Raw genomic sequence first — 72089 nt, forward strand, 5'->3', positions numbered from 1 at the left:
TTACAAGTGCTGTTGCACTATCTTCAGTGGCCGCCAGATGGCGCTGAGGGGCAGTTACATCAGCTGCCGCTAGGTTTAAGAGCGTTGCAGCCCCGGACTCACTGGTTTGAGCATCAGAGCTCTGTGTGCTGGGAGCCACGATCCGGGTCGGCTCCTCCGCCGACACTCGCCCTTCCAAGGCGATGGCCCGAGTGCCCGCATTGCCCGACCACTGCCCCCCCGTCCTCCAGCATGGGTGGCCTCCCCTCCTTTGAAGGACAGCTCCTCCATGCCTTCCGAGAGGAGGGGCAAGGGCGAAGGCGCCGCAGGTCCTCTTTCACCCCGATAACCTGGGTGCCGCGCACATTTCCGGCGTCTCGCTGGCGTCATCCCAGAGGCCCCCCGAGGCCCCTGCCACTAAGAACGCCGTCTGATTCAAAGAGGAGGCGACGTCAGCTGGTAAGGTGAGTCTTTGGGTGGGCTGAAACCAACCCGTTGGGAGTTGTTTTTGTTTTTGTTTTAGCGGCTGCAGTGTGTGTTTAGCGATCAGCACCCTTTCAGAGGGCAGGTTCTGTAAAGTGCCTCCCGGCCACTTTAGGGAGCCTACAGCTGATAAACTGCCGACTTGGGATACAGTAGGCTTATTTGTAGGAGGTGTCACTGTAGAGACAGTTAAGGGGGCATTGTCACGAGTGTGAACTTCTCAACCTGCGGGGCTCCTCATCAAGGCAACATGTGTTGAGTCGAGAGTCCAGGGGTTCGCCGCCAGCCGCCATTAGACTGCCACAGACTGCCCACTCTCACACCACTCCACTCCGCTTCGCTGCTCACAGTAGCCTTTGTAGGAAAAGGCACCAAAACAGTAGTAGTCACTGTAGAAAGACTGCAGGACTGTGAGGGACTGCCACAGACTTCCCACTCTCACACCACACGACTCCACAAAGCGCTTGGTTATGCATCTGTACTGTTCTATGCCCATAGCTCGCAACCTTTCATGGCCCTTCGGCGGGTGAAAACACCCGATTTTACATTTGGTGGGTGAAAGCCCATCGATTCCTATGGGCGTGTAGCGAGTTTGGCGGGTGAGAGAGCTGCCTAAGTGGCGGGTGACACCCGCCAAAAGCGTGTGAGTTGAGAGGAATGCTATACCTCTGTTAAGCGTTCTGTAATGCATATGTACTGTTGTATACCTCTTTAAAGCGCTTTGTTATGCATCTGTTCGGTTGTTACCTCTGAAAAGCACTCTGTTGTTTCTCGAAGCCAGGCCAGTGCTTAATAAATACCAGGACTCTCTTGGCATACATGCCAGCCCTTCCAAGGTGGGAGACTCCCAGTTTGTCTATTAAGAATGTTATATGTTACTTTCGGCCTCCTAAATTAATTCTAACCTCAGTGCAATTCAATGGCAAAGTTTTATTCTCCCGCTTTCGGAGACAAAATTGCCCTGTTTGGTGATCCATAATGTTGCCATGTGTGTCCTATAGAGATTTTGCAAAGAAGATCACACGCTACCCAAAGCTGATGCATGGACTGACCCTAGTCAAAAAGGAAGATCATCCTGGAATCATTCTGGAGTCATCCGATGACTCCATTTTAGAGTCATCCATGGATAGTTCAGGAAGATCATCCTGAAGTATGTGTGTGGGCTGAAATATTTAATGAGATGATGACATTGACCTATTAGCCATCACTGAAACATGGTTACATGAAGCATCAGGCCCCGCCGTTGCACTTGCACTACCACCTGGTTTCACCATACTCAGACAAGATAGGCCAGATCGAACAGGAGGCGGAGTAGGCCTCATCTACAAAGAGAACCTCCAGCTCTGACCTGTCAGTCACCCCTCAACCAACAACTCTGACCTCCTATCAGCCAAACTCACACTGTCACCCAACAGCACCATCAACATCCACCTACTATACCGCCCCCCAAGCAACACCCCAGACCCCCAGGACAACATTATCCATATCCTCAGCAATAATATCAAAAGCTCCACCAAAACCCTTCTACTAGGAGACCTCAATCTCGGATTCAACGATACTAAGGACAAATCTGCAGCCACTGTCACCAAAGAACTCAATGACCTGGGCTTCACCCAAAAAGTAGAAAGTCCAACGCACACCAAAGGCCGCATTCTTGACTGGATTGCAGACCATAACTGCCTCTCCACTATCACCTCTAACTCCTCACTGCCCTGGACTGACCACAACTGCATCGAGTTCTCTATTCCTGTCACCAAAAACCACAAAACCCTGACCCCTGCTAGCGCTGCACAAGTCAGAAGCTCTAAAAAACTCACAGAGGAGAACCTGCGCCCATACCTCAATACCCCCGAGCTAGCTCCCCCATTCGCTAATGACCCCAATATCATAGCAGACATCTACAAAGATGTCATCACCAAAGCTATCAATGAAATAGCACCACTCGAATGGAAAAAAGAGAAGAAATCCCTACACACCAACTCTTGGTTTACTGAAGAACTGCACTCAATGCGATCCCACAAAAGAGCAGCACTAAAAAACTGGCAATCCGACCCCTGTACCAGTACCAAAAATAAATTCAATTTAATCTCCCACCAATACAAGATAGCTATCACTGATGCCAAAGCCAACGCTTTCAACACACGTATCTCCAATGCCAAATCACACTCCAAAGAGATCTTTGCCATTTTTAATGAGCTCATCTCCCCCCCTAATACACCAGATGAAATAATCAAAGATGAAGCTTGGTGTACCAGCATCCAAGCTGCCATGCTACACAAAATTGACCTTCTCCAAAAGAAAATCAAAGACCATTGCAAAGCACTTCCTCTACAGACAGGAACTAAACCTACCAACACCCCACCCACCTCGTCTAAGCCCACCATACCTGACTTCTCCTTCAGAGACGTCACTGAACCAGAAGTTATTAACCTACTAAAAAAACTCAAACCCTCCCCCTGTAAAGGCGATATTTGCCCCCCTAAACTCATCAAAGACTGCGCAGACTGCTTTGCACCGCTCTTCACGGCATTCATCAACGCGTCCTTTAAAACAGGCATCATCCCAGCTAACCTCAAAGAGGCCTGGGTCCGGCCTCTCCTAAAAAAACCTACTCTCGACCCCTTACAACCAAACAACTACAGACCAATAACCACGGTGCCTTTCCTGCTAAAACTGCTGGACAAAGCCGCAGCAAATCCAACATTTTCTGGAAACCCACTCCATCCTCGGGACTAGGCAATCGGGCTTCCGGAAAGGACACGGCACAGAAACAGCCCTGGTAGATCTGAAGAGTCAGATCACCCAAATCATGGACAAAGGCAAGCCTGCTCTCCTGCTCCTTTTAGATCTCTCAGCCGCCTTCGATCTGGTTGATCACAGGACTCTCACTTCACACCTCACACACTCAGCCAACTTCTCCAAAGAAGCAGCCCTCTGGATCACTTCCTTCCTAGAGGGAAGAGCCATGAAAGTCTTCTCGGACATCGCCAATGCCACTCCCACGACAATCCACTGCGGGGTCCCTCAAGGATCTTGCACTGCACCCACACTCTATAACTTGTTCACCAAGCCCCTCTTTGACAAACTTGACTCATACGGCATCACATACACAAACTACGCGGACGACACACAAGTACTTTTACCACTTACTGGATCATACAACGAAGACGCTAAGGCACTCCGCACTATCTACTCCGTCATCAAGGCATGGATGGCAGTCAATGGCCTCTGCCTCAATGGTGATAAGACTGAAATCATGATATTAGGTCAACAGAACACCCTAGACAAACTTGACAAACTATACGCCAACTTCTCCATAGACAACTCCATCATCCCCGTATCCACAGCCGTAAAGACTCTGGGAGTATACCTTGATTCTTCACTATCTATGACTAGACAAGTCAGCGCAATCACTTCCGCATCCGCACACACCACCAAACTCATAAACGTCATCAAGCCTTACCTCTCTAAACCCAACTGCCTCTCTATAGCGAGAGCAACCATTGGAGCCAAACTGGACTACTGCAATGCACTCCTAGCACGCTCATCAGCCAAAAACCTAAAAAGACTACAAGTCACGCAGAACAATGCTCTCCGGGCCGCTCTTAGTATCCCAAGAAGAGAGCATATCACCCAGGCCAGGCTCTCAGCCCAATGGCTCCCAGTCAAAGAACGGATCACCCTCAAAATCCTCACCCTCACTCACAAATGCCTCTCTCTCTCCACCCCGTCCTATCTATCTGAAACCATCCTCAAACCCTCCTCCTCCCGTCCCACCAGGACGCAATACTCCAACTTAATCTGCATCCCATGCATCAAAAAAGCCAAAGCCGGTAGTCTTAGTTTCCCCTACATTGCAGCCAAGACCTGGAACGCTCTCCCTGCAGACATCAGAGCAGAATACTCACTCCCTATTTTCCGCAGGAAACTAAAAACCTCTGTCCTTGCAAAATAATCAGGAAATTCTCAGGAATCCATGTAAATATACTGCGTTGCCAATGTATATATATGTCTACTGTAAATTCATTATTGCATGTAATTACTGTATCCTATGTAACCAAGACATTGGGCCTCATTACGAGTCCGGCGTTAACCGAGGCGGTAAAACCGCCTGGTTAACGCCGGACTCGTATTACCATTCCGCCTCCGTGATTCCCGGAATTACCGGGGCATCACAACCCCGGTTTTCCGGGAATCACGGAGGCGGAATGGTGTAAATCCCCATTCCCATTGAGTCCTATGGGACTCAATGGGAATCGGGATCATGGAAACACCGGCAGCATCTTGTAATGCTGCCGGTGTTTCCTCGTCCGCCTGCAGGCGGGCGGTGTTAAACCCGCCAGGTCAGACCTGGCGGGAACATCACCTCTCGCCTGCAGGGGTCGGGATCAGGCGGTCCGGAAACAACGGTGGCGGCGGGTTTACCGCCACCGTTATTTCCGGACCGCCACGGTCGTAATGAGGCCCATTGTCTGTAACAAGCGCCACGATGCCCCCGGGCTGCCGTGCGCTCTACAAATCTGAATAAATAAATAAATAAATCGACTCTGGAGTCATTACAGAAACTACTCCAGGATGAGTTCGAATTACTTCCAGTGATGATGTTGGATTACTCTAGGATGACTCCATGACAACTTCAGGATGACTTCAGATTACTCTAGGATGACTTCAGATTACTCTAGGATGACTCGTGACAACTTCAGGATGGCTGAGGATTACTCTAGGATGACTTCAGATTACTCTAGGATGACTCATGACAACTTCAGGATGGCTGGGGATTACTCAAGGATGACTTTGGATTACTCTAGGATGACTCAATGACAACTTCAGGATGACTCCATGACAACTTCAGGATGACTCCATGACAACTTCAGGATGAGTTGGGATTACTCCCGGATGATTTTGGATTACTCTAGGATGACTCCATGACAACTCCAGGATGACTTCATGACAAATTCAGGATGACTTCATGACAACTTCAGGATGGGTGGGGATCACTCCAGGATGGTTCCATGATAACTTTAGGATGGGTTTTGAATTGTGAATGATTATTGCAGACCACTCCAGGATGAGTTTAAATGATTTCAAGATGCTTCCAAAAGATTTAGGAAAAGGGGTTTGATTACCCCAGGATGTATCCCTTTTGAGTAAGATTGGTGGCATCACTTTAGAAGGACACTACTTAGACTTACGTATAGTTAGCATATGCCACACTTAGATGGAATACCCAAGCGTAGCCCGCGTCGCATCTAGCTAGAAATGTGACTGTTAGCATGCACCACACTTAGATGGAATACCCAAGCTTAGCCCGCGTCGCATCTAGCTAGAAATGTGTCTGTTAGCATATGCCACACTTAGATGGAATACCCAAGCGTAGCCCGCGTCGCATCTAGCTAGAAATGTGACTGTTAGCATGCACCACACTTAGATGGAATACCCAAGCGTAGCCCGCGTCGCATCTAGCCAGAAATGTGTCTGTTAGCATGCACCACACTTAGATGGAATACCCAAGCTTAGCCCGCGTCGCATCTAGCTAGAACTGTGTCTGTTAGCATGCACCACACTTAGATGGAATACCCAAGCTTAACCCGCGTCGCATCTAGCTAGAAATGTGTCTGTTAGCATATGCCACACTTAGATGGAATACCCAAGCGTAGCCCGCGTCGCATCTAGCTAGAAATGTGTCTGTTAGCATGCACCACACTTAGATGGAATACCCAAGCGTAGCCCGCGTCGCATCTAGCTAGAAATGTGTCTGTTAGCATGCGCCACACTTAGATGGAATACCCAAGCGTAGCCCGCGTCGCATCTAGCTAGAAATGTGTCTGTTAGCATGCGCCACACTTAGATGGAATACCCAAGCGTAGCCCGCGTCGCATCTAGCTAGAAATGTGTCTGTTAGCATGCGCCGCACTTAGATGGAATACCCAAGCTTAGCCCGCGTCGCATCTAGCTAGAAATGTGTCTGTTAGCATGTGCCGCACTTAGATGGAATACCAAGCTTAGCCCGCGTCGCATCTAGCTAGAAATGTGTCTGTTAGCATGCACCGCACTTAGATGGAATACCCAAGCGTAGCCCGCGTCGCATCTAGCTAGAAATGTGTCTGTTAGCATGCGCCACACTTAGATGGAATACCCAAGCGTAGCCCGCGTCGCATCTAGCTAGAAATGTGTCTGTTAGCATGCGCCGCACTTAGATGGAATACCCAAGCTTAGCCCGCGTCGCATCTAGCTAGAAATGTGTCTGTTAGCATGCACCGCACTTAGATGGAATACCCAAGCGTAGCCCGCGTCGCATCTAGCTAGAAATGTGTCTGTTAGCATGCACCACACTTAGATGGAATACCCAAGCGTAGCCCGCGTCGCATCTAGCTAGAAATGTGTCTGTTAGCATGCACCACACTTAGATGGAATACCCAAGCGTAGCCCGCGTCCCATCTAGCTAGAAATGTGTCTGTTAGCATGCACCACACTCAGGATTCTGAACCCTAGCTTGCGTTGCATCTAGACAGAAATGTGACTGTTAGCATGTACCGCACCTAGATGGAATCTCACAATTGCAAGGACAGCAATGCCAACTAACCAACCAACTAACAATTCCATCCCTCTGCATACCCCTCTCAAACTATAACCAAACACAACCACAAGCCTAAAAAGCAGAAATCTGCACAAACTTCACAACAATTCAACAACAAAACAAACCACACATAGATTTGCACAACAGCACACGACGACTACAGACCATAAAACACCCCAAGCCCAGCCAACGGACCCACCGGGCTGAGGCTGCCAACAGCACATCACTACTCTCTTGCACTTTTCCAGCTTATTGCCATTAACCCACCCCTCTCCTCCCCTTCTTCAGAGCCGCCAGAGCGCCAGGGGACCACTTTGGTGGTGATAGTGCGCAGTACAAATGTCCTTTAACATTAACATAGTGTACTGGAAAAACTCCTAGGGAATTTTGCAGCCGTCACTTTCCCTCTTTGACTTCTATGATATAGCACCCAAATGTCGTTAACTAAGTTCGCTGATTTAGTGTAAAAATCTACAAATCCCCCCATGTCACGAACCAATCTGCAAACTCCCTCATTTCATTTCTCACCTCTAGCTAACATGTCCTCACACCCAGAAAACTCCCACAATTAAAAAAGCGCTGCACTAAAATACGCAATCTTCAAATAAACCCAAGCAATGGCTTCCTTTTGGTTTAATGCACCCGAAATATGTTAATTAGAAGTCCTTCCTGGTAGAAGCAATGCAATCCCACAAAAATCCTATAAAAATCCAAAAGCAATGCAAACTCAAGACAATCCTATAAAAATCCCAAAGCGATGTTAACTATAACCCTGAAAAGAAACCCTCCTGCAGGTATTACACTCACTGGGTCTTAGTCGTCATTTGGGTAAAATGATACGACAGTCCAACAAGGCGAATGGGATATTATCTATTTTTAAAACAATTACTAACGCCTGCTTTTTATTCCATTGCATTGATTAAAAGAGTCACAATGAGGTTCATCCTGAAAATGGGCACATATACAAAAGCATGACTGTAGCAATCCCAGAACTTGGTACTTTACAATTAGTGCAAAAAAAAAATACCTGCCAGGGAGTCAAACCCGTATAAACTCAGTAAGCAAGAAGTCAGGTACGGACCAAGCTCACAGAGCAATTGTGAAGCAGCTACCCAGACTCAGGACAGCTTTTAAGGAAGTTAGGTGGGGAGCCAGAACCAGGCAATAGCCCTCATTACAACCTTGGGGGAGGACCATGGTGCTATTAGCACCATGGTCCATGCCGCTAAGGTTACAATTCCGCCATGGTGGATGGCGGAATTACCGCCCCATTCCAAGGTGAGTGGGGCGGTAATTCCCCATTCACCATTTGCCCTTCCCCATTCCCATTTTTGCCCCCATAGGGCATAATGGCAATGGGAAAGGCGCTAATTACCGCACCGTAAATTACGGTGCCGTAATTAGCTCCAAAGTCCCTTTGCGGGTTGGATTTTTAACGCCTGCTAAAAGCAGGCATTAAACACCAACCCGCAAAGGGACACTTGTAATCAGGCGTTAAGGGTTAAAGGCGCCGTCCTTAACGCCTGAGTTGTAATGAGGGCCAATGAGTCAAATTGAGACCCAGGGCAAGCCCAGGGAGCAAGGGTGAAGGAGGGACCCGGAACCAGCACAGGGAGCCAGATGGGTACCCAGACACAGCCCAGCAAGTAAGGAAGTTCATTAGGGACCCAGAATAAACCAATGAGTCAAATGGGGAACCAGAGCAAGCTGGGGAGCAAGGGATTCTGATGTGGACCTAGGGTGAGTCCAGGGATCAGGGGAGTCAGATGGTGACCCAGAACCAGACCATGGAGCAAGGGAGGGGGGCACAGACCCAGACCAGGGAGCTGGGGGGCACGTCCCATCCCAGGGAGGAAAACAGAGGTGCGGACACAACCCAGAGATTAAAGGAGAGGGTGATGCAGACCCATTGCAGGGATCACGTAAGTGTTGGGACGGCCCTTGATTAGCCTAGGGAACAGAGGAGAGGGAAGACGCAGACCCAGCCCAGGACGCAAATGGAAGGGATACCGGCCCACGGAGCAAGAGAGTAAGAAAGGAGAGGGCACAAAACCATGCGAGGTAGCAAGGAGTGGTGCGGACCCAGCCACAACGCAGGGAGCAAGAGCGCCGGGGGGCCCCAGACAAGTACAGGCAGCAATGGAGTTCCTCTGAACCAGCCCTGGTAGCATTTTATAATACAATAACTAAATGTTTTGAAAAATAAGATGAATTTTGCATTCTGTAAAAAGTGACTAGGCAGGTGCCTTCTGCTTCAGTCGGTAGATACCAATCTTCTTTGACGGTGCTTTTCTGTACTCAACAGCGGAGAGTTCTGCAAAGTTCATTTCTGTTGCTATAACAGATACATTCTGAAATGCAAAAATTGAAGAATTCTGTAGAAATAGTTTTAAAAGAGCTAGCAAAACACTTCTAAGCAACAGGTAGATCTTGAAAGAAGGTGCTCAACAAGCATTATAACTTTGGTAAAAATGGGAATGGGGAAGGGCAGTGGGGGAAGGGGGAATTACCGCCCCACCAACCTTGGAATAGGGCGGTAGTTCCCCTTTCCACCAAGGCGGTGCCGGTATTTTACCGGCATGGACCAAGGTGCTAATAGCACCTTGGTCCACCGCTGTCCGTGTAATGAGGCCCAATATGTCAGAACTAGCCCTTGCTTGGGCCAGTTGCAGGCTTTTGTAACATTTCCAGCTAACCAGCCACTCATTCAACCAAACATTCACTCCCTCACTCAGCCAGTCACTCTCTTCTCACTCAGTCTGAGAGTTAATCAACCTGCCACTCATGCAGTCACACCATCACTTAGTCACATTCAGTCAGTCAGTCAGTCGCACACAATCCCAGTCATTCAGTTACAAGTGCTTGGCTTGACTCGATCATGCTTACACTGTAATCGTCACAATTAGTTACACTAAGGGCCTCATTACGACCCTGGCGGTAAGTTACCGCCAGGGCCGTGACTTTACCGCCATGGTGCTAACTACGTTAACGCCATGGCGGTAAGGGGATTTACCGCCCCATTCCGACCTTGGCGGGGCGGTAAATCCCCAATCCCCATTTACCCTTCCCCATTCCCATTTTTGCCCCATAGGGCATAATGGGAGTGGGGAAGGCGTTAATTACGCCACCGTAAATTACGGTGGCGTAATTAACACCAAGTTCCCTTACCGCCATGGTTTTTTACACCCGCTAAAAGCAGGTGTAAAAACCGCCATGGCGGAAAGGGAACTCGTAATTGGCGGTAAGGGGTCGGCGCAGCTAACGCTGGCGCTAACCCCTTACCGCCAGGGTCGTAATGAGGCCCTAAGTCACTGATTCAAAACACAGTCATGATCACTAAGGCACTCAGTCGGTCCGGTCATGTCTAGTCATTCAGTCATGCCCACTCAGCCCGACACGCTCAGAAAGCCCTCAAAAGTAGCATTCAGTTGACGCTGTGGTCGGACAGATGGCGGCGAGTATGGGTGTCTAGTGGGGGGTGACCATGCAGGATCACAAACCTTGGCTCAAATTGTTAGATTTCAAGGTCTATAGAAATAATACCTTACAGAGTATTTAGATTGTGTAGTAACGCCACATGACAACATGTACATCCTTAGAGACTATCATTGTGGCTTTCATTTTCAAATCCTGAATGGTAAACTACAAGTCCCAGAATGCAAGATAATGTCAACCTGAAGAATCTCTTGAACCCCACTGTATTTTCAGCGATTTAAGACATGCAAGAAGTTGTGTAATAAACAAAGGTAGACCTGCAGCTTCTTTGTCACAAACTTCCAGCTCGTTTCGTCATGTTGAAAACATGTGATTATTGACTTAAAGCAACTTTGCATGTCAAGACAGTAGACATCATGGATATAAACATATTTACATGGGCGCTTTGTGTTGCCCACTTTAATTAGCACAGATTTGCTAGGTAACTGGTGCTTTGTGAGCTATTTGAGTTGGAAATGTCTCATGCACATGAAAGGCACTGACACTGATAAAAGATATGTGTTTGCAACCTGAGCACCTTAATGACCTGCAGAGCTTGCGCGACTAGGGAAACGGGCAGTGGGCGCTATATAACCTGATGAAAAATAACCAACTAAAGGTGAAATGTCGCATTTCGGTACTGCAAGTCCCAAGGAAAATATTTGTATTGGTTCTTGGAGTTTAAAACATGCACACCTTTTAATGTTTTCAAAAACACTATTAGAGGAAAATATCCTCTCTTGGTTTTGTGTGTGTGATGATTTTATGAAAGTCAAATACCATTTGCCCTGTGCAATTTGGGTGGTTATGCAAAGCCAATTTAAAGAAATGTGTATGTTTTACCTTAATATGCTAATTTCTGGCGACGTCACACCTAATTGCGTTTGTTGAGGACTCCCCCCCACTTACGACTTGACCCCCCGTCTATCTCATAGATCTCAAAGCATAAACCCACAATAGGCATTTGTCGAAGGCGCAAAGCAAAGCAGGAATGTGTATCTCTTAATGACCTCCGACCCTGTACATGTTGGCAGCCATATGTCTGCTGTGCTGGGACCTTTGTGGCACTGCCCCCTGGACTCCTTCACCATGCTCCAGGCTCTCAGCTTCCCTCTATCTGTTTCTTTCCGCCCCCTTTCACAGCCTTTTTCTTCTTCAGGTTACACCAAACAGCTCTGGGTCTTCTGCTTTTGGGCAAAAAAAAAAAAATAGGGTGGGTCCATGTGAGGAGGAGAAATGCCTTTAAAGGGTGCAGAGCAAGATAATGCTCTGATTACTTACTGTAATCGTCATTACTCCTAGTCCTACACTAGGCACAGGCACAGGCAGGCGAGAAGCCACATAGGCCCTGGAGATCACAACCCAGAACCACTGGAAAATGGAAACCACAGATGCGTTATGCCCAGCCCCAGCCGGACCACAAGCAATCAGAAGACTATCAGATTGGTGAAAAAAAGCAAACCTAGCCAAATACTCCAACACGTCCCGCCGGACATAATGTTAAGCCAAGCCACCTCCTCATGCATTCTCGGATCATGAAAGAAGTCAGGGAGAACCAGATCCTGAGAGGTGTGAAAACCGAGATACAATTTAAGGGAGGAACTTCGGACCACACCTCAGCAGCACCGAGTCTGGTAGCACCCTCAGGAAAGGAGGGTGACATAAGAGAGCCCAAATCTCCCCAAGCCTACGGGCAGAAGTGAGGGCAATAAGAAAAGCAGATTCAGTGTAAGAGGTTTGATATCAATCTCGGAAAAGGGCTCATAAGGAGGCCCTTGAAGGAACCGTAATACAAGAGGGAGATCCCAAGGGGGAAGCCCTTTATCAGCACAAGGACGGGAAGAAGAAAAAGCCTGGAGCAAATTCCCCACCAACACCTCCCCATCCAAGTGACCATCAGAGTCCCCCAAAATCAATTTCATGGAGGCCCACTGAGAGTGAAGCCTGGGAAAAAAAACTGCCAGGCCCCTGTCAAAAGCCCTTCTGGAGGAATCGAAGGATAGCAGAGGCCACAACGCAGAGGAGAGATCTCAGACCGCCCATACCAGTCTCGGAAATGGCCCCAATGCCTGCCGAACACCTTCAGAGTGGAGGGTCTAAGAGCATCCATTATGTACTCAACTACAGGATCTGAGAACCCCTGAGATATCAACCTAGACCGAGCAATAGCCACACTGCCCATTGCATCCAGTGGAATTCCAACCGCAGATCCCCTTGAAGGGGACACGGCCACCTCGGAACCAGCCAAGGTTCCTAGGACCGAAGCTCCAACAGAGAGGGGAGCCAACTCCGGCGGGACCAGAACTGAGCTAACAACAACACAGTCACCCTGGACACTCTGATGCGCCAAACCACCCGGGGCAGAAGGGGAATAGGCAGAAAGGCATAAAGGAAAACCCCAAGGCCACTGTACAGAGAGGGCGTCCATCCCCCTATGCCCCCGGCCTGAAACCGAGAGCAGAAGAGGCGAACTTCTGCTGAGGCCGGGGATGCAAACAGGTATAGAACCGGGGACCCTAATCTGTCACAGGCCACCGCAAAGACCTGGGCCAACAGGACCAGTTCCGCCGAGGAGTGAAAACCGGCATCTGAGAAGATCCGCTTGAACATTGTCCACCCTTCTGATACGTGAGGCCACCAGAGACACCAGATGAGATTTCTCCCAGGTGCCTATCAGCGCTGCCAGAGCATTCAAGGAGCGGCCGGAACCCCTTTTGCAGTTGACATATGCCAAGGCCGTCGTATTGTCCGATCGGATCAAAACTGCCGACTGTCCAGCAACTCCTTGTAGTACACCAGAGCTTGGACAATGGCACAACTCTTGCCAATTGGATGATCGCCGGCTCTCCCCAGATCCCACAACCCTTGAGCTGAGAGGACATCCAATGTAGACCCTTTCTGCCGGCGTCGGTAGCAAGAGAGGCCACAGGAGGATGGACCATGCACACCTCAGCATGTAGACCTGATACCCCCGCCACCACAGCAGGGAGACTCGCAGCGCTGGGGACACTGAAAACACAACTACGAAAGCCAAGACATTGGAAGCCAGTGGAAGAGAGTATAAGACACCAGGGGACGTAACCGAAGACGGGCTCAAGGAACCGGAAAACACGCAAGACGCCACGTGCCCCGTAACTTCAGCAACAGGCGAGCCGAGACACACTGCCTTCTGAGAACCCCGCCCAAACCAGCCAGCAAGCGCCCCCCCCCTGCACAACATCCAGAGAACGCTCTCCCCAGACGTCCGGACAAGCAGTGCAGGGTCTTGAGACCCATAAGCAGTTGACACATCCTAGAAGGCAGAGGAACCAGGAACACCCGCAAGTAGAAAACTTGACCCTGAACAGGGAGAGGAATGGGCAAGACGGTAACCCATAACAATCGTTCGGATAGAACTGATCCCATGGCCAACTACTTGGACCGTGAGATGGGTACCAAAGTCCTAACCATGCAAACCTGGACAGGAGGAGACAGGAACTGCAACTGATACCCCCCTCTGGAAGGAGCCCATTACCCAGGAAGCCGAACCCCACCGGTCCCATACACCTCCGAGAAGATAGGGACGAGGAGCCAGGGAAAACCGCCAGTCACTGGACTTGCACCAGAGGGAAATCACAGGACGTTGACACAGGCCTGCGCCACAATATAACAGCATGCTTGCCAGACCACAAAAAGATCCTACTTATCAAAAGGAAGATACAGGACAGCCCAGAAGTCCAGCAGACCATGCCCCCCCCAGCCGACAGAGGTGCCACCAGGCTGGCGTCAAAAGGGCAGAGTACTGTCACAAAGCGGGGCAAAGCAATCCATCCCGGATAGCAGACATGAAAGGCAACCCCCCACCTGGGGTATTCCTACACTGGAAAAACCCACTGAAGTGACATCCCCCTCCACCGACACCAGGGGCTCTGAGAACCCCTCTAAGCACAGACATGTGCCACCATGTGCCGTATTTGTATTTGTATTTGTATTTGTTTATTTATAACGCGCAAACCCACAGGCCCAGGGGCATCAGGGCGCAATTTGTACAAGGTTGCAAGAAAGGAACATACAGGGATATAAATTACAATAAAAGTGTGTCAAAACAGCAAAAAACAAACTTAATAATTACAAATATTACACAGGGTACAGTATCCCTAGGCTCAGCAGAGGAAGTATCCCTGAGGTAGTTGGGAGGGAAGCAGCCCGGAAATCATGTAAGGGAACAGGCGGGCTGGGTAAGCAGGACAAATGTCTGACACAACTATTGCTGGTCAAAGAGCCAGGATTTGGTTTTATTCTTGAAGGTGTTGAAGGAGTCTTCAGCTCTGATGGCAGCGGGGAGGGTATTCCAAAGTTTGGAGGCTAGGACAGGGAAGCTGGTGCCTCCGGCTTTTTGGAGCTTAAACCTGGGGATAGTAAGGCAGTTAGTCTGGGCAGTTCTTAGTGGCCGGGCAGTGGAGTGGCGCGAAAGCCGACTGCAGAGATAGATCGGAGCCTTGTTGGCTAGGCATTTGTGCGTGAGGGCAAGCGTTTTTAGGGAAATTCTCTGCTTCACGGGTAACCACTTAAGGCTAGTTCTGGCTTCTGAGATGTGGTGGTTACGAGGGATGTTCAGGGCTGCTCGAATTGCATTGTTCTGGGTGGTTTGGAGTTTGGATAGGTTTTCTTGGCTAGTGCCTAAATATAGAGCACTGCAGTAATCTATTTTTGCCATGATAAGTGTTCTCGCTAGTGTGACGCTATTGTGGGTGGTGAGGAAAGGTCTACAGGCTGAAATGAGTTTGCACGTGTAGGCGGAGGTGGACCTGACTGCATTAGTTTGTCTTGACAAGGATAAGGTGGAATCTAGGTAAAAGCCTAGTGTTTTGGTGTCTTTCGAGACTTGTATGGAGTTGCCGTCTATGATGAATGACTGATAGGATGGCTCAAGTTTGCTAAGGCGTTGTGAAGTACCCAGGATAAGTAGCTCCGTCTTATCGTCATTCAGACATAGCTGGTGCTGGGCCATCCAGGCTTGGATGACCAAGTAGACGTCATTGAGGGCCTTGGTGTCAGCAAGATAATCACCAGAAATGGGAATGAGTATCTGGGTGTCGTCCGCATAGTTGGTGTAGGAGACACCCAAATAGTCAAGCACATCAAAGAGTGGTTTCGTGAAGATATTGTAAAGAGTAGGTGACACGCAAGAACCCTGAGGAACACCGCAATGAATAGGGGAGGGAGCTGCGGCAGCGGAGGGTGCAAAGACCCTCATAGATCTGTTGCTCAGGAAGGATTTGATCCAGGCCGCTGCGGATGGTGAGAAGTTGGCAGCAGAGTGGAGGTGCCTGCAAAGGATCTGGTGGTTAACCAAATCAAATGCGGCGGAGAGGTCGAGGAGTAATAGCATAGCTAATTTGCCCTTGTCCTTCAGGACTTCGATCTGGGTTTTTAGGTCTAGTAAAGCCGTTTCGGTCCCTTGTCTGGGCCGAAATCCGGATTGTCGTAGACCTAACAGATTGTTAGATTCAAGGTAGTTTTGGATCTGCAGATAGCGCACGTTAAAACCCACAAAAAATACATAAATAATTAAAAACCCCTAAAACACGCACTACACGTGCAGCAGGCACACCCTAACTGCAGGCTGCCAAACAACTGCACCCTCACTCCACACACAAATGAAGGCACCTCCAAGGCCCCGACCCAAATCACCCTCAGGTACCACCCCAATGCATGTGATACAATGCCATTCCAATTCCCACAGACCCATCAATAACCCTCGCCCTCCTTTACTCCACCACAGGGTCCGATCCAAACGACGAGCTTCAGGACACCCCTACCAGCACACCTGCAAAGAGGGCCAAGACCAACGGCCAAAGACCCTCCACCTCAGCTGCACGCATCAAGACACGGCAGCAGCACAAATCAAGTGGCAGCACACAGGAGGGAACTTCAACAGGCACCCCAGCAGCCAGCATGCCCACAACACCACCACCACAGGTCCCCCCAACGGATGCCACAGAAGGCACTGCCTCCGGTGGCAGCAGCACCATAGGTGACACCCCATTGATGGCAGCATGCTCCGACACAGAAGACGGGGATGTCGAAGTCAGATCCATCCATGACCTGTCCCAATCCCCCTGTCTGTCCCATCCCGTACAACATGAGGATACCACGCAGGGGCACCCACAAGACGACGACTGGCCATCCCCCACAAGCCCTGTGGCAAGGCAACATGAGGACAACAGCCCCTCTGTGACACCCCCGCAAATGGCCATGGCCCAGCAGAGGCAACAGTCCCTCGACCAGTTAATCGTGCAACAGCAGCAACTGGCCACGCTCCTCAAGGACCATGCCGATGAATGTGGGGGCACTAAGGCAGACATAGAAACATCAACTGAGACACTTAGGGCAGAAATGGAGAGAGGTACAGAGACACTAAGGGCACAAATGGAGAGAAGCACCGAGAGCCTGAGGGGGGAACTGCATGCGACGTCCAAGGACGTATGTGCCGAACTTGCCGCAGTGCGCCGTGTGCTCACTGAGCTCTCGCAAACCCTTAGGGACATGCATGGACGTGAGCAGGCAGAGACAACATCCGTTGCAAGTTCTGTCCAGGGCAGCCCCCAACGTAGATCTGGGAGGAACCTGCGCTCCACAGGCAGGGGTGCCCCTGATACCCGCAGAGGGGGCTTGCAATAGCGACTGCCCACTGACAATGAGCATCTTTGGACACTGGTGTTCGGGGGGGAGGTAGGAGGGTGGAGGGGGTGTGTTGGGCTCACTTGGGTGGCGGGTCGATAGGGTGTACAACATGATATCACATATGCCATAAAAAGTGCACGATCAACCAATGAGATGTGTGGACATTGATCTTTGTGTACTAGGCCATCATAGGCGTACAGTCCATATTGTGCATGTCCCAGACACACACAGTGCCACGAGTCCCGTGTCCATGTATCAGCCACCAGGCGTGAGTGCTAGAAGCATACATCAATGAGATGCTGACGAATGTCACGGCCCTCCGGTGCCTCGCAGACTCCTTGAGGTGCTGCCACATCCCCACCCTCATCATGACCATCATCAGGTGCTTGCAGTTCTGCGTCAGGGGGCATGGGCACATTTCTACGTACGCACATGTTGTGGAGCATGACACATGCCATCACCATCTTTGCAACCTTCTCATGGCGGTACAGGAGTGCCCCGCCAGACCTGCTGAGGCAGCGGAAACGACCCTTCAGTAGGCCGAATGCCTGTTCAATGACTACACGGGTACGTGAGTGGGCATGGTTGTAGTCCTCCTCATGCTGGTCCCGTGGGTTCCGGACTGGTGTGAGGAGCCATCTCTTCAGTGGATATCCAGCATCACCTGTATGTGGACGAGAAACGTATGATGTGGAATGCCATTGCTACGTACGCACACCCCCCCCCCCTTCCTGCCAGGTCATTGCCGAATCACATACCCCACATTATCGTGCATGAAATGAGACTCACCGAGTAGCCAGGATCTGTTCCCTGCGTGTCGCTCCATGTAGCGTGGTATTGTAGAGTTCCTCAAGACCATAGAATCATGGGTTGATCCAGGGAATCGGGCACAACAATGTGTAATGATCCTGTTGGAGTCACACACCATTTGTACATTCAGAGAATGAAATTGTTTTCGGTTGCGGTACTGGGCCTTCATGGCATGTGGGACGACCAATTCCACATGGGTGCAGTCGATGGCACCAATGCAACCAGGTATGCCGGCAAGTGCATGGAATCCCACTTTTGTGTTGGTAATTTCCTGCTCCGAGCGTGGTAGGGAGATGTAGTCGTCTGCGTGCTGCAGGAGGGCATCGAGCACTTGCAATAGTGTCCGTGAGAACAGTGGCTGAGAAATGCCATGCAACTGTCCGACTGTGTGCTGGTAGGTGCCTGTGGCCAGGAAGTGGAGTACAGACACCACCTTCAGTAGGGGTGGGATGGCGGTTGGGCTGTCTATCATGCTGACAAGGTCAGCCTGTGTCATGTCCACAATGGCGGCTATGGTGTCCCGGTCCAGACGGTAGAGGGTGTGGATCTGCTCATCAGTGAGGTTGAACGGATGTGCTCGGAGGCGTGGGATTGCGGGCTGCCTGCGTGGTGGTAGTGGCTGTGCTGGCGGCCCTTGCTGGCCCTGCCTTGGCCTCCTCCTCCTCCTGCGTCTCCTCCGTGCGGCCGGTTGTAGTTGGTGTTCGTCTTCTTCTTGGAGTTGGAGTACTTGCAGTGCTATCAGGTCCCCCAGGGCCAACATCGCGAGTCCTGCCGGTAGCATTTCGGTGTGGTTGTGGGAGGAGACTGGCTGTGCAATTTATGTGTTTTCAGGCTGAATGGCCTCCACCTGTGGTGATTCATTCCACCTGTGCAAACTGCTCTCCCCTTTGGCCGAGCACGTCCCGCGCACAACGCTGCAATTCGTGGAATGGCATCTTGCTATTGCAATCATGTATTTGTACCCGATGGCCGTGTAACATTGGTTGATATGTTCATTCTGCTGTGGTCCCATTGTTTCACATACTATCTGTGCAGTCGCGAACAGAGTTGTGAAGGGTCAGTGGAACGTAGTACTCGAGTAACGGTGGACCCTCATGCATCACTGTACCGAGGTTCACCGACGGGCGGGGCGTGCCATTTGTGAGTGAAGGCAGTTGCCATTTTCACACACAGCCGCACTAGATGGATTAATTTGTGATTTCAAGCGGCCACAGATGCCTTTTCGACGTGATGTTGCAAATGAGGAATTCGGAGGGCGGCGCTTTCGGTTTTCAGCTAGCGGCGAGGAAATGCCCACAGGTCTGACTGCAAATATAACGTACTATTGTACAATGTCCTTGAGACAGGGGCCATGGCGAGAATGCAATGATTGATATGAATGGTTTGGGATGCGCAATAGCGACGTGGGCGATGAGGCCGGACGTTCCCAAATACATGTTACTTCACTACACTGGAATTACGGGCTGGGGCACTGTGGATTTTGCAGGCTGCATAACGCACAGACTCAATGGATATTTCTAATGTTATGTGAGTAAATATTCAGGCGTTTTTATACCGGGATGAGGGAATGATGAATGGATGCATGGGCAGATGATTTGATACAGAGTTTGCCATGTACAGGGCTTCTTGGAATCTGTCCGCCTCCCCTGCGCTATGTGATGCAGGGCTGCCATAGTGGGACCATCGTCTATCTGGCCTTGTTGAGCCCTCCCTGTCTCGACGCGCCTTCAGACACTTGTGTCCATGCACGTTAACAATCCCATCAGATGGATTCTGTATTCACAGACGCATGCACAGGTACACTCGTTTGTGATGGTGTTTACACCTCGATATAGATAGTTATGAGTCGCAAGTGGTTTTGGGGTGGTGATGATCCTTTGGAGTGGGCTAGCATGCATATGGCTGTGGATTTAGTGTGATCATTGCAGTGAGTTGTTGGAATGTAGTACTGATGGCCATTCTGTTCTTTTTCTTTTCTTTTGGTTGACAGGTATCTCCTCCCCTTTTGCCACTGCCATCTGTATGCCACTCCTGCAGATGGGTTTTACTCCCGACACCTGCTGCTTCGTGTTAATCAGTGGAGCAGCATTACGATCTTATGGGACGATCGCCAATGGGCCACATGCCCTTACGCAGTACTAGTGGCTCGGAGCAACATTTCGGCCTTTCAGCTGGACTAGTGCCTCCCCATTGGGACGGCCCTGCGGTTCTGTGCGCTTCCATGTTGCCTTTTCGTACGTGAATGTGGCTCTGTGTACCATGAGGGAACAGGGCGTCACACAAGTAGTGGCTGGTCATTTCTTGCGGATGCAGCCCACAATGGTGAAATGTGTTTTGGAGTTCATGGCCTGATGGCTGTATGGGCTTGGTGATTTTGATGTGCATTAAATTTCTATTCTGATTTGGCCCGTGTAGCGTTCTTCTTTGCAAGTGATGTGGCATATGCCTATTTGGGGGGCGATGTATTGTGAGGAGATCTGCACTGGGTTCCAGCTTCGGAGTTTAGTTGCGTGGTACTGTACTGGGCGCGTTTGCCTACGAAGCCCGTGAGGTCAGGGATGGGGGCTGCCAATATGACAGTTTGAATGTTGTCATGCTCAGGGGCGGGGGATTGGGTTTTGTGTAACAGATGCCGGTCAGCCAGGTGGACTGGTGGAATGATGTGATTTTCGGAATATTGCTGGTCACAGGTGCCTGTGTTTGCGTGCGTTTCTTGGTGGGGGACTGTGGTCATGTCCATTGGGATGGCTTCTGTATTCGTGCCATCTGTGCCCTGCAGCTCCCATTGGCCCCTGTTGTGTTTCTTTTGTTCGTTGGCATGCATGGGTGACTTGTACATTTCAATGGTTGCATTGTGACTTCATTGCACCTACGGGGAGTTGTACTTTGTGGGCAGGGAGCGGTGTACGGGCACTCAGTGGGGCCGTTTACGGTTGATTCGCGATGCCGTACTTCTCACCATGGCGGAATGGTGCATTCCGCCATGCTTGATGGCGTTAGGTACATGTCCGCTAGGGTCGGAATTGGCGTACCCTTGCGCCATGGTGGTGTTTACGGTTTGGCATGGCGCGCGCGCGCGTGCTTGGTGTAGTTGGCGTTGGCGTTCACTACGGTGTCGCTAATGGCATCGTACTTTGCGGTGACGGGTCATAGTCGCACCGAGCGCTATTCGATGGCGGTATTGCATTTCCGCCATCGTTTTCCGGATTCCGCCAGGGTCGTAATGAGGGCCATTGTCTGTAACAAGCGCCACGATGCCCCGGGGCTGCCGTGCGCTCTACAAATCTGAATAAATAAATAAATAAATCGACTCTGGAGTCATTACAGAAACTACTCCAGGATGAGTTCGAATTACTTCCAGTGATGATGTTGGATTACTCTAGGATGACTCCATGACAACTTCAGGATGACTTCAGATTACTCTAGGATGACTTCAGATTACTCTAGGATGACTCATGACAACTTCAGGATGGCTGGGGATTACTCAAGGATGACTTTGGATTACTCTAGGATGACTCCATGACAACTTCAGGATGACTCCATGACAACTTCAGGATGACTCCATGACAACTTCAGGATGAGTTGGGATTACTCCCGGATGATTTTGGATTACTCTAGGATGACTCCATGACAACTCCAGGATGACTTCACGACAAATTCAGGATGACTTCATGACAACTTCAGGATGGGTGGGGATCACTCCAGGATGGTTCCATGATAACTTTAGGATGGGTTTTGAATTGTGAATGATTATTGCAGACCACTCCAGGATGAGTTTAAATGATTTCAAGATGCTACCAAAAGATTTAGGAAAAGGGGTTTGATTACCCCAGGATGTATCCCTTTTGAGTAAGATTGGTGGCATCACTTTAGAAGGACACTACTTAGACTTACGTATAGTTAGCATATGCCACACTTAGATGGAATACCCAAGCGTAGCCCGCGTCGCATCTAGCTAGAAATGTGTCTGTTAGCATATGCCACACTTAGATGGAATACCCAAGCTTAGCCCGCGTCGCATCTAGCTAGAAATGTGTCTGTTAGCATATGCCACACTTAGATGGAATACCCAAGCGTAGCCCGCGTCGCATCTAGCTAGAAATGTGACTGTTAGCATGCACCACACTTAGATGGAATACCCAAGCTTAGCCCGTGTCGCATCTAGCTAGAAATGTGTCTGTTAGCATATGCCACACTTAGATGGAATACCCAAGCGTAGCCCGCGTCGCATCTAGCTAGAAATGTGTCTGTTAGCATGCACCACACTTAGATGGAATACCCAAGCTTAACCCGCGTCGCATCTAGCTAGAAATGTGTCTGTTCGCATATGCCACACTTAGATGGAAAACCCAAGCGTAGCCCGCGTCGCATCTAGCTAGAAATGTGTCTGTTAGCATGCACCACACTTAGATGGAATACCCAAGTGTAGCCCGCGTCGCATATAGCTAGAAATGTGTCTGTTAGCATGCACCACACTTAGATGGAATACCCAAGCGTAGCCCGCGTCGCATCTAGCTAGAAATGTGTCTGTTAGCATGCACCACACTTAGATGGAATACCCAAGCTTAGCCCGCGTCGCATCTAGCTAGAAATGTGTCTGTTAGCATGCGCCACACTTAGATGGAATACCCAAGCTTAGCCCGCGTCGCATCTAGCTAGAAATGTGTCTGTTAGCATGCACCGCACTTAGATGGAATACCCAAGCGTAGCCCGCGTCGCATCTAGCTAGAAATGTGTCTGTTAGCATGCGCCGCACTTAGATGGAATACCCAAGCGTAGCCCGCGTCGCATCTAGCTAGAAATGTGTCTGTTAGCATGCGCCGCACTTAGATGGAATACCCAAGCGTAGCCCGCGTCGCATCTAGCTAGAAATGTGTCTGTTAGCATGCGCCGCACTTAGATGGAATACCCAAGCGTAGCCCGCGTCGCATCTAGCTAGAAATGTGTCTGTTAGCATGCGCCGCACTTAGATGGAATACCCAAGCTTAGCCCGCGTCGCATCTAGCTAGAAATGTGTCTGTTAGCATGCGCCGCACTTAGATGGAATACCCAAGCTTAGCCCGCGTCGCATCTAGCTAGAAATGTGTCTGTTAGCATGCGCCGCACTTAGATGGAATACCCAAGCTTAGCCCGAGTCGCATCTAGCTAGAAATGTGTCTGTTAACATGCGCCGCACTTAGATGGAATACCCAAGCTTAGCCCGCGTCGCATCTAGCTAGAAATGTGTCTGTTAGCATGCACCGCACTTAGATGGAATACCCAAGCGTAGCCCGCGTCGCATCTAGCTAGAAATGTGTCTGTTAGCATGCACCACACTTAGATGGAATACCCAAGCGTAGCCCGCGTCGCATCTAGCTAGAAATGTGTCTGTTAGCATGCACCACACTTAGATGGAATACCCAAGCGTAGCCCGCGTCGCATCTAGCTAGAAATGTGTCTGTTAGCATGCACCACACTTAGATGGAATACCCAAGCGTAGCCCGTGTCGCATCTAGCTAGAAATGTGTCTGTTAGCATGCACCATACTCAGGATTCTGAACCCTAGCTTGCGTCGCATCTAGACAGAAATGTGACTGTTACCATGTACCGCACCTAGATGGAATCTCACAATTGCAAGGACAGCAATGCCAACTAACCAACCAACTAACAATTCCATCCCTCTGCATACCCCTCTCAAACTATAACCAAACACAACCACAAGCCTAAAAAGCAGAAATCTGCACAAACTTCACAACAATTCAACAACAAAACAAACCACACATAGATTTGCACAACAGCACACGACGACTACAGACCATAAAACACCCAAAGCCCAGCCAACGGACCCACCGGGCTGAGGCTGCCAACAGCACATCACTACTCTCTTGCACTTTTCCAGCTTATTGCCATTAACCCACCCCTCTCCTCCCCTTCTTCAGAGCCGCCAGAGCGCCAGGGGACCACTTTGGTGGTGATAGTGCGCAGTACAAATGCCCTTTAACATTAACATAGTGTACTGGAAAAACTCCTAGGGAATTTTGCAGCCGTCACTTTCCCTCTTTGACTTCTATGATATAGCACCCAAATGTCGTTAACTAAGTTCGCTGATTTAGTGTAAAAATCTACAAATCCCCCCATGTCACGAACCAATCTGCAAACTCCCTCATTTAATTTCTCACCTCGAGCTAACATGTCCTCACACCCAGAAAACTCCCACAATTAAAAAAGCGCTGCACTAAAATACGCAATCTTCAAATAAACCCAAGCAATGGCTTCCTTTTGGTTTAATGCACCCGAAATATGTTAATTAGAAGTCCTTCCTGGTAGAAGCAATGCAATCCCACAAAAATCCTATAAAAATCCAAAAGCAATGCAAACTCAAGACAATCCTATAAAAATCCCAAAGCGATGTTAACTATAACCCTGAAAAGAAACCCTCCTGCAGGTATTACACTCACTGGGTCTTAGTCGTCATTTGGGTAAAATGATACGACAGTCCAACAAGGCGAATGGGATATTATCTATTTTTAAAACAATTACTAACGCCTGCTTTTTATTCCATTGCATTGATTAAAAGAGTCACAATGAGGTTCAACCTGAAAATGGGCACATATACAAAAGCATGACTGTAGCAATCCCAGAACTGGGTACTTTACAATTAGTGCAAAAAAAACAATACCTGCCAGGGAGTCAAACCCGTATAAGCTCAGTAAGCAAGAAGTCAGGTACGGACCAAGCTCACAGAGCAATTGTGAAGCAGCTACCCAGACTCAGGACAGCTTTTAAGGAAGTTAGGTGGGGAGCCAGAACCAGGCAATAGCCCTCATTACAACCTTGGCACCATGGTCCATGCCGCTAAGGTTACAATTCCGCCATGGTGGATGGCGGAATTACCGCCCCATTCCAAGGTGAGTGGGGCGGTAATTCCCCATTCACCATTTGCCCTTCCCCATTCCCATTTTTGCCCCCATAGGGCATAATGGCAATGGGGAAGGCGCTAATTACTGCACCGTAATTAGCTCCAAAGTCCCTTTGCGGGTTGGATTTTTAACGCCTGCTAAAAGCAGGCATTAAACACCAACCCGCAAAGGGACACTTGTAATCAGGCGTTAAGGGTTAACGGCGCCGTCCTTAACGCCTGAGTTGTAATGAGGGCCAATGAGTCAAATTGAGACCCAGGGCAAGCCCAGGGAGCAAGGGTGAAGGAGGGACCCGGAACCAGCACAGGGAGCCAGATGGGTACCCAGACACAGCCCCAGGGCTGTCAGAAGATGTAGTGAGGCCCGGGGCAAAACATTTGGTGAGGCCCCCTTACAATTTTTTGCACTCGGCCAGCGGCGGCACATCTGCAAACAGGAGTCTCGAGAAATCTAACCTTGAGTTTGTGTGCAGGATCCCAAATATGGTTTATTACTACAACTCCAAATCAACTGCAGCAAATTTAGATTTCTCTACTGATGAAAGATTCATGCCAGACTAACTTTTTATCATATGAATAAATATATATAAGATGGCATCAGCTCTCCACTGCGCCACCTCCAATTCTCTGAGGGTCAGTCACTTTTCCAAGAAAAAAGAGTTGAGGGCAGATCTTTCTTCGGCTGGGGCCTCCCTCTGGAAACAGCCTCCCTGCCTCGCTGAAACTTGAGGAGTACCATCTCCGGTTCCGGAAGCACCTCAAGACCTGTCTCTTTGCTTCTGCTTTCTCTCTTCCTCTCCCTTGCTGATCACCTGCCTGATCCATACACTGGTCACCTGGTCAAGCTCTGAATTCTGGGCCCAGGTCCCTGCCTGTCCTGTTGCAATCCTGCACTGCCGCTTGGCTCCCCTGCACTTGTGGTCTGTATCTGTATCCCTACAGTCCCTCTCTTGCTCTTATTCTCCACCCGTTTGGCTGCACTTATGAGTACCCACACTTGCCACCCGTTGGCTGCACTCTTGTTTCTCCTTTGTTACTGCACTTCTGCATCCTATCCCACCCTCGGCACTTCTCCCCTCCCCCCCTGCTCTTGCGCGATCTGCATGACACAGGGCCTAGTAAGGTCTGTGTTTGTCCTACTCCTTTGTTTCCCCCTCCTTGCCTTGTTGCGCCTAGAAACACTTGTGTACAGACATGTTATAAATGCCATATCATATCATTAAGGAGCACCCTGCCCCAGTGTGCGCATTAAAACACACATCATACATAGTGACAATTGATGTACAGTGGAGGCTGGTACATTTCTGAACTTAAGAGGCTTAAATGTTTTTGCCAATTAGGCAGGATCAACAGAGCACAGTGAGGGAGCCCAAACCAAACAAGAGTTGCTTGAGGGGGGTTCTCACTCCCAAGAAAATGTTTGAAACATTGGGTTAAAAATTATGCATTTTACAGCACTTTCTTTGCAAAATTGGGTAGAAATCCATACAGTTTGCAATTGGTTTTGTATTGAAGCACATGGAAATTCCCAATAGTTGCAAATCACAAATTGTGCATAGGAACATTTTCCAATACATTTCATGCCGCCTTTCCATGCGAGATATGCTAGTATAAAAATATATTCATGCTGGTTGTTCTAATTATGTCGATGCAGGCTGCATCAATATATGCCATTATTACCATGTACGGACTCCCAGCCAGTAAAAATGCCATGCCACAGAAAGTATATCCAGGCTGACTGTGTACCATAAGTGTTATTACTGGCTAGATTGGCCTACATTCAATGTGGGCCAATTTAGCCAAGTAGTATGTTTGCTTTACCCTTGATGCATAGTCCTGTGCATCAAGGGTAAAGCATAAAGAGCACTGGCAATGCTAACAGTTTGGGCATTCGTGTAGGCATGGGAAAGGCACTTCTGTATTGGTATTAGCTGGTCATTGATAGTGCCAGTGCAAAATAGTTTGAGTACCTGAGCAGCTAATAGCAGTGCCTGGTAAATGCCTAATACTCATACACAAGCCAAAACTGTTGGCTTTGCCAATGCTTTTTAAAAAAAGAACTTCAGTGAAAGGCACACAGGGTGTTTTCAAATTGAGTGGCCAAAGGCAGACCTGACATTTTTATTACACCAGTTACGTGTTTACAACTCCAGTGAAGTCATGAATTCTCAGAAGACTCCGTTGAGGAAACACTTGCAGGCACATTGAGAGCAACGTTTGATGGCAAGGCATGCTTAAAGCTAGCTCAAAGAGTTCCAGTGAGAAGGTGTTTTGGGTGGGCAGGAACTGGGTGAGAATTGCCATAGGGATTAGCATGGCCATGAGGAGTCATTTCACTGTTAGCAACTGCATTCATATGCATACATATTTAGGTAATTGAAATCGTGATGTGGGGTTAGCACTTGCATGCTAGGCGAGTGATTAGAAGGGAAGTGGTGACATGAGATATCTCATTCTCACAGCAGTCCTTAAGTGTGACGTTTCAGAAATGAAGGCAAGAGGCTTGTAACATTGAAACTTTACCAGAATAGTCTCATTCGAAATGTGGAAAGATGTTAGGTGCCCCCACACAAGGAAGTTTGCCCCTTTCTCACAGCCTCGGACGTTAGTTAGCGCCTCTCCCAACATTTGAAGTGTTAGTCCCCTTTCCCCCCTGACATTTTAGCCTAGGTGCACCTCTGATGCCATGAACCCACCCCTTAATGAAGTGGCCCCCAGGGCGGCTACATTTAGGGGTGGTGCTGAACACACACTCACAAAAAAAGACTTTCAACCATGCATTCATCCACCAGTTACACAACTCCATACATGCATGTATACATAAAACCAAACACAGCATTGACACAAACACCAACATGGGCACATCCATTCATACATATATACATACTGATTTAATTGAAATACACATACACTTTTGATTTAAAATAAAAAACTCTTACCTTACCTCCATGCACCCTTAAAAAGCATCCACACAGCCGACACGTAGACATGCTGCCTGGCAAAAGAGAACTTCTCTCCCATCAGTCAGCGTGATCACGCTGAGCAACGTGAACACACTGACTGACTGACAAGAGAGAACTCCTCTCCAATCAGTCAGTGTGATCACACTGACAACATGAACACACTGACAGGAGAGGAGCTCTCTCCTGTCAGTCAGCGTGGTCATGCTGAGCAACGTGAACACACTGACTGACAAGAGAGAACTCCTCTCCCATCAGTCACTGACTGACGAGAGAGAACTCCTCTCCCATCAGTCAGTGTGGTCACGCTAAGCAACGTGAACACACTGACTGACAAGAGAGAACTCCTCTCCCATCAGTCAGCGTGATCACGGTGACAGCGTGAACACACTGACTGACAAGAGAGTACTCCTCCCCTGTCAGTCAGCGTGGTCATGCTGAGCAACGTGAACACACTGACTGACAAGAGAGAACTCCTCTCCCATCAGTCAGCATGATCACGCTGACAACATGAACACACTGACTGACAGGAGAGGCGACCTCTCCTGTCAGTCAGTGTGGTCATGCTGAGCAATGTGAACACACTGACTGACAAGAGAGAACTCCTCTCCCATCAGTCAGTGTGATCACGCTGACAACATGAACACACTGATTGACAAGAGAGAACTCCTCTCCTGTCAGTCAGTGTGGTCATGTTGAGCAACGTGAACACACTGACTGACAAGAAGGACCTCCTCTGCCATCAGTCAGCGTGGTCACGCTGAGCAACATGAACAGACTGACTGACAAGAGAGAACTCCTCTCCTGTCAGTCAGCGTGATCACGCTGACAACATGAACACACTGACTGACAGGAGAGGAGTCCTCTCCTGTCAGTCAGTGTGGTCATGCTGAGCAATGTGAACACACTGACTGACGAGAGAACTCTCCCATCAGTCAGCGTGGTCACACTGAGCAACTTGAACACATGACTGACAAGAGAGAACTCTACTATCAGTCAGCGTGATCACGCTGACAACATGAACACACTGACTGACAGGAGATGAGTCCTCTCCTGTCAGTCAGCGTGGTCATGCTGAGCAACGTGAACACACTGACTGACAAGAGAGAACTCCTCTCCTGTCAGTCAGCGTGATCACCCTGACAACATGAACACACTGACTGACAAGAGAGAATTCCTCTCCCATCAGTCACTGACTGACAAGAGAGAACTCCTCTCCCATCAGTCAGTGTGGTCATGCTGAGCAACGTGAACACACTGACTGACAAGAGAGAACTCCTCTCCTGTCAGTCAGTATGCTCACTTCTCAGCCCTGTCGTCTCCCATTATTTTGCTGTTTGTTGCGGAGCCAAACGGCTTCACAACAAACAGCAAAATCATTGCAGGCAGCACAGTCCCCCGTGTGAATAAAGGACACGGGAGACGGTGCTGCCTTCCACTTAGGAGAGGGGGCCGCGAGGCCCCCAGCAAGCGCGAGGCCCGGGGCACTTTGCCCCCCCTGCACCCCCCTTGTGACGGCCCTGCACAGCCCAGCAAGTAAGGAAGTTCATTAGGGACCCAGAATAAACCAGTGAGTCAAATGGGGAACCAGAGCAAGCTGGGGAGCAAGGGATTCTGATGTGGACCTAGGGTGAGTCCAGGGATCAGGGGAGTCAGATGGTGACCCAGAACCAGACCATGGAGCAAGGGAGGGGGGCACAGACCCAGACCAGGGAGCTGGGGGGCACGTCCCATCCCAGGGAGGAAAACAGAGGTGCGGACACAATCCAGAGATTAAAGGAGAGGGTGATGCAGACCCATTGCAGGGATCAAGTAAGTGTTGGGACGGCCCTTGATTAGCCTAGGGAACAGAGGAGAGGGAAGACGCAGACCCAGCCCAGGACGCAAATGGAAGGGATACCGGCCCACGGAGCAAGAGAGTAAGAAAGGAGAGGGCACAAAACCATGCGAGGTAGCAAGGGGTGGTGCTGACCCAGCCACAACACAGGGAGCAAGAGCGCCGGGGGGCCCCAGACAAGTACAGGTAGCAATTGAGTTCCTCTGAACCAGCCCTGGTAGCATTTTATAATACAATAACTAAATGTTTTGAAAAATAAGATGAATTTTGCATTCTGTAAAAAGTGACTAGGCAGGTGCCTTCTGCTTCAGTCGGTAGATACCAATCTTCTTTGACGGTGCTTTTCTGTACTCAACAGCGGAGAGTTCTGCAAAGTTCATTTCTGTTGCTATAACAGATACATTCTGAAATGCAAAAATTGAAGAATTCTGTAGAAATAGTTTTAAAAGAGCTAGCAAAACACTTCTAAGCAACAGGTAGATCTTGAAAGAAGGTGCTCAACAAGCATTATAACTTTGGTAAAAATGGGAATGGGGAAGGGCAGTGGGGGAAGGGGAAATTACCGCCCCACCAACCTTGGAATAGGGCGGTATTTTACCGGCATGGACCAAGGTGCTAATAGCACCTTGGTCCACCGCTGTCCGTGTAATGAGGCCCAATGTGTCAGAACTAGCCCTTGCTTGGGCCAGTTGCAGGCTTTTGTAACATTTCCAGCTAACCAGCCACTCATTCAACCAAACATTCACTCCCTCGCTCAGCCAGTCACTCTCTTCTCACTCAGTCTGAGAGTTAATCAACCTGCCACTCATGCAGTCACACCATCACTTAGTCACATTCAGTCAGTCAGTCAGTCCCACACAATCCCAGTCATTCAGTTACAAGTGCTTGGCTTGACTCGATCATGCTTACTCTGTAATCGTCACAATTAGTTACACTAAGTCACTGATTCAAAACACAGTCATGATCACTAAGGCACTCAGTCGGTCCGGTCATGTCTAGTCATTCAGTCATGCCCACTCAGCCCAACATGCTCAGAAAGCCCTCAAAAGTAGCATTCAGTTGACGCTGTGGTCGGACAGATGGCGGCGGGTATGGGTGTCTAGTGGGGGGTGACCATGCAGGATCACAAACCTTGGCTCAAATTGTTAGATTTCAAGGTCTATAGTATTTAGATTGTGTAGTAACGCCACATGACAACATGTACATCCTTAGAGACTATCATTGTGGCTTTAATTTTCAAATCCTGAATGGTAACCTACAATTCCCAGAATACAAAATGTCAACCTGAAGAATCTCTTGAACCCCACTGTATTTTCAGCGATTTAAGACATGCAAGAAGTTGTGTAATAAACAAAGGTAGACCTGCAGCTTCTTTGTCACAAACTTCCAGCTCGTTTCGTCATGTTGAAAACATGTGATTATTGACTTAAAGCAACTTTGCATGTCAAGACAGTAGACATCATGGCTATAAACATATTTACATGGGCGCTTTGTGTTGCCCACTTTAATTAGCACAGATTTGCTAGGTAACTGGTGCTTTGTGAGCTATTTGAGTTGGAAATGTCTCATGCACATGAAAGGCACTGACACTGATAAAAGATATGTGTTTGCAACCTGAGCACCTTAATGACCTGCAGAGCTTGCGCGACTAGGGAAACGGGCAGTGGGCGCTATATAACCTGATGAAAAATAACCAACTAAAGGTGAAATGTCGCATTTCGGTACTGCAAGTCCCAAGGAACATATTTGTATTGGTTCTTGGAGTTTAAAACATGCACACCTTTTAATGTTTTCAAAAACACTATTAGAGGAAAATATCCTCTCTTGGTTTTGTGTGTGTGATGATTTTATGAAAGTCAAATACCATTTGCCCTGTGCAATTTGGGTGGTTATGCAAAGCCAATTTAAAGAAATGTGTATGTTTTACCTTAATATGCTAATTTCTGGCGACGTCACACCTAATTGCGTTTGTTGAGGACTCCCCCCCACTTACGACTTGACCCCCCGTCTATCTCATAGATCTCAAAGCATAAACCCACAATAGGCATTTGTCGAAGGCGCAAAGCAAAGCAGGAATGTGTATCTCTTAATGACCTCCGACCCTGTACATGTTGGCAGCCATATGTCTGCTGTGCTGGGACCTTTGTGGCACTGCCCCCTGGACTCCTTCACCATGCTCCAGGCTCTCAGCTTCCCTCTATCTGTTTCTTTCCGCCCCCTTTCACAGCCTTTTTCTTCTTCAGGTTACACCAAACAGCTCTGGGTCTTCTGCTTTTGGGCAAAAAAAAAAAAATAGGGTGGGTCCATGTGAGGAGGAGAAATGCCTTTAAAGGGTGCAGAGCAAGATAATGCTCTGATTACTTACTGTAATCTTCATTACTCCTAGTCCTACTCTTCCTCATCACAGTACTTACTTCATGAGGCCCCTGCCTCCGACACAGGACCTTCTTCTATTTCTTTAAATTCCTATAACTCCTCCCCCACATCCACGTCACTCAGTTTCATATTACCAAGCCAGAGCATGGGACCTTCCCCGCAGGGAGGGTGAGGAGGGTCGTCAGTACTGTGACAAGGAAGAGTAGGACTAGGAGTAATGAAGATTACCGGTAAGTAATCAGAGCATTACCTCCACGTCCACTCTTCCTCGTCCCAGTACTTACTTCATGAGGTATACCAAAGCAGCAACGGGGAAAAGGTCCCAATGAGGCACAGAGCTAAAGACAGTGCAGCAAAAACACCCACAATAACTCTTAATTCATATCCCCACAGATATAACTCCAACCACGAAGGAACCAACCCCCCGAGTGGGAGAAACTCAACCCATAGCGGTTGATGAAAATCCCTAGACCAGCCAAGGCGGCAGCCATACAAATCTCTTGCAGAGAAAACCCTCCTTGCATCGGCCCAGGAAGCCGCCAAAGCCCTGGCGGACCGCCCCTGATCGTGCGCAGGCACAGGCAGGTGAGAAGCCACATAGGCCCTGGAGATCACAACCCGGAATCACCGGAAAATGGAAACCACAGATGTGTTATGCCCAACCCCAGCCGGACCACAAGCAATCAGAAGACTATCAGATTGGTGAAAAAAAGCAAACCTAGCCAAATACTCCAACACGTCCCGCCGGACATAATGTTAAGCCAAGCCACCTCCTCGTGCATTCTCGGATCATGAAAGAAGTCAGGGAGAACCAGATCCTGAGAGGTGTGAAAACCGAGATACAATTTAAGGGAGGAACTTCGGACCACACCTCAGCAGCACCGAGTCTGGCAGCACCCTCAGGAAAGGAGGGTGACATAAGAGAGCCCAAATCTCCCCAAGCCTACGGGCAGAAGCGAGGGCAATAAGAAAAGCAGATTCAGTGTAAGAGGTTTGATATCAATCTCGGAAAAGGGCTCATAAGGAGGCCCTTGAAGGAACCGTAATACAAGAGGGAGATCCCAAGGGGGAAGCCCTTTATCAGCACAAGGACGGGAAGAAGAAAAAGCCTGGAGCAACTTCCCCACCAACACCTCCCCATCCAAGTGACCATCAGAGTCCCCCAAAATCAATTTTATGGAGGCCCACTGAGAGTGAAGCCTGGGAAAAAAAACTGCCAGGCCCCTGTCAAAAGCCCTTCTGGAGGAATCGAAGGATAGCAGAGGCCAGAACGCAGGGGAGAGATCTCAGACCGCCCATACCAGTCTCGGAAATGGCCCCAATGCCTGCCGAACACCTTCAGAGTGGAGGGTCTAAGAGCATCCATTATGTACTCAACTACAGGATCTGAGAACCCCTGAGATATCAACCTAGACCGAGCAATAGCCACACTGCCCATTGCATCCAGTGGAATTCCAACCGCAGATCCCCTTGAAGGGGACACGGCCACCTCGGAACCAGCCAAGGTTCCTAGGACCGAAGCTCCAACAGAGAGGGGAGCCAACTCCGGCGGGACCAGAACTGAGCTAACAACAACACAGTCACCCTGGACACTCTGATGCGCCAAACCACCCGGGGCAGAAGGGGAATAGGCAGAAAGGCATAAAGGAAAACCCCAAGGCCACTGTACAGAGAGGGCGTCCATCCCCCTATGCCCCCGGCCTGAAACCGAGAGCAGAAGAGGGGAACTTCTGCTGAGGCCGGGGATGCAAACAGGTATAGAACCGGGGACCCTAATCTGTCACAGGTCACCGCAAAGACCTGGGCCAACAGGACCAGTTCCGCCGAGGAGTGAAAACCGGCATCTGAGAAGATCCGCTTGAACATTGTCCACCCTTCTGATACGTGAGGCCACCAGAGAGATTTCTCCCAGGTGCCTATCAGCGCTGCCAGAGCATTCAAGGAGCGGCCGGAACCCCTTTTGCAGTTGACATATGCCAAGGCCGTCGTATTGTCCGATCGGATCAAAACTGCCGACTGTCCAGCAACTCCTTGTAGTACACCAGAGCTTGGACAATGGCACAACTCTTGCCAATTGGATGATCGCCGGCTCTCCCCAGATCCCACAACCCTTGAGCTGAGAGGACCCCCAATGTAGACCCTTTCTGCCGGCGTCGGTAGCAAGAGAGGCCACAGGAGGATGGACCATGCACACCTCAGCATGTAGACCTGATACCCCCGCCACCACAGCAGGGAGACTTGCAGCGCTGGGGACACTGAAAACACAACTACGAAAGCCAAGACATTGGAAGCCAGTGGAAGAGAGTATAAGACACCAGGGGACGTAACCGAAGACGGGCTCAAGGAACCGGAAAACACGCAAGACGCCACGTGCCCCGTAACTTCAGCAACAGGCGAGCCGAGACACACTGCCTTCTGAGAACCCCGCCAAACCAGCCAGCAAGCGCCCCCCCCTGCACAACATCCAGAGAACGCTCTCCCCAGACGTCCGGACAAGCAGTGCAGGGTCTTGAGACCCATAAGCAGTTGACACATCCTAGAAGGCATAGGAACCAGGAACACCCGCAAGTAGAAAACTTGACCCTGAACAGGGAGAGGAATGGGCAAGACGGTAACCCACAACAATCGTTCGGATAGAACTGATCCCATGCCCAACTACTTGGACCGTGAGATGGGTACCAAAGTCCTAACCATGCAAACCTGGACAGGAGGAGACAGGAACTGCAACTGATGCCCCCCTCTGGAAGGAGCCCATTACCCAGGAAGCCGAACCCCACCGGTCCCATACACCTCCGAGAAGATAGAGACGAGGAGCCAGGGAAAACCGCCAGTCACTGCACTTGCACCAGGGGAAAATCACAGGACGTTGAAGCAGGCCTGCGCCACAATATAACAGCATGCTTGTCAGACCACAAAAAGATCCAACTTATCAAAAGGAAGATACAGGACACAGCCCAGAAGTCCAGCAGACCATGCCCCCCCCAGCCGACAGAGGTGCCACCAGGCTGGCGTCAAAAGGGCAGAGTACTGTCACAAAGCGGGGCAAAGCAATCCATCCCAGATAGCAGACATGAAAGGCAACCCCCCACCTGGGGTATTCCTACACTGGAAAAACCCACTGAAGTGACATCCCCCTCCACCGACACCAGGGGCTCTGAGAACCCCTCTAAGCACAGACATGTGCCACCATGTGCCATATCACTTCCCACAAGTCTGAGAGGAGGCGTGAAAGCAACACGTCGGCACCGGAGGACCTAGGCCCTAAAACAAGAGACACTGGGAACCCTCTGAATGGCCATTACTTCCATGATGCATTTTCTATAATTCCATGCCGGACAAGGGAAAAGAAAATCATCTCCTTTGACCTTCCCTCGTGCAGTTCAGAGGAAGAGGACAGGACAAGGAGTCTGCGTCCATAGCTAGCACAGACCCAAACACACCACTAACTCGCCACATTGCTGAGAGGTGGCTTGAGCCCTGTATCCAGTAGCTGGTAGCCCCAAGCTCTAAATAGTTCCAATGCGTTGGTCTAGGAAGGATGAAGGGCCGAGTCAGCACCGCAGAGACTCGAACCCAAAGTGTAGACTATGCCAGGCCGGTACCATTCCGGCCGCTTGCAGACGCGTCCAAATCTGCGCCGTTTTCACAGGCTGCACGCAAAAAATGCAGCCAACATCCGGTGCATCCTGGGCTGTGTGTGTCTGAGGAGCGGGTGGTATGTGACATGCCTGCGACAGAACAGAGCCCCAGCACTTTCAAAGACTCTCTGCCACTGTCACCCCACGACAAGAAGCAGAGAGGCCTCACAACAAAAAGGGAAGGCTAGGCCAGACTGCCAAGTGCTTGCCATTATTTCCAATAAAGATGTGTATACAGAGCACGAGGAAACGGCATGTTGAAGGAGTCAAGATGGCCATACCAGCAGGAGAGGGGAAAAATATCAAGCACAGTCCTCCCCTCTCCTTACCTTCCCCCAGAGAATGCAGCTAACATCCGGTGCATCCTGGGCTGTGTGTGTCTGAGGAGCGGGTGGTATGTGACATGCCTGCGACAGAACAGAGCCCCAGCACTTTCAAAGACTCTCTGCCACTGTCACCCCACGACAAGAAGCAGAGAGGCCACACAACAAAAGGGAAGGCTAGCCCATACTGCCAAGTGCTTGCCATCATTTCCAATAAAGATGTGTGCACAGAGCACGAGAAAAAAAGGCCTGTCGAATCAAGATGGCCAAAACAGGAGGAGAGGGGAAAAACATCAAGCCCAGTCCTCCCCTCTCCTTACCTTCCCCGGGCCATGCAGGACCCGGGACACAATGCTCACACAGCGGTCCGGAGCCCAGCAAAGTACTGAGCGAGCAATCCCGCTCAACCATGACCCCAAGCCCCGCAGGTGGGCCAGGAGCAGCGCCGCACCTGAGGGAGCCGAGGGCCCCGCCACACAGCCCCCCCCAGGGGGCCAGCAATCGGTGCTCCCCAGTGCCCCGCACTGGGAAGAAAAAGTCCAACCTGCCGGAGGCAGGAAAAATTAAACTGAGTGACGTGGATGTGGGGAAGGAGTTATAGGAATTTAAAGAAATAGAAGAAGGTCCTGTGTCGGAGGCAGGTGCCTCATGAAGTAAGTACTGGGACTAGGAAGAGTGGACGTGGAGGTAATGTGCCTTTTTGGATGAAGATGTAGAGGGTGAAGCAGCGGGAAATACGGGGACAGGGGTGGGAAAGGGGAGGTAAAAGATGGGGTTAGGAGAGAGGGGAAATCAATGTTGGCACGGGCTTCCCCACACTTGGGTACTTTGGCCACTGCCCTTATCAATCATTCAGTTCTCATGTCTAACTTCGGTCTGTAATCTTGTGCTCGCTGTCTGTCCTTGATATATTCGCCCATGCATGCGTCTGCAGGTTCTTTGCTACTGTGATGACAGCAAGCGTCCTGTTGTCATGTCTTTAGAGTTCTGTGACTTTTATTCTTACATTTAAAATGCGATACACACAACTACAAATCTCAAACTTCAAAAGGAAAACACAGGACTGGGTGGCCTCAGGCATGGCAGGGGGGAGCTGAGATCCGCGTTTGTGACTCCGGTGTAATGTACATACAAACACAAGCATAACGCATGACTTTTTCTGGAGTGACAAACCTGGTGTTAACGATGTGAATCGCCCCCCATTGAGTTTTCGGACTCCAATAGATGGTTTAGGTTTCCCGTGTTTAAGGGGCACTGGGTCTTTCGACATCCCACGTTACAAGGAGAAGCTAAAAAGTGTTCTGATGGTACTAAAACGTAGAAGGCCTAAACGACAACAGTGTTGCACATATCATCTTCCTTGTGCAAAAAGTCTGGTAATTATTTGTCACAAACTGCAAACGCAGATCTGTCAAGCTTCCCCTGACCATGCGTGAGAAAGGCATCCATTCCCGATTTTGCTTAGAGTTCTGGGACTTGCAGTTTTTCTAAATTAGAAATGAGAGAGAGAAAAAAACTACTAGTCCCAGAATTCAAGAGGAAAAATAGGACTGGTGGGCCTTCTCACATATGGCCAATGGCAACTTCCGAGCTCTGCTTTTAGCATTGGTTGTCGGATATACATTAAGCACATTTATATAGTGCCAGGTAGCTTTGCATCCACTGTGGAACACTCTTCACATCGGATTATGGAGTGACCTTTGTGAAGCTCGGGGAGGGGGAAGGCAGATGGGCTGAAAGAATGTGCTGCTGGAGGAGGGGGTCACAATCCCATACCTCTAGCAGGCTCGGCAGCTGCACGTACGTTTACACTTTTCCTACAGGCAGAGCACCCGGTGTATTGTGTCCTCATCTGGATGGATGAGGCTTGGACGTGCTCATTCGCATCTCCGGGGGCTCTTACAGTGCTCTGGGTGGTGACCGCACAGATGTGGCTGCCACATGCCATGCATATTTCAAGCCGCCCTGGTCTATTGTTCGATTTTCTGGAGTTCAAATACCCTACTTCAGTGGCATTTATACAATAAAACACTAATACAGTACTCATTATTATCGTGGAATATGCTGCAACATTTCACCGGAATTCTGCTCACGCATGGATTTAATTCAGTGAAGCACTTCAGCTTTCCGACTGTTTTGAGACGTTTTCCTGCCTTGCTTATTGAATATTCTGTCTGTTTGTTGCGGGTCTGCCAATATTTGCAATAAATGAGAAACAAGCAGATCTCAGCCTTCAGTTAACACCAAGCCCTAAAGGAGTAACGATTCTACGGCAGCTTAGAGAATAATGAACGACCTGCCTGAAAGCGACGACATTGCGGCCCGAGCAAGGACATTTAGAGAAGGGCTCTGGAGATTACCAACATGCGCAGCAAACTCATCGCTCTTAATTAAATAAACACACTGTGTGGCCCTGCACCTCCTTACCTGATTCTGGTGTTGGTTTTTCGATCCCGACCAGGCTTTGGTCCTTCACTTCTGTTCCTAGAAATATAATCCCTTCTATATTACTTTCATTCTGGGGCTTTAAATGTATGCTTCTCAGCGCTTCCCTTACAATCTGCGTTTGCTGGAACACTTCTGTCTGTCACTTCCCTTGAGGTATACAGAAGTGTTATTATTAGCTTGCTGCCCTTTGACACAAGTATCTCTACATCAGCCACTTGCTAAAAAAGTAGGATTTGTAGCTTTTCAGTGCGGATTTAGTATTTCAGCTCCCTCTGGCTATCCATCTGGTGAATATCAGTGCTTATTAACCCTTGGCTGTATTTCTTTCTCTCCATTATAATGTATGTACCCCACAGGTGCCTCAGACTGTTTTCCACTCTAAGCAAGAATCCCCCAAACATAATGTTGAAATACGCCGTCATACCTCTTCAGCCACACCTGATGATAATTGTTATTACATGCCTAGACTGCTCTAAATTGCGCATCCAGTTTGGACATTTTTTATCAATGTAACATGCCATTTTTAAGGCTGAAGCCAAAAGGAGTGTATTATTAGGTGGGGATACTACAGCTGGGTGATCCCAGCAGAGCAAGCCTATTCAGGCAAGATATTCTTACAAATCAAGCCCACGCAGTGCTGCAACAACATTGAGCTGACCAGGGTTCAGCCCCCAAACGCCTCCCGCAACATTTTGGGCTATGTTGACAAGACATGGCTGACCTACACAGACGTTGCCAGACAGAACAGGATACAGATATTGAACAATGCCTTCCAGTTCCCCTCCATATCTTCCATTCAAACCAGTGACCCCTTTTGGTCATTTGTAAGGGGAGTTGCTTTATGTAGAGTAAGATTAAATCCCATTGGCAGGGGCCTGGTTCCAAAACCTGACAATCCCCCCACAGCCTCACCACCAACCTCCCCAAGAACCTCACTCCAGTGCTACAACACACAAACTCCTCAACACCTAACTCCAGTGCCCCACCAACCAATACCACCCTAGCATAGATAGGAATGTGAATGTTAGCCTGCGCCACACTTAGATGGGATTAGGAAGGTTAGCAAGTGCCACACTTAGATGTCATTGTGAATGTTGGCATGCTGCCACACTTAGATGGGATTGTGAACACTGGCCTGCGCCGCACCTAAATAGGATTGTGAATGTTAGCATCTGACACACCTAGATGGAACTTGAATGTTAGCATGTGCCACACATAGATGGGATTAGGAAGGTTAGCAAGTGCCACACTTAGATGTCATTGTGAATGTTAGCATGCTGCCACACTTATATGGAATAATGAAGATTACTGAGTGCAACACTTAAATGGAATTGGGAATGTTAGCATGTCCTACACTTAGATATAATTGTGAACCTTAGCCTGAGTTGCTTCTTGATGGGATTGTAAAGGTTAGCAAGTGCCACACTTAAACGGAAGTGTTAATGTTGCCATGTGCCACCCTTGGATAGAGTTGTGAACGCTGGCCTGCGCCGCACATGGATGGGATTGTGAAGGTTAACAAGTGCCACACTTAGACAGAATTGTGAATGTTAGCATGTTAAATGTCATATAACCCACTAACCAAAAAAAGCTCAACATTTCTGCATACTTATCTCACTCAAAAAACTCACACAACCATCTCTCGCACAACAACCCACACGCACTTCACAACACCGCAACAACAAATTAGACGCACCAACAGCACACGAGGACTGACATCGATCCGATACTCACACCAAAGCTCAGCACCCGATGTATACCGAGTTGAAGCTGCCAACAGAACACCACTCGTCTTACTATCCTAATCCCTCTTCACCATCCCACCTTCTCGTTTGCAGATCCGCCAGAGTGCCTGGGGACCAACTCCGTTGGTGACGGTGCACAGCACAAATACCTTTAACATTCACCAAAATAGCTGGTGCTTTTGCGGCCCTTTGGCATCTTCCTTTGTGTTGTGCCACATTGCCTAACAATGTGCAACTATTTCATCCAAGCTGGCCCTGCTCATAAGGCCCCTTGTCTGCTCCCTGTCTATGGGCCTCATTACGACCCAGGCGGTAAGTTACCGCCTGGGCCGTGACTTTACCACCATGGCGTAAACTACGTTTACGCCATGGTGGTTGGCGGACTTACCGCCCCATTCCGACCTAGGCGGGGCGGTAAGTCCCCAATCCCCATTTACCCTTCCCCATTCCCATTTTTGCCCCATAGGGCATAATGGGAGTGGGGAAGGCGTTAATTACGCCACCGTAAATTACGGTGGCGTAATTAACTCCATGGTCCCTTAGCGCCATGGATTTTAACACCTGCTAAAAGCAGGTGTTAAAAGCACCATGGCGCTAGGGGACCTCGTAATTGGCGGTAAGGGGTCGGCGCAGCTAACGCTGGCGTAGACCCCTTACCGCCAGGGTCGTAATGAGGCCCTATGTGAACAGAATGCAGTCTGACTATATCCTATTTTATTATTATTGAATTTATTAAGCGCTGACCGAGCTTCGAGAAACAGCAGAGTACTTTAAAGAGGTATACAACAATACAGATGCATAACGGAGCACTTTTCTGAGGTAACAACAGAACAGATATACAGCCATGGGTGGTGTACAGAGGGGCACAGAGGAGGGGTACAGCTGTACCGGGTGGCAGGCAGGAGACAGGCGGCGACCGTCCAGCGAGTCAGGAGACATGATGGGATGGCCAAGGTGTTAGCCATTTCTTCTACCCATTGCTGCAAATTGGTATACCTTGAATGTTAGCGAATAGGCATTATTTACTGGAGAAATGAGTTAATTGCAGGTGGACCAATAAAATGCAAAATAAATAAGACCTAAACTCTGCGAAATGTTTAAGCAGATTAAAATGCTAAATAACTGCAACCAACATTGAAACTAGTTTGACATCATTTTTAAAACATTTAATAAATGCAGTAAAAATGTGTGCCTATGTTGCTGGATTGTTTTTACAGAGATACCAGCTGGACAAAATCCAAAATAAATCTTCTAATGTATCCTTGCTTGTAAAAGAATCCAAAATAAATGCCGTAAAAATGTGTAGTGTTGCTGGATTGGTTTTATTGAGAAACAAGTTGAAAAAAATCCAAAATAAATCATCCACTTTAAGACCAAACAATCCTTGCTTGTCAAAAAATCCAAAATAAATCCTGTAAAAATGTGTGCCTGCCAATTAGTGTTAGTGGATTGTTTTCACTGAGAAACAAGTCAGTAAAACTCCAAAATAAATCCTCCAACCCAAGACAAATAAATCCTTGCTTGGAAAAATCCCCAAACAATCCAAAAAGTGGATTTCTTTTTTACTAGGGTGAGCACAGAACGTACTCAATGGTAAGTAATATGGGACGAGGAAGAGGATCGTGGAGGTAATGGAAGATGACTTATGTTGCTTGACCTTAACATGAGCATTGCAATATTGTCAGTGTGTTCGGTCTCCAGATTTACCCCACAAATCGTTTTGATGGTAAATGCAATGGACTAACAGCCAGTATTTAGTTTAACTAATTTGCCTCCAGAGTCTTCAAAATATCACTGCCCTCCACATAACCTAAAAGCGAGAGTTTTCATCTCTTCTATTCTTGGTGCCACTGGCAATGGGGGCCTCTCAACGTTTCAGAAAAATGACTCCTCTGATCACACTGGTCATCATGCCAGTCTGCTAAAATATCATGGCGTGCACTGAAATATCATGGGGTGCAATGCAACGTTGCAATAGCAGATAAGAAGGGGTTCTGATTATTACTTTGCCCTAATTAAAGTGCTCTTTGAAGCTGGGAATTTCCCTGCGATGGGAGGAGTTCATCTCGCATAGGATACTGGAGCACAAAGTAGGAAAAGCATTATTAAGAATACACAAAGCCTGGACGGTTTAGATTAAAGAGATAAAACAGCACTAGATGGCGCTGCAAAACACAACAGGAGTGTCTGACGTGACAACACAACCAATAAGCGAACGGGGGAGCATGCGCAGAAGCAAGACGCTTACCGAAAAGCGAACTGAAGTACGGCGTGGGACCCAGAGAGCATGCGCAAAAGAAAGATACGCCTAGGCACCCTGCCTATCGTGTGAAACACCGAGCATGCGCAGAAGCAAAGCACTACACCCAAGCACCTGCCCTACAGTGAGGAACACAGAGCATGCGCAGAAGCAAAACACTACATCCAAGCACCTGCCCTACAGCGAGGAACACAGAGCATGCGCAGAAGCAAAACACTACATCCAAGCACCTGCCCTACAGCGAGCAACACAGAGCATGCGCAGATGCAAAACACTACATCCAAGCACCTGCCCTACAGCGAGGAACACAGAGCATGCGCAGAAGCGAGATACTGAAGGGGTGCACAGGACAGGAGCCCCCCGAGCCCCAGAGGTGAGGCGCGTGTCACGGTGTCATTCGGAGAATACACGAATCTGACGACTTAATGCTACTGTCAGGAAACAGCCCGCGCGCAGAAGGTATCTGACCCGAGCCCCCCCTCATCTCCCCCCCCCACCCCACCCTCATCTCCTCCCCATGTCGGGACATGTCACCCTCGGGCGGTGGGTGCCGATTTCTGAATCGTTCTTTCTGTTCCAAGCTGTTCAGGGTCTTCCGTGGGGCTCTGGGCGGCTGGTGGGTGGTGAGGGGGGAGGGGGCGGGGTGGGGGGTTACAGCTCTGAGCCGAGAAGCAGCAGATCAGAGATCACCTGCTTCTGCATCTGCCCTTCAAGGATAACTTCAGTGCCGTAGATCTCGATCTCTCTCTCTCTCTCTCTCTCTCTCTCTCTCTCTCTCTCTCTCTCTCTCTCTCTCTCTCTCTCTCTCTCTTCCCCCCCTCCTTTGTCCTGCCCTCCACTGCCACAGACCTCTCTCATTGCTTCTCCCCTGCCCTCATCTAATTTTCTTTCATAAAATTAATCTTTATATAGTCCCCAGTTTACTGTAATACACTGTTGAATTCTAGAATGCTTGCTTATAAATAATGTAGTTTGTGTTTTTGTGTGCGAGTGTGTGTTTACTTCAGTGTTTGTACTTGTTCTACACACAATCCTGTGAACATTATAAAGTGCAGTCTTATATCTTCGAAATACAGTCATTTTTATGGACACTGTGAAAATAATGACTCCAGGCAGACAAGACTCCAACGGGAGTTTATTGATTAAGATCAGCGTGACAGCAGGCACCTAACCGAGCGGCAGCTCCAACTGAACTGAGACTCCCGCGCCAAGTCAGGCACATCAAATCAAAACATTCCTAGAACCCTATGACTCATAATAGAGTTGCTCTGTACAAAATACACACTACACAGTACTCACGTGAACCAACATATAAGGATATGTGAATACATAATAGTGCTGTGCACTTTGCCCATCACAACAGACACCTAGAGACTACCAGGCAGCCAATCAGAGTGCACACATTGCGGCCTATAATCTATAGGGCCTCATTACGGCTTTGGCCCTAGCTATGCCGCTATTGGCGGCATGGCTGCCTCCAAAACCGGGTCCGGGTTCCCTGAATGGGGAATTACCGGGTCATTCCGAGTTTGGAGGGCCTGGTAATTCCTCCTACTGAGAACCCGGGCCCAGACCTTCCGCATTCCCATTTGAGCCCCCATAGGGTTACGACCGGCCCGTTGTTAGCTCCCTGGTCCCGTCGCGGGACCCGGGAACGACGCCTGGTTTTACCAGGCGTCCTTTCCGGGTCCCGCGAGGGGACCTCATAATCTTGCGGAATGGGTTTTTACGGGTCTGCCTCCATTAGCAGAGCCCGTTAACCCATTCCGCAAAGGTTATAATGGGGCCCATAGTGTCTACCGTATCGGATCATTACACACTCGCTCCTCTTCCTCGTCCCAGTTTTGAATTCAGAAAGGATTTCAGCATCGTGGGCAGGCCCACGTATGCAATGGAACCTCTACCTCCTGAGCTTTAATAGTCCATGACATCCACCGCACCAGCTATTTGTTTATATGTAATTTCTATGCCTGGTCCAATCCTCAATATATATACCAAGTGTGGCGTCTAACCTCGGCAGTGAAAGAACGGCACCAAACAGAATGCAGGAACAACTTTATTTCTTAAGGTAATGCAAGTGCACTCTGTCCTCACCCTCTCTGCCCACTCCTGACCCCCTCCTTATCCCTTTCCTATCATATCCTCGTAAAATGAGCAGGTACGTGGCCCGTCAGTTAACAAAGTAAAATCCACTAGGAATACCGCCAGATGGAATTACCATTGCCACCACTTAGTCTGGTAGAATTACCGCCAGGTCATACGTGGTGGTATGGCAGTGTTAGTCCCAATTTATGGAGTCCATAAGGAATTCTGCTGATTTAGCTGATTTCTCGTGCCACGGCAGCAGAATTACCTCCAGCTTTCTATTGGAGGTTTTTCCTCCACGTCACCACCATAGTTATAGTATGGCGGCGCAGTAATGCAGCGGTAATGCAGTGGTAACAGAGTTTTTTTTTTTTTAAATATATTTTTATTTTATATAAACCAAACAACAATACAACAGAACATAAATAAACACATTTAACAACAAAAGCACTGCAATCCCCATCCCTCCCCCCTATGAGCCTGTATGGTGTCCGCCATCGGTATCCGCTGCGAGCGGAGGGGCGTCATCGCTCTCAGATTCATTTTGAGCCGACCCTGTTCCAAACAGCTCGGCTATCATCAATTTCCATGCCGCTAGGGAGCACATTTCCTCCTCCTCCCCTGCAATACTGGTATCCCGCCACACCGCCGTCTCGGCCTCCGCCCATTTTTGGAGATCCCTCCACCAGACCTCCACTCGTGGCTTATGACACTCCTTCCATCCCATGGCAATCCTACGTTTAGCAAGCACATAAGCCTAATCTTTCAATTTCTCAACATGTCTGAGTTTACGCGTTCTGGGATATCCCCCCAGTAAGCAGGCCCAGGCTGAATCCACTTTGAGCGTGATACCCTTTCCTGCCAGCTTCTGTGCCATTTCACCCCAGTAGCCTGCAATTACTGGGCACGCCCAGAACATGTGTATCATGTCTGCATTCTCCTCGTCACACTTGGGGCACGCCTGGCGTCCAGTGTCCCGAAATTTGGATATTCTCAAGGGGGTCATGTATGCCCTGTGCGTTATATAAATCTGTATTTGCTTAAACCTGGCATTCCTCGATACTTTTTTATGATACCCCAAGGCACGCTCCCACAACCCATCTGCCATCGGGGCCCCCAACTCTGTTTCCCATTCCAGTCTCAAGTGCACTAAATCACCCCCAACCTTTGTCATCAACATCTCGTACAACCTAGAGACCTCATGCCCGCCCTCCGATGTGTCGTATAGTATCTCCACCGTGGCGTCCGGTTCATCGGCCAAGGTAGTTTCAGGCCACCTACTCCGGATCTCCTGCACTATCCTGTGATATGTTACATATTGACCCCTGTGCAATCCCGACACTGCCTCTAGTTCTTCGAACTCCATGATGGTCCCATCCTGCCAAATATCTCCCATGGTGACCAACCCCACTGACTCCCAGTATGTCCGGATGATTGCTCTGAGCTGCCCGTCTCCTTTCGCCAGTGCGACCAGTGGTAACTGCTGCACACACGGCAGAGGGTTACCCATCATCCGGCAGGCCCGTCGCCACATGTTCCGTCCCAAAGCTAGCATTCTAGGACGTTCCCTCATGCATGCATTAGTCACCCAGATCACCTCCCGCAGATAAAAAGGGGAACAGTCCCTCCCAAACAGCCTGTGTTCAGGGGTCTCGTCGTCAGAGAGCCACCTGGACACATATTGCAGCTGCGCTGCCACATAATAGGCCTCAAAGTTCGGCAGTTTAACTCCGCCCTTCTCGTAGAAGTTCTGCAGCTTCCACAGTGCGACTCTGTTACGCGTGCCGTGCCACAGGAATTCCCTGCAAACACTATGTAGCCTCACAAAAAACTTCTTAGGTATCATATAAGGGATGTTGTTAAAATAATGCAAAAGCCTGGGCAGTACCACCATTTTAAGCATAGCTCCCCGGCCCATCATCGCTAATGGCAATCTTTCCCAGAACCTCATGCATTTCTCGATCTTCCCCACGGCAAGTTCAGTGTTGTGCTTTTGTTCTTCCTCAGTCGTGTGATACACGTCTATTCCCAGGTATCGGAAAGAGCTCGTCGCCCACGGGATCTGCAGCACTGGCAACCTCTCCACCGGAGTCCCCACATAGCCACCCAGCGGAAATAGAGTGGATTTCTGGGGGTTTACTGCTATACCAGACAACCAGGCATACCTCCCCATCACCTCTAAGACATACTGCAAATTTTCTTCTGGATATCTCAGGTATAGCAGCATATCATCTGCATACAGGGATATAAGGTGACACTCTCCTCCTACGTCGATGCCGACCGGGTCATATTGCTGCCGGAGGTAAATTGCTAAGGGTTCAAGGGCCAGGATGTACAACATTGGGGACCAGGGACACCCCTGCCTAGTGCCTCTGCCCAACTGCCATCTCTCTGACACCACTGCACCCGTGCGGACCCTAGCCAGTGGTGCACTGTATAGCATCTCGGCCCACCTAATGTAACCTGGTCCCATCCCATACCATCCCAGGGCCGCCAGCAGCCACGGCCACCGAACAGAGTCAAACGCTTTAACCGCGTCCAATGCCACTATCGCCATTTCGCCGTCGTCACTATGTCCCCATTGAACCACCCTGTGGAGGCGTCTGTGGTTGTGAGTAATGTTCCTGTTTGGGACATAGCCCGTCTGGTCAGGGTGGATCAACTTGCCGATCACTCTCTGCATTCTAGTAGCCAGGACAGCTGTCAGGATCTTGCTGTCCTGGTTCAGCATCGACAAGGGCCTGTAGGAGCCACAATCGTGTCCCGGTTTATTTGGCTTGGGGAGCGGTATTATAATCGCCTCCCTGAGTGACTCCGGCAGCCGTCCCACCTCGTACGCTTCATTGAGCATTTCCAGCATGGGCGGGAGCACTTCCTCTGCATATACTTTATAAAATTCATTGGGGAACCCATCCGCGCCTGGGGCTTTGCTGGTGGGTAACTGCCTCACAATCTCCTTCAACTCTTCCAGGGTGATCGGAGCATCCAGCTCCTCTCGCTCCTCGTCACTGACCCTGGGCAGGCCTACATCTTCCAGCACTTCGTCTATCTCCTCCTGGCTGCCCCCCTCACAATCTTCGTATAAGACCTTATAGTATTCCACGAATGCCCTGTTTACGCCTTCTTGGGTGTCCGCCTCCTCACCCTTTTCATTGATTACCAATCTGATCGGGGATCGTGGGGTCTCGCTCTTGTACAGCCAAGCTAGAAGTCGGCCCGTTTTGTCTCCCCCCGCATGCAGTCTCTCAATATACTTTCTATAGTTCAGATTACAGAGCCTGTCCCAATGTTCCGCACACTTCTTTTGCAATTTGGAGACCACCTCCGTATCTATCCCACCACCTTCCAGCTCCTTCTCCAGCTCAGTCTCAGCTCTATGCAGATCCGCTAGGACTCCCCCCATCAATCCCTTGGACTTCGCAATGGCGATCCCCCGCATTACGACCTTAAAGGCCTCCCATAAGGTGCCAGCCGACTTAACGCTACCTGTGTTCACCTCAAAATAAGCAGTTATCTCCTCCCTCATATCCTCTCTGAAGGCAGGGTCCTTAAGCGCCTCCGCCCTGAGGCGCCATGTTGGTACTCTCGCCCTGTAGTCTATATGGTCGCACTCCGCGACTATGTCCGGCGTGGCGAAGAAGTAATCAAGCCTCGTGTGCAGTTGATGCGGGGCCGAATAATGCGAGTATTGCCTCCTGCCCGGGTGTTTCGCTCTCCACACATCTACCAGGCCGAGATCCGCCAGCGGCGTCTGCAATACTTTGGCCGCCGGGCTGGGCTTAGCCATCTTGTCATCCGACCTATCCTCCCTGGGATTCAATACACAATTGAAATCGCCGCCCCAAATCACCGTACTCCCCATCCCGACACTGAGCTTAGTGCACAGCGTCCTAAAGTATGTCGCCGTGTCCTGGTTAGGCGCTTATGTGTTTACAATGCACACTACTTTGTTCTCTACCAGCCCCCTCACCATAACCAACCTCCCATCCTCCTCCACAACCTCCTCAATTAGCTTAAATGGGACATGTGGCGCCACCCACACCAGCACTCCTCTGGCATAGGCGGAATACGTTGATCCCACCACTGTCCCCTTCCACTTCCTCCCTACCAGCTCCAGTTTCTCTCGCTTTAGATGCGTCTCCTGTAACAGGGCTACGTCTATCTTTTGCCTCTTAAGATACAACATGACTTTATTTCGCTTCAGATAACTGTTAAGCCCTCTAACGTTCCACGTTAATATCCTAAGGTCCCCCATGGTCTATCAGTAGTTTCCTCCCCCCATCCGAGGCAATCCCTCCCCACTATGCAGACACCCAATCCCGATTTCACTCCCAGGCTCATACAAAAACTAAAACACCCCAAACCCCTAACCCAAACAACTGCCCAGCTCCATCCCTGGATCTCAGGCATCCCTGTGTTCGGTCCTCTCTGGGAACCCCAAGTAGAGAACCCGACAGGGTGTCACCCCACTAACAGTGACTAAACTAAACACAATAAAGGGGTGTAAAGAGCGGCCTTTGGAGGCTCCTCTCCCTCGCAGCCATGTCCGTGCTCACGGACCACGTTTCATAACCACTGACGCGCACATGTTCTCCAGCGAGTTCAATGACTATATTCAAGTCCCAATGTTCGTAACCCGACCGGGCCCACAGCGTTACTTATCTCGTCTTTTTTTCGCCAGCCGTCTGAACATCTGGCTCCTGAGGGCAGTTTTGCGCATCCAGCCACTCCATGGCATCCTCCGGAGTGTCAAAGAACAGCAGCTTGCTCTTAAAGAAAACCTTCAGTTTGGCCGGATAGAGCAACATGTATTTATATCCCGCTTCCCGCAATCTCCTCTTTACCGATCCAAAGTTCATACGACTGCGCTGTACCTGCAGGGTATAATCGGGATAGGCAGTTATGTTCGCCGCTCCTCGTTGTATTGTGCCTCCCTTGCGGAAGTCTTCGAGGATCCTTTCCCGGTCCCGGTAATTAAGGATCTTGGCGATCACCGGCCTGGGCGGGTTTCCCGGCGGTGGCTTCCTAGTTAAGGCCCTGTGCGCTCTCTCCACCGCAAAACCCTGCGACAGGGTGCCTCCTGTGATCTCCTGCAGTAGCATGTTCTCGATAAATTCCGTGGGATTATGGCCCTCAGCTCCCTCCGGCAGGCCCACGATACGGATGTTGTTCCTCCGGGCGCGTCCTTCCGCCTCTTCCGCCCTACTCTCTAAATTGCCCACACGTTGCACCAGGGCATGGAGTTCGCGCTTTTGCACGGCGCAGTCCGCCGCGGTAGGGCCCATTTCTTTTTCCAAAGTCTCCGTGCGCTCTGCCAGAGCACGCACGTCCTACCTTAGGAGGTTCACGTCCTCCTGCACCGCCCCAACCTGGAGTTCCATTGCGGTCTTCAGTTCAGCCACAGCGAGCTGGAGCTTAGTCTCCCAGGTCGCTTTCAGGTCCGCGATCGCAGCGAGGACCTCCTGGTTCGCACCCCCGGCGGCCATTTCCTTGACCTGAGTTTTATCTTTGCTTCTGGCTCCGTCTGGGCCGGGCGGCGTCTTAGCGTATTCGTTGAGCGTGGGCTGTTTGTTCTTCGCTCTCAGGAGCTTATTAGACATGTCTCCCGTCCTTCTGTCCCCGCTCGGATCTGGGGCAGGGTGTCACAGTGCACTCTTCGGGTGTCCCCTCGCTATCGCCACATCTCCGACACGAAGTTCCTTTGTCCTCCGGCTCCCCCGGCCATCTTGTCTACTGCCTTTGTCTTTCGCTGGCTCAAGATAGGCCAGGTCGCGTCTCACCCTTTGAAGCGCACTTTAGGCCATGAAGAGTCAGGGGCACAGTTTCAGGTCACACCGCACGCTCCCCTGCTATCCGCACGTCCGGTTACCTTTGGCCAGGCCCTGCTCCCTTTCCAGGTCCACGCCGTCGGCCTCGCGGTCCCGGGTGTCCTTAATGACCACGATGCACCCGAGTCATGCTCCTTCACTACCACCACGCTCCAGTGCGATCGTCAGGCGCCCAGATCAGTCACTCCTTTGTTCCTTCGTTGAACGGCGGCGGCCATTTTCTCGTTCATCGCACTCTCGGCTCCAAGTCTTCTCTTAGCTTCTTGTTGCGCTTTCACGGTGCGGGCCCGTATCAAAATGTGTCCACACGTGCACCCGAGATTCATGTACGCAGCCATCTCAGTCTCAGCCAAATTACATCGGTCCTTGCACGGTTTTCAGTCGGATAATGTACGGATCTGCGGGAGCCTCCATACAGACACGTCCTTTCACATGGCTTCCTAGCCACGCCCCCCTGGTAACAGTTCCCACTACATTACTGCAGTTTTTTCCCACACCACAGTACTTTTCTTGAGGCCTAATATGTTCTCATTCCATTGGTTCAGTAAATTATTGAGGTCTGTTAATGACCTTTCTGGGCCGTTTGGGCAGCGGAGGCATACACAGGGCCTCATTACTACTTTGGAGGTAGCCATGCCCTTAATAAAGGCATGGCTGCCTCCAAAATCGGGTCCAGGTCTGGGTCCGGGTTCTCTGAATGGGGAAATACTGGGCCATTCCGAGTATGGAGGGCCAGGTATTTCCTCCTTCAGGGAACCCGGGCACGGTCCTTTCCCATTCACATTCGAACCCTCATAGGGCTCAATGGGAATGGGGAGGGACTAACAACGGGCCCATTACGAACAGGCCCATTGTTTTCTCCCTGGTCCCCTCGCAAGCTCTGGAAAAACCAGACGTCCAGAACGGGTCCCGTGAGGGGACCTCGTAATAGTGCGTAGTGGGTTTAACGGCGCCGGCACCATTACCTGCGCCATTAAACCCATTCCGCACTTCTCATAATGAGGCCCACAGTGTTGTTGCAACAGGTGTAGTCTCCATTCGGACATCAGGCTTAAGTATTGTATTCTATGGCTTTGACCTGTGATCTCTTTTTTTGAACCTGCCTCTCCTGCAACTGGTATATGGTATTTGTTCCACTTATAGTTATTGATCACCTATGTGACATTTATTTTATTATGTTTTTATTTCATTTCTCTTTGGAATTTGACAACTATTTGTCGTCTTCTTTATTTTGTCATGTTCATTTGTGTTGTACCATTATGTGAAAAATACTTGTATTGTGGGACTTATACAGCCTTGAGAACGACCCATAGGTCGAAACACGTGTCGGCTGTCCAGACTATGAATAAAATCTCCTCTTCTTTAATACCATGTGATTTGAAGAGATCTGTCAATCAAGACATATACGCACACAATAACTTTGGACTGTTCATATTACGCATTGTGTTATCAAGAGCGCATGGTCCCCACCCACAACCCATAAGCCTGTTTGTTCAACTATACCAGCTCTTAGTGGATGAGCTGGAGGGTGTGGTGACTCTGCTGCCAGCTACACTGAGGGCCTCATTACACGGATGGCGGTAAGGGTTTACCGGTACCGGTATTTTACCAGTACCGGTAAATCCTTACCGCCTTACTACGAGGTCCCTTTGCGGGTTGGGGAATTTAACGGCTGCTTTCTGCAGGCGGTAAAAACAAACCCGCAAAGGGACCAGGGAGCTAATTATGGTACCGCAATTTGCGGTACCGTAATTATCGCCTTCCCCATTCCCTTAGATCCCTATGGGGCAAAAATGTGAATGGGGAAGGGCAATGGTGGAAGGGGGAATTACCGCCCGCCAACATTGGAATAGGGCGGTAATTCCCCTTTCCACCAAGGCCTTGCCAGTATTTTACCGGCATGAACCATGGCGCTAATAGCGCCATGGTTCACCGCCATCCGTGTAATGAGGCCCAGAATCTTTCTTTATTGCTCACAGATTTAAGAGGTGGTCAAGAGCGCACAGCTTAACCTTATCGAATCCACAGTTTTTCAAATAAGTATTGTATTGTTCAGAGGCGGTGGTGACAACACTGGTGAGGTGGACCTATTAAGACCTTCAGAATTATTTCCTGAATTAGATAAAATACATAGGGCCTCATTACGAGTTTGGAGGCAGCCATGGTGCTATTAGCACCATGGCTGCCTCCAAACCGGGCTCCATTACCGGGTTATTGCAATTGGGACTTACCGGGTAATTCCGACATAGGAGGACCCGGTAATTCCTCCTTGCAGGAACCATTCCCCATTCCCATTGGAGCCCCATAAGGCTCAATGGGAATGGGGAGGGAGGTAACAACGGGCACATTACAAGTGTCCCGTTGTTACCTCCCTCTTCCCCTCGCGGGACCCGGAAAAGACGTCTGGTTTTACCAGACGTCTGATCCGGGTCCCGCAAAGGGAACCTCGTAATCGGCGCTGACGGAATGAAGGGGGCCGGTCCTGTACCGGTCCCCTTCATTCCGTGAGCGCCAGGGTCGTAATGAGGCCCATAATCACTTTGAGCTTCCGCCTCTCACAGACGCCTTAATGTTCATCACAGTCCAAGGCTGTGGATCAGATGGACTAATGGCGTTAGGAGTCAGAAGATACTCTACCAGAACCTGATCACCCGTTTCCAGACATGATGGCGAGGCGTTCCTTCTGCAATCTGCGTATACTTCCATCTTCTGCTTCTGATGAGCATCTCAAGCTCTCATTTGGGTGTCACCAGTGAGTTCTTTGTAGTGTTGAAGCCTTGTCTTGTGAGTTCAGAAGGTCATCTGATACTGATGGCCTGGGGTGTGTTCCTGTAATCCCTTACACACGTCATTATGCTATATATGGCATTTATAAAGTGCACACCCACATGGGAAGCAACGGAGCGCTGGAATAAGGGGATGCACCCAGGGGTCACAAGAACCGGAGGGCTTTGTGGTGGCCCCGGCACTCTTTCCCATATGCATGAATGGAATTGCTAATCAAATCAAGATATTTACCATGTAAGAGACAGGGGTTGATTTTGACCCAGTGCAGAGCTGGGTTGAGGATGCAGTGGGATGCGGTGTGAGGTGGGCATGTATCATGAAGAAAAAGTGCTGGTTGTGCTCACACCTCCCAAGCCAATATCCATTTCCTCCTCCCTCCCTGCTAATGACTTTGCTCACACCTCCCAAGCCATTATCCATTGCCTCCTCCCTCCCTGCTAATGACTTTCCTCACACCTCCCATGCCAATATCCATTGCCTCCTCCCTCCCTGCAAATGACTTTGCTCACACCTCCCAAGCCATTATCCATTGCCTCCTCCCTCCCTGCTAATGACTTTTCTCACACCTCCCAATCCAATATCCATTGCCTCCTCCCTCCCTGCTAATGACTTTGCTCACACCTCCCAAGCCATTATCCATTGCCTCCTCCCTCCCTGCTAATGACTTTGCTCACACCTCCCAAGCCATTATCCATTGCCTCCTCCCTCCCTGCTAATGACTTTTCTCACACCTCCCAAGCCAATATCCATTGCCTCCTCCCTCCCTGCTAATGACTTTGCTCACACCTCCCAAGCCATTATCCATTGCCTCCTTCCTCCCTGCTAATGACTTTTCTCACACCTCCCAAGCCAATATCCATTGCCTCCTCACTCCCTGCTAATGACTTTTCTCACACCTCCCAAGCCAATATCCATTTCCTCCTCTCTCCCTGCTAATGACTTTTCTCACACCTCCCAAGCCAATATCCATTGCCTCCTCTCTCCCTGCTAATGACTTTTCTCACACCTCCCAAGCCAATATCCATTGCCTCCTCCCTCCCTGCTAATGACTTTGCTCACACCTCCCAAGCCATTATCTATTGCCTCCTCCCTCCCTGCTAATGACTTTTCTCACACCTCCCAAGCCAATATCCATTGCCTCCTCCCTCCCTGCTAATGACTTTGCTCACACCTCCCAAGCCATTATCCATTGCCTCCTCCCTCCCTGCTAATGACTTTTCTCACACCTCCCAAGCCAATATCCATTGCCTCCTCTCTCCCTGCTAATGACTTTTCTCACACCTCCCAAGCCAATATCCATTGCCTCCTCTCTCCATGCTAATGACTTTTCTCACACCTCCCAAGCCAATATCCATTGCCTTCTCCCTCCCTGCTAATGACTTTGCTCACACCTCCCAAGCCATTATCTATTGCCTCCTCCCTCCCTGCTAATGACTTTGCTCACACCTCCCAAGCCAATATCCATTGCCTCCTCTCTCCCTGCTAATGACTTTTCTCACACCTCCCAAGCCAATATCCATTGCCTTCTCCCTCCCCGCTAATGACTTTGCTCACACCTCCCAAGCCAATATCCATTGCCTCCTCCCTCCCTGCTAATGACTTTGCTCACACCTCCCAAGCCATTATCCATTGCCTCCTCCCTCCCTGCTAATGACTTTGCTCACACCTCCCAAGCCAATATCCATTGCCTCCTCCCTCCCTGCTAATGACTTTGCTCACACCTCCCAAGCCAATATCCATTGCCTCCTCTCTCCCTGCTAATGACTTTTCTCACACCTCCCAAGCCAATATTCATTGCCTCCTCACTCCCTGCTAATGACTTTTCTCACACCTCCCAAGCCAATATCCATTTCCTCCTCTCTCCCTGCTAATGACTTTTCTCACACCTCCCAAGCCATTATCCATTGCCTCCTCCCTCCCTGCTAATGACTTTGCTCACACCTCCCAAGCCAATATCCATTGCCTCCTCCCTCCCTGCTAATGACTTTCCTCACACCTCCCAAGCCATTATCTATTGCCTCCTCCCTCCCTGCTAATGACTTTGCTCACACCTCCCAAGCCATTATCTATTGCCTCCTCCCTCCCTGCTAATGACTTTTCTCACACCTCCCAAGCCAATATCCATTTCCTCCTCTCTCCCTGCTAATGACTTTGCTCACACCTCCCAAGCCATTATCCATTGCCTCCTCCCTCCCTGCTAATGACTTTTCTCACACCTCCCATGCCAATATCCATTGCCTCCTCCCTCCCTGCAAATGACTTTGCTCACACCTCCCAAGCCATTATCCATTGCCTCCTCCCTCCCTGCTAATGACTTTTCTCACACCTCCCAATCCAATATCCATTGCCTCCTCCCTCCCTGCTAATGACTTTGCTCAGTATTTTGTGTCTCAAACCTCTTTGAAAAAAGTGGGCCAAACGAGAATTTTCACAAACATTAGCTCAGAAATATGAAGGTACTTCCAGATGAAACACCAATGGAGTTAGCGGTCAGCATAGAAAACACCCTGGTGTTTCATTACGAGAATGGAGGCAGCCATGCCCTTAAAAAGAGCATGGCTGCCTCCATACCGGGTTCCAGGACCGGGTTCCTTCAATGAGGACTTACCGGGCCATTCCAACCTTGGAAGACCCGGTAAATCCTCATTGAAAAAACCCATCCCCATTCCCATTCGAGCCCCCATAGTTAATAACGGGCCCATTACTAGCTCCCTGTTCCCCTTGCGTTTTACCAGGCGTCCTTACCGGGTCCCTCAAAGGGAACCTCGTAATAGGGCGACCATAATGAACGGTGCCGGTCCCTTACCGGCACCCTTCATTACGGGAGCGCCAGGGTCGTAATGAGGCCCCTTTCTCTATGGTTAGGAAATACATCTCTAGCAGAGGCAATACAGACCCTAGCCATAGAACAAGACATGCATGCGTTACCTCCCGACCTACGACGGGCCGTCCTCCAATCGATCTTAGCTTCTGAGACAACCCAGAATTTTGCAGAGGCTAATTGTATCTAAGAAATCTCCATAGCGCTGAAGTGAAGTGAAAGAAAGATTTTGCTAAGGAAGAAAGAAGACCTATTATAAGTAAAGAAAGGGGAGAGATGCAGTCCAAAGAGGGATGAATTCAAAGACCTCCATCCCGGTTATGTTTTTTGTGTGGACAGCCAGGAAACTTGTCCTTCTAATAAACCGGAAGAGCCTTTGGAAATTGGCTATATGGTCAGACAAGACTGGGAAGAGAATGAGTCACACAAGTGTAAAGGCTGAAGGGGGGCATCTGTACTTCTCTCTGTATGGCAGAGGAGAGGCACAGAAGACCCCAGCCGAGATTCTCTATAAGGTAGCAATGGACGAGCAATCAAGGCCTAGCTTCTCAGGAGGTGATGCAGGCTGGGTCTTAAGTCCAGTGTAGTCCCCAAGCATCCACAAAGGAATGTCCACACACTGGGCCTCATTACGCGGTAGGAGGTAACCATGGCGCTATGGCTTCCCCCTTACTGCATTCCGGGTCGGTGTTCCCGGAATAGGGACTTACCAGGTCATAACGACCTTGGAGGACCCGGTAAGTCCCCATTCCAGGAACCATTCCCCATTCCCATTCGAGCCCCCATAAGTCTCAATGGAAATGGGGATGGAGCTAATAACGGGCCCGCTATTAGCGGGCCCGTTATTAGCTCTGAAGTCCCTTAATGGGTCCCATCCATAACACCTGATAAAACCAGGCGTTGAGGAAGGGACCCGCTACGGGACCTCGGAATAGGGTGGTAAGGGATTACTGGCACCGGTGCCAGTAATCCCTTAGCACCTACTGCGTAAACACAGTCTTTATATAAAAAAGGTTCAAGGTTATATATACAATCACAATAACACACTTTGTACTCTGGTAATACTATAATGGCACATACATACAGGTCTACGTGGTACCACTCTTAACTATCGATTCCTTTAAAATGTGCCATGACTAACAGCCCCAATAACATACGAATCAGAGTGTAAGATGAAACAACGATACACACACAAAGAAAGCAAGTTAAATCAAGCAATGGCAGAACAGTCCCCCGTCTACCTAGAGACAGTTCTGTGCGAGGATACCCCCACCTGGGCAACCTGTAAATAAAGCGTATTTGACAAGCCCAGTCCAATTATGCTCCATATAGTATCGGCTCCTTCTAAAATGTTCTACGACCCCAAAGTACCTGGTTTCGTACAGTTCTTCGGTGAGTTGTCGACGGGCCCTTCTTGAGTGCCCTCCCTTTAAGGCAGGAGTCACGGGTCGTCGAGAGTCGATGAAGAAAAGGGTGAACACTGTCGTTGCGGCAGCAGCTTTGGTTCTTGTGGTGCTTGTTGACGATTGGTCAATAACGTCCTGCAAGCTGAGGCGTGCGGTGCACCTCGACGACGAGTGTTTGTTGCCGCAGAGAGGTAATGTAGAACAGCAAGGGCGTCGGGTCATCAGCATCTCTTCTGTTTTCGGGTGGTGGGAAACCCACCGGCGGATTCTCCTCAGTCGTCAGCGGCCTTGTCTTTCTCCGGCAGGACGAAAGCTTGTTGATGGTGATGAGCAAGGGAGTCCTTGGATCAAATGTCTTAGGCAAAGGAGCACTGCGGCTCCGGTCGGTGATGGCGATCCTCGACGGTGATGGACTTCAATGTCCAGGCGCTTTGTGTTTCCGCGGCGGTCCCTTTCTCCCGTCGGCAGCCTTTCGAGGGTCTGACGTCCAGGGAGCTTCGGCGAAGGTCAGCTGGTGCATGTAATCCCTTAGCACCTATTGCGTAAACACAGTCTTTATTTAAATAAGGTTCAAGGTTTTATATACAATCACAATAACACACTTTGTACTCTGGTAATACTATAATGGCACATATATACAGGTCTACGTGGTACCACTCTTAACTATCGATTCCTTTAAAATGTGACATGGCTAACAGCCCCAATAACATACGAATCAGAGTGTAAGATGAAACAACGATAGACACACAAAGAAAGCAAGTTAAATCAAGCAATGGCAGAACAGTCCCCCGTCTACCTAGAGACAGTTCTGTGCGAGGATCCCCCCCCACCTGGGCAGCCTGTAAATAAAGCGTATTCGACAAGCCCAGTCCAATTATGCTCCATATAGTATCGACTCCTAAAATGTTCTACGACCCCAAAGTACCTGGTTTCGTACAGTTCTTCGGTGAGTTGTCGACAGGCCCTTCTTGAGTGCCCTCCCTTTAAGGCAGGAGTCACGGGTCATCGAGAGTCGATGAAGAAAAGGGTGAACACTGTCGTTGCGGCAGCAGCGTTGGTTCTTGTGGTGCTTGTTGACGATTGGTCAATAACGTCCTGCAAGCTGAGGCGTGCGGTGCACCTCGACGACGAGTGTTTGTTGCCGCAGAGAGGTAATGTAGAACAGCAAGGGCGTCGGGTCATCAGCATCTCTTCTGTCTTCGGGTGGCAGGAAACCCACCGGCGGATTCTCCTCAGTCGTCAGCGGCCTTGTCTTTCTCCGGCAGGATGAAAGTGGTTGACGGTGATGAGCAAGGGAGTCCTTGGATCAAATGTCTTAGGCAAAGGAGCACTGCGGCTCCGGTGGGTGATGGCGATCCTCGACGGTGATGGACTTCAATATCCAGGCGCTTCGTGTTTCCGCGGCGGTCCCTTTCTCCCGTCGGCAGCCTTTCAAGGGTCTGACGTCCAGGGAGCTTCGGCGAAGGTCAGCTGGTGCATGATGGTCCCTCGTAGATCGGGAAGAGGTCTTCTAGCCAGGTCCTTTCTTGGATCAGTTCCTTGAAGGCACAGCAGCTTTCAGATCAGTGAAGGACAGCAGCAGAAGTTCTTCTTCTTCCAGTGGGCTTCAAGGTTAAGCATCAAGTATCAACTTCAGATTCTGAACCATTTCCATCAGTGAGAGGTCCCCAGATATACTGTTTGATCTCTCATTCAATCTGCTGGGTCACACTCAGGCAACCATTCATCCAGAAGGGCATTCAGGCAGGCAGGCAGCCAATCAGGCTCACAGTGCATTCATGCCATTCTCCTCCCTCCAGACACTCACAACAAGGAATGTGTATTGGGACATGTACCCAGCCCTCCAAACTACATTCATACCAGTTTCAGGCAGGACTGTCTCAGTGTTTGTGTTACATACCAGAAACCAGACACCCACCACATGAAGTGCATATTGGTCACACACTCCATTCACCTAGGTCCCACCACAAGGACGTACCCACAACATACAGTCACTGGGATGGCTCCAGCCAGTCTGGCCTGGACTCCCCCACAATACCATATATGGTACTTCCACCCAACAGCTAGTCAGGGGGAAGGGACAGAGTCAGGGCTTCCCAGTACTTTGGGAAAAACAAGGTAACAGGCAATAGAAAGCAAGAGGCCACAGGGGCCATCTTGTTTCCTATCAGCAATCAATGGCAGGGCCTCGGTATCCCCAAAATGGAGGATACTCAGAGCACTTGTCAAATTCAGCATGGAGCTCCCACCAGCCCATACCCTGCTCTGTGGGCCACACATAGGTGCCCAAAAACATACACTAGGAGTACAGGGCCGTACTCCCACCCATGGGTGCCATAAGGGTACCCCAAGGGTCTGTTCACCAAACCAAAAAGAGGAAGAGCCGTACCACCAGGAGTCCCACATGAACTCCTGCGCGAAAAACAAGACAGAACATACATGATAAAGGCATAAAGGACAAGGATATGGAGGCCCTGTCCCTCCAATGCATTTCCAGCATCACAACGAGGAAGAAGTGGAAACTACTAGTCATTTTTAGTTTTGGCTTTTAGGTGGACCCGAAAGCACTACCTATAAAGCCAACATTATTGTCATTAACATAAGAGCTTGAAATAGGGGCTTTGAATGAGGGTCTCTAATGCTTTTCAATGCAGACGATATATGAGGATGGATTTATGTTGTTTGGCGATGTGCCCACCCATTCCCGCCTGACTCCACCCACAACACACCTCTTTTTTCACGCTTTGGCTGAATTTCTACTGTGTGGTGAATGTGACAGACATTTTTACTTCCAAAACAGTGGATGCCATCTGTTAATGTTATTTAAAAGATATTTGATTTGATTGATGCTTTAAAATATATTTATTGCAGCGTTCAGGTTATGTTACACATTTTACAGTATTTTATTATTAAAATAGTATGTTTTGGTTTAAAATGGCACTGGAAATGTGATTGGCTGTGCGGCTAGTGATGTGAAGTGTGTGTTTGTTTGTTGAAGTAAGCAATTTTGTTTCTGGTAAGCCATAGCTGAAAGCTATGTGTTTGTTTGCATTTGTTCATTTTTGTTAATTTGTGTTGGTGGCTTTAAGCCGCTGCCAACATTGAATTTCTTTTTACTAACGTTAGAAATATGTGCCGGCGGTGGATTAATGTTGTTAATCCGTCGCTGACACCTGTTTGCAATGTTAGTCATTCTAGAAATCACAAGCTCTGTCCTGACTGGAAAAAGCTGGGAAGACGCTGAAATCAGACCCTTATAGTGTTAGAAAGTTCCTTTACGAAAGAATACATGCATTCCCTCATTTGATTGTTCAGTGGAGTTTCATAGCCCGCCACATGCAACAGAAATCGCTTCAGAACTGCAAACACTGCTTACAGAGAGACTTGTTTTAGAAGTTCATTTTTGGTGTGTCTTCTATTAAAAAAAACACAGTTTACTTAAAAGCCTCAACAAATGTAAACGTATTAGCTTTATTATAGTGAAAACTCCCTTTGCACCCTTGACTGGTTTTGGCTCAGTTGGTGGCATTAGCACCACGTATGGGTACGTTATATGATATAGTGACTGAACACTCAACAGCCTCCACCCTTTGTGTGATTACCACTAATCCTTGTCCGGGCATCATAACTAATTAGGAACAAGGCTGTTTCTCCATGTGCCTTTCCTCCCACTCTTTCCGCCTCCGACCTTACTTTCAAACCATTCTCCCACTCCCTCTCACCTTTTCTCGGCCAATTCCGCGGTGTGTTCCACAATACATTCACCCTGTGTCACTGAACACATATCCCAACAGAAGGCGCTCAACCCACCGAAAAGGAGCTAGGCTGACCTACTGCACTGCTCCCCCAAACAGCGTCCTCCACTATCCTCAGGGTTATAGTTTAACACCGGCCTTTATTAGCCGTGACATGCCTCCAACCTGCGGTGCCACATATCCACGTTTCATTCCTGAAATGCGGTCTCTTACGTATATAGATATGATAGATCATTTATTCAGGGTTCTAGGCAGGGAACCGGGGATCGAACCTGTGGTGCTCCATGTCGTCTTGCTTCAAAGTCGAGCACGTTGTCCCTGAGCTATCCTCCCGAGACAAACATAAGAACTCCCCTTATCCAAGTGTGTTCTGATGTGCCATATATTTCATGTGTGTAATTCGGATAGCAACCTTTCCATCCTGATGGACTCCCCCAATGCCATTGAGCCCCCCACAGAAGCATTGTCACTCCCAATTCCTTGAGGAATTAAAGTGGAACCCCAATTCCACGGACAGGCTACAGCCACATTCTCTTTACCCTGAGCACCCACATAATAATAACCAATTCATGTTCATATATACAGAGAAATCCAACACATCTTTCCTACTGAAAGGGCCCTTACTAGGAAGCGGCTTCGCTGAGTAAAAGAACGATTGGTATTGTCATACACATTTTAGGCACGTTAATTCCATGCTATGCACAACCACTAGGCTACGCATTGCTCTCTAAATGTTTGCCACAGTCGTTTGCCCAATTGACAGAATAGCATCCCATGTTCGTAGGCCCTACCTTAAGAGTGATCTGCTAGAAATTGAATGGCTAGCTGAACGCCCAGCCACTGTAACATATAATGTTTCCGTACGCTACCCCACTCTCTATTTCTGTGCGTAGCATCACGCTCTGTCTGTGCGTTGCCCTACTCTCTCTTTCTGTGCGCTGTGTGAGAAACCAAATGGTGTCTCACTTTCTTGTGCATAAGGATCTCTCTCTCAGGTGGCCATGGCACGGCCATCACCTTTGGATCCAGAACCTGGGGGTGGACCAGTGCGGGAGGATCACTTCGGTGGGGTTTTTCAGGGAGTGGGGGTGAGGCAACCAATGGTGAGACACGGTATTCTCCCTTTTCTGGTATCCATACCCCATACTATTTAATAGATTCCTCCAACATCCCGAAACCCCCAAACCCCTGTTCTACACAAACACTGAGCCGAGGAAGAGGGTGACTGAGAGTAAAGAGGCTAACACACATCTCAATAGACATGTCCCGCTAATCATGTAATGCAACGTCAGGCACTTGACTTTATTAATTGTTTGCTTGTTAGGCGCTTATACAGGAAGTAAATACTGTTTCAAAGCGACCACAGGACAACAGGGAGGGGACAAGGGGATGTGAAACAATTAAACAATTAATACAATTAAATACATAAAGAAATATTAAATACAGTGGGTGGGGGGCGAGGCTACTATGCCTTGTGAGTGTCCAGAACATGCAAGTACAGACGGGAGGAGGAATGGGATAAGTGCTGTGGTGCTTATGGGTGAGCAACAGGTGAAATGCAATGTTGGGTAAGTGCAAGCCTCCAGGGAGGAGGGTGAGCCGGAAAAAGTGCTGAGGATAGACCGAAGCTGGGGGAAATTGAGTGTGGGAGCAGGCCAAGAGGATGGGTAAGGGCCCTGCACACTAAACAAGCAACTGTGAGATTAGCAGAGGAGAGTGAAGGGGGGAGGAGGAGGTAAAGAGGAAAGTCTTGAGGAGCTTGCAGAATTTAAGAAAGTCCTGCTCAAGGCAAAGAGGGAGGGGAGGCTGTTCCAATGAAGGGGGCCAGCTGAGGAAAGCAATCAACCTCCTGCCCTCTGTTTAGCGAAACGCTCTACACACAAAGAGTTGGTGCCAGAGGAGTACAGGGGTTTAGAGGGGGAATATTTAGTAAGAGAGAGTTGCAAATAGTGTGGTCCGCGGCCCCAGACAACCTTGTGGATGATACAGGGGGATTCGAATTTAATCTGTGAAGCAACTAGGAGCGATGGAGACTTTTTAGGGCAGGAGAGATGCAGTCCCTGGGCTGGAGGCCAAGGATAAGTCTCTCTGCCCTATTCTGGATTAGCTGGAAAGGTCGCAGAGTGGAAGTCTTAAGATTCAGGAAGAGGCTATTGCAATAGTCCAGCCTAGAGAGAACCAGAGCCGCGTAACATTGAGCTTCTGGGGCAAGGTGAGAAAAGGTAGAATGCCTTTGAGAAGGAAGAGCTGATAGTTGTACTTCTTGGCAATGTCCTGAGTTTGAGGGAGGAAGGAGAGAGAGGAGTTGAAGATGACTCCAAGGTTTCTGGCTTCAGAAGAGGGAGCAGGAGGAGAGCCCATGGAGGAAGGCCAGAGTGAAGGGAAGAAGTCTGGGGCAGGAGTCCCAATGAGAAGGATCTCCATTTTGCTGGCATTGAGGCAGAGATCATTGGAAGTGCACCAGGCCTGGATGGCAGAAAGGCAGTCGGGGATGATGGGAAGGTGCAAGAGGGTCAGCAGGAAGTTTGAAGAAGAGTTGTGTGTCATCAGCATAATACCAGAAGTTGGGGGGGGGGAAGGAGGAGATGATGAGTGCAGCTGAGTGAGGTAGATGTTAAAGAGCCAAGGTGAGAGGATAGAGCTCTGGGGGACACCACATGTGGAGAAGTAAGTAGGAAAGTAGAAGGTGCCCAGGATGACTTTAGAGGAACGGTCAGTAAGGAAGGAGGTCAGCCAGTTCAGTGCCCACTCCGTGATACCAAGGGTGTCGTGGAGCCTTTGTATGAGGATGGAGTGATTGACTGTGTCAAATGCAGGGGAGAGATCAAGAAGGATGAGGACAGCTGGGGAGTTGGAATCTGGGCTTGCGACCACCAACTAGTTCAGCATGAAAGTTGAGTTTGGACAGGGCCAACTTGCCAGCAGTCTCCCCAGGAAGGGGTTGATGGAGATAGGGTGGAATTTGGCTGGACAGGTAGGGTCTGCTGATATTTATTTAAGGAGGGGGCGCACAAGGGAGTGCTTGAGGGAGGAGGGGAAAGAACCAGTACCAAAGGAGTGGTTACAGTGATCAGTGAGTGCAGGGGCAAGAGAGCCAATGCTGTCCTTGATGGTTCTGGATGAGCAAGGCGAACTCTGTTAATCACTTACATCTGATACCCATTAGCTCTCCCCACATGGATAAAAGGTCGGACCCAGAGACGCACTCTGAGCAAGGTGGAACACGAGAAGGAGCAGATCTTCAGGGGCGAAGGTGAACCCACTGAAGCAGGATGACCGAACGAGGAGCTAGAGTAATGGGTAGAGAAACCCTAAAGTTCCCTGCAGGAGGTCATTACCTCCAGGAAGCCATGAAAGAGACATGGATAAAGCCAAATCGCAGACAAGAAGAAACCTGCATTGTGTTTCAGGGACGCCAGCAACCCTTCCGGGTGAACGACAGAGTTGGGGAGGCGAGGCCAAGCCTGTGGTATTAACCTTGACTCGTGAATCAAAGCCACAGAGACAAGAAAGGAACGCGCACAGCCGGTGATTTAGTGAAAGATATGAAAGACTGGTTTGTGTCAAGGAAAGATTGAAGCCGCAGGAGTGTGTCTCACAATTGATCACTGTACCTTCTAGATACTATATTAACGTGGACAGAACAATGTACCTTCTCTATAGTATATTAATGTGGACAGAACACTGTACATTTCTATATAGTATATTAATGTGGACAGGGCACTGTACCTTCTATATAGTATATTAACGTGGACAGATCACTTTACCTTCTATATACTATATTAACGTGGACAGAACAATGTACCCTCTCTATAGTATATTAATGTGGACAAAACACTGTACATTTCTATATAGTATATTAATGTGGACAGGGCACTGTACCTTCTATATAGTATATTAACGTGGACAGATCACTGTACCTTCTATATACTATATTAAAGTGGACAGATCACTGTACCTTCTATATAGTATATTAACGTGGACAGATCACTGTACCTTCTATATACTATATTAACGTGGACAGAACAATGTACCTTCTCTATAGTATATTAATGTGGACAGAACACTGTACATTTCTATATAGTATATTAATGTGGACAGAACAATGTACCTTGCTAGGTTGTTTTAACAGGTTTCAGGTTTCCGGTTTCCTAACCACTATTATGAAATCTAGGTTTAATGCTTATCTGAATCAACCATGTCTGCATATGTATATGTGTTTTTTACAGGTTATGGGTTAAAGATTTGAATACCAAGTTTCAAAATACAATACATTTGAAAGAAAAGGACCGAAGAAAAAAAAATCGAATTCACTTTCTTTTGGCCAAAAACCACAAATTTTACCTATACCAAAAGCAAAAAAAAAAAATACTTTTAAAAAAAGGCATTCAGTCTTTTTTTTCGGTCCTTTTGATTTGAATGTATTGCATTCAATCCTTTTGAATTCGAAATGATGACCGGACACCATTTTTACAGGATTCTGTTTGCAGAGTATTGTTTTGGAGTATTGGACTGACCGCATTAAGTGATGGAGTAGCCCATACGTAGTATGACGTATTACATAGGTGAGGATTAAAATGTTTCTTTAGGTTGGCTAATTGCAACTAATGATACTTGCCCTGTAAACATTGGATTGTGTGGGGAACGGAAGCATTCCCCTGTCTAGTAGCTGCTGGCGCACCTTCCACCTCTGTTAATTGGTGTATAAATGATAGGGGGTCAAACTTCTATGCACCGCTTTTGTTATGCCACTAGCCTTAGCAAACTGTTGGTTCCAAGCTTAACAGAGGCACTGGGGATGTGGCCCCTGCACCCCAAGGTTGCTGTGTGCCACATCTTGAACCAGGCTGTGCTTTGTCTCTGTGCATCTGGACCACAGGCAAAGTTAGGGTTTTGAGGAGTGGTGGCCCTGCAACTGAAAGAAATACCGGCTTCTTGGGTCCGGTTGCACAGTTGAGGTTCTTAGACTCTATGGATGTTCGTCTTCTTGGGTCTGGTCGCACAGTTAAGATTCTTAGACACTGTGCATGTTCGTCTTCTTGGGTCCGTTTGCACAGTTGAGGTTCTTAGACTCTGTGCATGTTCGTCTTCTTGGGTCCGGTCGCACAGTCGAGGTTCTTAGACACTGTGCATGTTCGTCTTCTTGGGTCCGGTCGCACAGTTGAGGTTCTTAGAGTCTGTGCATGTTCGTCTTCTTGGATCCGGTCACACAGTCGAGGTTCTTAGACACTTTGCATGTTCGTCATCTTGGGTCCGCTCGCACAGTCGAGGTTCTTAGACTCTGTGCATGTTCGTCTGCTTGGGTCCGGTCGCACAGTCGAGGTTCTTAGACACTGTGCATGTTCGTCTGCTTGGGTCCGGTCGCACAGTCGAGGTTCTTAGACACTGTGCATGTTCGTCTTCTTGGGTCCGGTCGCACAGTCGAGGTTCTTAGAGTCTGTGCATGTTCGTCTTCTTGGATCCGGTCGCACAGTCGAGGTTCTTAGACACTGTGCATGTTCGTCATCTTGGGTCCGGTCGCACAGTCGAGGTTCTTAGACACTGTGCATGTTCGTCTTCTTGGGTCCGGTCGCACAGTCGAGGTTCTTAGACATTGTGCATGTTCGTCTTCTTGGGTTCGGCCGCACAGTCGAGGTTCTTAGAGTCTGTGCATGTTCATCTTCTTGGGTTCGGTCTCACACTCGAGGTCCTTAGACACTGTGCATGTTCGTCTTCATGGGTTCGGTCTCACACTCTAGGTTCTTAGACATTATGCATGTTCGTCTTCTTGGGTCTCGTCGCACAGTCGAGGTTCTTAGACATTGTGCATGTTCGTCTTCTTGGGTTCGGTCTCACACTCGAGGTTCTTAGACATTATGCATGTTCGTCTTCTTGGGTTCGGCCGCACAGTCGAGGTTCTTAGAGTCTGTGCATGTTCATCTTCTTGGGTTCGGTCTCACACTCGAGGTCCTTAGACACTGTGCATGTTCGTCTTCATGGGTTCGGTCTCACACTCTAGGTTCTTAGACATTATGCATGTTCGTCTTCTTGGGTCTGGTCGCACAGTCGAGGTTCTTAGACATTGTGCATGTTCGTCTTCTTGGGTTCGGTCTCACACTCGAGGTTCTTAGACATTATGCATGTTCGTCTTCTTGGGTCTGGTCGCACAGTCGAGGTTCTTAGACATTGTGCATGTTCGTCTTCTTGGGTCTGGCTGCACAGTCGAGGTTCTTAGACATTGTGCATGTTCGTCTTCTTGGGTCCGGTTGCACAGTTGAGGTTCTTAGACTCTGTGCATGTTCGTCTTCTTGGGTTCGGCCGCACAGACGAGGTTCTTAGACATTGTGCATGTTCGTCTTCTTGGGTCCGGTCGCACAGTCGAGGTTCTTAGACATTGTGCATGTTCGTCTTCTTGGGTCCGGTTGCACAGTTGAGGTTCTTAGACTCTGTGCATGTTCGTCTTCTTGGGTCTGGCTGCACAGTCGAGGTTCTTAGACATTGTGCATGTTCGTCTTCTTGGGTCCGGTCGCACAGTCGAGGTTCTTAGACACTTTGCATGTTCGTCATCTTGGGTCCGCTCGCACAGTCGAGGTTCTTAGACTCTGTGCATGTTCGTCATCTTGGGTCCGGTCGCACAGTCGAGGTTCTTAGACACTGTGCATGTTCGTCTTCTTGGGTCCGGTCGCACAGTCGAGGTTCTTAGAGTCTGTGCATGTTCGTCTTCTTGGATCCGGTCGCACAGTCGAGGTTCTTAGAGTCTGTGCATGTTCGTCTTCTTGGATCCGGTCGCACAGTCGAGGTTCTTAGACACTGTGCATGTTCGTCATCTTGGGTCCGGTCGCACAGTCGAGGTTCTTAGACATTGTGCATGTTCGTCTTCTTGGGTCCGGTCGCACAGTCGAGGTTCTTAGACATTGTGCATGTTCGTCTTCTTGGGTCTGGTCGCACAGTCGAGGTTCTTAGACATTGTGCATGTTCGTCATCTTCTTGGGTCCGGTCGCACAGTCGAGGTTCTTAGACATTGTGCATGTTCGTCTTCTTGGGTCCGGTCGCACAGTCGAGGTTCTTAGACATTGTGCATGTTCGTCTTCTTGGGTCTGGTCGCACAGTCGAGGTTCTTAGACACTGTGCATGTTCGTCATCTTCTTGGGTCCGGTCGCACAGTCGAGGTTCTTAGACATTGTGCATGTTCGTCTTCTTGGGTCCGGTCGCACAGTCGAGGTTCTTAGACATTGTGCATGTTCGTCTTCTTGGGTCCGGTCGCACAGTCGAGGTTCTTAGACATTGTGCATGTTCGTCTTCTTGGGTCCGCTCGCACAGTCGAGGTTCATGTTTCAAACCCATGGTTTTCATTCCAACATTTTTCATGAGGTTTGGTTTAAAAGGAATATAATTGAAAGGAAACACCACAAATACACATTCAAAAGACCTAAGAAAAAATCAAATAAAGGTAAAAGTCCAGAAGTAACTGAAATGTAAATTGTAAACCTCTCTTGCATGTTACGGGGAGAACCAATGGGAAAGGAAGGGAAATACCGAGAGAAGTTGGTACAATTGTGGGTAACATTTTACATATTGGGAAGTGTTATGAAGAGGCTGGCGCAGGCAGGTAAGCAGTATAACAGTATTTATTTAAGTTACATATAAAGGAAGAAGACCCCCAACACTCAGAGGCTCCTCTCCTACAGCACTTTCCTCCAACTGACCAACTTTAGAACATTACACGAACTATCAGAACATTCCATGACATCATACAGGGCTGAAGCATCATCCTATAGGAAAGCATTGAAGGCTCCCTGCTCTCCATAAGACATCACAACACATCTCCCTTTCTTTTTATTTAACTTACCCTATGAATTTAAATCTTTAATTCAACTGAAAAACCACACACACTATTTCAAAACAACCGAGACACTCCAACAACAGTCCCATGATGTTCCACACATCTATACATGGCCTCTCCTCACAGTGACAATTCTATCTTTATTCCACACTTGCCCTCCAGTCACACGTACAGCTCCTTTCATGACTGCCACAACTCTGACAGGATCCGAATAAAGAGATTCTCCTTTCCTCTTGACAACTCCCTTCCTTATCCTGACCCAATCTCCATACTCCACGCGCAATTCTTTCTTCCCTCTCTTAAGATTTCCGCGCATGACCCATTCGGATTTCTTCTTCACCAATGACTTTCTCACTTCATCAACAACCAGATCCGTCTCTCTACTCCTACCAAGCCATGGTGGACATGCCACGGAATATGGCTTCCTGCCCCTCATAAGCTTGAACGGGCACAGACCTGTTGTCGCATGTGGCGCCATCCTCAAAGCCCAGATCCTATTTTGTATCATGGCTACTTTATCCAGACTACACTCCTCACCCATCCGAATACTCTCCATCACACACCTATTCATCCTTTCAACTACCCCGTTGGATTCGGGATGGTACAATGAAGTTCTTTTGTGGTCAACTCTACACTTCCTTAAATAGCTGGTAAAGTTACCGCCTATGAACTGTGGACCATTGTCCGTCAATACACTTTCCGATAGGCCTTCGTTGGCAAAAATCTCCTGCAATATCTTTATCATACTTTCTCCGGTGATGTCTCTCACAACCTTAAAATGCACCCATCTAGAAAACAGGTCTACAACCAGAACAATGAATTTTCCACGTCCGTAACCTAACTCCACAGGACCTAGAATATCCAAGGCTATCTCACTCAATATCCTTGATGGGAGGCCCACATCCACCAATGGCTGCTTCTTGGCCACAACTCCCTTTCCACTCTTGATGCAAAATTGACAATTAGCTAAGCAATTCTCAATTTCTCTATCAAACCCAGGCCACCAATATTCTTCTCTCAACACCCCCTTGGTTTTGGTAACTCCAATGTGACCACAATGTGCTAGCTCTATCACCTTTTTCCTCAACCCAATCGGGACCACTGCTCTTCCCCACCTGAATAAAATATCATCCATGACAGACAATTCATCCTTCACTTCCCAAAACGGCTTCACCCCCTATGCCAGATCCACTTTATTCGGCCAAGCCGCTGACACCACATATGGAATTACCCTACTCATGATCTCATCTTTCTTTATCTCATCCAACCACTCCTGTTTGGACACAATACCGTCGGTATTAATAAACACTAATTCCATTTCTTCACTGTCCACAACATCAGAGTCAACAACTCTCACCCTCGACAAATTATCCGCGAATATGTTGTCCTTTCCTGGAATGACCTCCATCTTAAAACAATGTGTCTGCATCCTGGTGACCCAACCTGGCACTCTGCGGGAAACCTTATCCAGGCCCTTATTTTCGAATATAGCTTTAAGCGGTTTGTGATCTGTGCGAATTACAAATTCTACTCCCCACACAAAATTCCTGAATCGTTCTACAGCCCAGAAGCACGCCAATGCCTCCTTTTCGAGAACCGAATATCTCATCTCTGCTCCCTTGAGACCTCTCGATGCATGAGTTATCACCTCTTCAGACCCATCATCTTGCTTCTGGGATAATACCGCCCCAAGTCCATACTCACTAGCATCTACAGTGATGATAGACAGTCTTCTCGTGTCAAAACATCCCAAGGGACGGTCTAAGTTTATATCTTCCTTTATTCTATTAAATTCCAACTCACAGTGACTATTCCACACAAAATCAACGCCTTTCCTCAGAACTTTTCTCATCTCTTGCACTTTTTAAGCATAATTCACCACAATTTTTTGATAAAATTCCGTCATTCTGAGAAAAGACCTCAATTCACTCTTATTACAGGGTCTCTCAATTCTCTTTATGGCATTTACCATCTCCTCTTTGGGTCTGATGCCATCCCCCGATACCTCATGTCCCAAATAGTCCACATTTGTCACAGCAAATTTGCACTTCTCTTCTCTCTGCGTGATACCCCTATCCTTAAATATCTTCAACACTTTGTATAAATTCCCATCATGCTCCTCCAAAGTCACTCCACTCACCAAGACATCATCTTGAAAACAGAACACGCCCTTCACTCCTCTCAAAAGGCGATCCATTATTTTCTGAAATACAGAGGAGGCAGATGCCAACCCAAAAGGCATTCTCCTAAACTGGAACACTCCTTCATGCGTCACAAACGCTGTAACTTTTCTACATGTCTCCTCTAATTCCACCTGATGATAGGCTGACGTCATATCCAGTTTGGAGAAATACTTTCCCCCACCCACCATGGTCAGCAACTCACCCATGTTGGGTAGTGGGGGCATGTCCACCAACACACATTTATTCAACTCACGCATATCCACGCACAATCTTATGTCCCCTGATCTTTTCTTCACTATTACAACTGGGGAAACTCACTCAACACCCCCAGCTCTCTCGATCACACCTGTCTTTAACAACTTCTGCAATTCTTGTTTAACACTGTCCCGCAAGGCGAAAGGCACCGGTCTGAGCTTGGCTACGGTGGGAACACTAGCCCTTTTTAGCAATATTTGATGTTGAAAACCCTTCACACTTCCCAAAATCTCATCAAACACTTTACTAAACTCTCCCACATACTTGCAGGACATTGTGGATGCTTCTGACACTTGTAAAACTTGCTCAGGGTGGTTGGGGTCTAGTCTGATTCCTAAATTCTTCTGCTCTCTCCATCCTAATAAGAATTGTCCTTTTTTTGTTACATACACTTTCCCATCACAACTGCGACCTTTAAATTCAAATCTACTCCACACATATCCTAGTAAATCAATTTTATCTTGGTTGTAGCCTCCCGGACTTATGTCAGGTTCTGATAATGCTGATACTTTCCCCTTCATCTCTCCTTCAAAAGCACTCCTGGACACTAACGTGACTTTCGACCCTGAATCTGCCATCATTGACACCTTACACCCATTCACTGTCAACACGGCATAGGGACGCTCACAATCATCCGTGTTTCCACCACTGGCAACAACATTAACTATGTTCA

The sequence above is a fragment of the Ambystoma mexicanum genome, chromosome 4q (assembly GCF_040938575.1).
Source record: "Ambystoma mexicanum isolate Mex_15411 chromosome 4q, UKY_AmexF1_1, whole genome shotgun sequence".
Taxonomy (NCBI): Eukaryota; Metazoa; Chordata; class Amphibia; order Caudata; family Ambystomatidae; genus Ambystoma; species Ambystoma mexicanum.